The sequence below is a fragment of the Aulostomus chinensis genome, chromosome 6, assembly GCF_037954235.1.
Source record: "Aulostomus chinensis isolate RoL2024-O1b breed Wild chromosome 6, RoL_Achi_v1.0, whole genome shotgun sequence".
Classification (NCBI taxonomy): domain Eukaryota; kingdom Metazoa; phylum Chordata; class Actinopteri; order Syngnathiformes; family Aulostomidae; genus Aulostomus; species Aulostomus chinensis.
In genome coordinates, this window is record NC_141325.1 from 29,209,685 (window position 1) to 29,281,773 (window position 72,089).

Here is a 72,089-nt window from a genome sequence, read left to right on the forward strand (position 1 = left end):
CTCTTTAACGCTACAAAGTACTCGACACAATGACATGCAAAGAAAAAAATAATAACTGGTTCATTCGAAAATATTAAACTTAAAAAAAACAAATTATGTTCATACGGCATCACAATATGGATCTCACAGTGACCTTGACCTTTGAACCTTTGACCACCCGTTTTTTTTTTTTTTTGAGGTCTTCCTTGTCTGGTTGCATCACATTAACGAGAACGATGTGCAGCCTTAAACGCTAAATGTTGTCATCTACACGGACCTTTGTTTGACAGTGCTAATATGAATTCAGCCAAGCAAAAACCCTCGAAATGATTTGAGTGGGAATCCATTCAGCTCGGGCCGGATCGGCTGTGAGCTGGTACAGCTCCGCAATAACAAAGTCTAGCAGATCCTGCTTACCAGTGTGTTTTCGAATTCAGGATTTCTGACATGCAACCTTCAGAGCAAAATGTCCAGAAGAGAAAATGACACCACCTGGCACTTCTGTTCACTTTTCACGTGAAAGGAAAACATATACAGAGAATTTAGTGTTCTCTACACATCATTTAACTCCACCAAAGCTTAGCAAATGTAACCACCCATGAGAATATTTGATTCTGAAGGGAGTGCAGGGCAGTGGAGATGATGCTGACATCAGTCTTTGGCACGCGGTGCCCCGACAGGTCGGCCAGAGTTTAGCTAAGCAACACTGGAGCAGATCGACCCGGAGTGTTCTGGAGATCTAGTGGTGTTGCGGGGGGGGGGGGGGGGGGGGTCTCAGGTAAGAGTGGGGCATGGATGATTTCTGTCTGCAACCATCGAAGGGCCTGGCATCGCCTCTGCTGCAGCAGTGAGGTCATGGTGCATGGACTCCAGCGTCCCCCTTGGCCCTGCCGGGCCTCGAGGCTCCCTCACATCTGCGTGCTGTCTGACCCAGCGGCAGGCAGCTGCTCCCTCTCATTATACCCCCTAATGGATGGATCCGTTTCCCTCTGACCTCATCCTCCCTCCGCAACAACATCCCTCCATCACTCCATCCTCTTGCCCCTCTGTGCAGGCAGAGACCTCCTTTTTTCTTCCACAGAGGCGCTGAGAAGTGTGGACACAAGTCAAAGAAATGTCTGGTGCCACCAGTTGATGAGTAAAACACATGTGTAAATGGCGTGTGGCGGTTTTAAACATCATAAACATAAACCATCCAGGTCACTCTTTATTTGTAGAACACACACACACGTGTTTTGCTTCATAATTACGTACATACATGCGTCCTCTCAGTTTTTCCTTCATCCATTTTATTGTTGTCCTTCTTCTTGGTAAGTGTGTGAAGGATGTGTGTCGCTTTCATGTGTCATTCTCTCCTCACTTCAGTAAATGACCTCAACAATGCATAGCTGGGAGTGTTGCCACCTAGAGTGCTGAGTGTGTGAGCGTCAGTGTGCAGCATTTGTCTTGTGCTCAGACCATTGAAACGGAGAATAAAAGGCAGCAGAAGGAAAAAAAAGGAGCTCTTCAGATGTCCCCACCTGTGTTTGCTGCTGAGTAAACAGGAGCTGGAGAAGACAGCTTGCGGTTTGCTCTTTGGAATTGAATTTCAAGTTCTTGGCTCTTTTGATTTCGCCACAGAAGGCGAGTGAGCTATCAACACGCCCTCCCGTCATGGCCTCTCCCAAGACGTGATGGATAGAATCAATAGAACCTCGGTCTACCTCACATATTTGTCTTTTTGTTTGAAGCAGGCTGGGAGGCTCATCTCGGCTCATCGTGTGTCCTCTCCAACTCTGAGATGCAGATTGAGCGAGCGGCTCTGTTCGCATCCCTCCCATTGGTTAGCCACAGCTCTCAGACCTGTCAATCAACAAGTACGGCTTGTTGGACACATCGGAGTGATCAATGGCTCGAGGTATAGACCAACACAGAGTCAGAGAGGAAGATGAAGAGAAAGTGAAGACTGTGATCATCTGGGTGCAGACGGGGGTGAAAACAGAGAGTATTGTGGGTCGTGTGATGGTCCGTGGGATATTGAGTGCTTTTCAGTGATGCAATTCTTGGGATACTTGAGTGTGTATGAATGTGAGGGGTGGAGGGAGGGGAGTGTGGCGCGGGACAGAAAAAAGCCAAAATAAAAGCATAGCAGCAAAACATTTGGTTGCTGGGCAACAGGGCTTCAAGCAACAGTAGTATTGAGTTATTAGGAATGGGGTTGCATGACTCAACTTCCCAGATCCGGTGTCAGGATGGTGTTTGGGCAGGGGTTGGGGGGGCGGGGGGGGCGGGGAGGGGCTAGAGAAAAGTCTCCACCTGTCCTGATTTGTCAGGGCCTGTGAACAATGACACTGGCTGCAACAGACTGTGGGCCTCAGGGGGACCGACCCTGGTATATCAAGAGGGGCCCTCAGACTGGGCTAAAGTTTAGAGGTCTCTTGTTAGTTTGGGGTCCGTTCAAGTCATTTACACAGCATGTAATCTAAAGATGAGCTCATTACACTGACTTATCACATGTCTGCTGAGCATTTTATAGATAGAGAGGCTTAGACCAGGGATGAGAGGGACTCTCTCTGTCTCTGACTATAATATTTCACCCACTTTCATTATTTCCTGCTCAGTGTGTAACGAGAGTGTGTCTGTGTGTGTATGCATCGCCTGCAGAGCTGCATCTGTCATTCAGTTGATTCCAGTCAATTTGTCAAACCCGCTGACTCGCCAACAGACAGGCAGACAGCAGACAAGCTGAAGTTAATCCTTGTGGTTTTGACAGTTCATCCCCTCCAACCCAGCAGCACTGAGTGCATTGTTTCCTTGCTTCCAGCGGCCGGCGGCTCCAACTGTCCACCCGCCAACATTTCCTTCCATAAAATAAAATCTCATTAGACATTGCAGAGGCATGATTTGAGCGGCAGTAAAGAAGGATGAGATCAGAGTGTGAGGCAACCGTTTTAATTGTCAGTGCAGAACGATGCAGGAATACAACCAGGGAGTAAACTGGGGAATGTCTGGCTCCCTCGTCTTAATGTCAGTGTTTTGTTCTGATGGCTTTGTGGTTGTATGCCTGAAATAAAGGTTGTGGCTCCCATGAGCTTGACCTCTTAACCCCTCAGAGTGCTGAGACTTAAAATAAATCAGACCAGTTCAGCAACTGTCTGATCCATACTCATGAGCCTAGAATATTCACCTGCAGGACCTGGACCCAGAGGTACCGCGTCTGAATGATCTGGGATGAAACAAAGGAGAAATGGTCGTTTGTGCTAACAGCAGTCGATCAATTCATTCAGCAACTCCTCGACTAGAACCGGGCCACATTAAGTAGAAGCACAGAGATTCTACGCAGTCACACCAGGAGGACGGACACACTTGGATACCAAAGATGTTTTGATCCTACAAGCGGGGCTCCTCGGTGCACCTGTGCTGGTCCTCCTCAGCTGAGGATGAAGAGCAGGCTCTCTATCTAGAAGGTTCCCTGCTCAGTGAGTTTGGTTGTTTGCCTAAAATTGTATCTTAGCTTCTGTTGAGTTTCTGCTCCCAGCTCTCTTTACTAGTTTGAGCCTAAATGTTTTGTTTGTCTGTGCTTGTTGGTGTGGCGTTCAAGGACCTCCAGTCTGCTTGAAGCCAAACGTTCCTCTGAGTTCTGACTTCTGTTTACCTTTATGAAGCGGCGACGTCCATTTAGACTTTGTTCCTGCATGTTTGTGATGTCGACTCATGTAACAAAATGATCTCAGACGTGCCGACTTGTTTTTCCATTCATGTGAATGTTCATAACCAGAGGCTCGTTGTAACGATTAGTCTGACATCACACGAATGCAGCATGTTTCATTCCACCATGACTATGATCAATGTTGTGGTAACAATTCAAATGAATTAAAGTCACTTTTGGAAACGACTCATATCTACAGTGCAACTTGCAGAATCCCAAACTGTACAAAGTATTTTTCCCTCCTCCAGCAGACCTCTGTTTATTTTTAGCTCTTAAAATCTATCAGGATGGCGGCTGTGGACCGCAGAAATGAATGAATGCATGAACGTTGCCAAGAAAGTAGGACTTAGATTGAGAATTCCCACATACCAATATTTCCCTGCGCTCACAGCTGAGTGTGGGATGCTGTACAGCATGCGCTCACACACACACACACACACACACACACACACACACACACACACACACACACACACACACACACACACACACACACACACAATCTCTCTCTCTCTCTCTCAACATGTCTTCGGCTGTCGTAGCTCCAGGCCATCTGGTTTGAACCAGGTAGCAGCGACTCTGGCCGGCCGAGGATGCTTCAGATGCACAGCTGAAAATGACTTCCTCAGATATTCGTCCAAATAAGAGGCCGAGCCCTCCAATCACAGTGTGCGCTCCACTGCTGATAACAGTGAACAAGCATTCCAGATGGGAAGCACACATGTTGAACTGTACCGTGCAGTGTGTCTGCTCAGTGTTTTCATTCATCCTCACTGCTGGAATGTGGCTTGTAACATGTGCTTTTTGCTTCCGCTAAGCCTCCAAATGACAGTGTGTGTGTGTGTGTGTGTGTGTGACAACAGAGAGAGTGTGTGTGCTACATGCTGGTATGTTGCTGCGGAATAATTATGTGAAGAACTTCTGCTCTGTCTTGTATTTGTGTTTTTGCTGAAACACGTATTTTATTGACGTATGTGGTAACCAGCATGAACAGCGACATGCAAATGCATGTTTGTGTTCCATAAACAGGTTGTGTGTGCGTGTGTTTGTGTGTGTGTGTGTGTGTGTGTGTGTGTGTGTGTGTGTGTGTGTGTGCAGATGCATCATATCCATCATTTTAACCCAGTTTCTCACAGGGTCAAATATTAGCTTAGTATAGTGGAGCCCAGGTGTGTTTGTGTACAGCGAATATATTAGGTGCGTTTTAAGGCCCTCATGTTTTATGCATCCTTCTTTCTGTCTCTTATGTGAAATTCCAGGGTGATCAGGAAACAGGCTACTGGGAATGTGACTTCTTTACTTGAGGGGATCGATGGTTTCCAAGCTAATCAAGACTGTTTGTTTTTTTTGTTTAGTCAGACAAACCGTGACCAACTATTTTGAGTTATCATGAAAAACAATTGTCCGACAGCTAAGAGCATTTCAGTAACGATGAAAGTTCTGTTCTTAGATTTGACACAACAACACGTAAGCTGCGGCTCAGTAGTTCACTGCGTCATGCTAAGAGGATCATTCATGTATTTCTGTCAGGTTTGGACATTCGGTTGCAGGCAGCCAGCGTACAAATAAAAAACTGAGAAGGTTCTTTCATTTTGAGTACAGGAGCTTATTTCTTTATCAACTGTCCTGGTCCCGCCCCCCAAACACATCTGACCAATAAGCAGGGAGACGCATCTTTGACTGCGTGAAAACAAACTGAACCATACAGAAATTTGCAGACTCATCATTTGATTTGGACCAGAGCAAATGATTGAAAATGTCCCAACATAGTTAGTGGGAGGCTGGAGCAGCGTCACCAACGCGACGGTGCTGACAGCATGAAACATGGTGCGATAGGGCGAAGCTGGAGGGTGGAGCTGGTGGTGCGGCCCTGTGGCGCTCCCATCAAACCTGCCACTGCACACGCTATCTCTGCAGGGAATCAGAGACTACTGAAACAAAATCCCCAGCTGGAGTTGTGGAGCCTTTTTATTGCCACTATATAAGAATGTCATGAATAACAGCTTCAATCTCATCATTTGTGCTCACGTTTCAGTTTCCGTCTCAGGTTCTCCGTGTTGAAAGGTGACCTGTCAGAAGCCTGGGTTCCTTCCACGAGTGACTCGGCCGGACAGATTAATCTTCTGTTTATTTAGCCTGTCAGGGCGATTTATCTGCTGACTGATATCAGATCCTCTCTGCTGCGCGGAGCAGTAATGTCACACTGAAACTTACTTGTCAGGTTCTTTTGTGTCCCGTTTCATTCAGGCAGCAGACCTGTTGAGGCTGCAGGAGCAGAATAAGCTTTGACACCTTGTTCAGCAACATTACAAGCAGCCAAATGGGTCAAAGGTCAAAGGCACATGATCCTGCAGAAGGGAATATACACTGATAGGTAAAACACAAAGGTAGTGATAAGGTGTGTTTCAGGCAGAATCAACTGTTACTTACTGCCTGTCTGACAATGTTCTCAACAGGATAATCCCTGTTGTAATCCACAGGATTGCTACCGTTTGACACTAAATCCTTGCTTCAGTCAGGACTGCTCAACAAATGCAAATTTTGAAATCTTGAGGAGGCAATTTACCAATTAACTTTAGTAGGATGGCTTAGTTTGGAGGGAATTGTCGAGCAAATATGGGTCTATCAAACGGAAGCATTAATCCCCTGAACGAACCAGCAGCAGATTTGAACAGCGAGGCATAATAACTGGTGTGAGGAGTCAAGTGGGAACATTAGAGCAGGAAGCCAGTTGCCTCCCGTCAGCGGGGATCCAGTCCAGTCAAGTCAGTTTATTTGTGTGGCGCCAAACCCCAACCAAAGTTCTGTCCTGACTCTGTCCAAGTAGAGCAGGTCCAGCACCTCCCTCCTTCAATGAACCTCCACCCAACAATCCTCCATCAGCAGCACATCCTGCAACAGCAGCCACCAGAACCTCCCTTTACCAGCAGGAAGGTGGAGCAGATCCAGGATCAGCAACTTGCTGTTGGAAACCTACGTTTGAGCAACATTTCAAGTTTGAAATCTGCTGAATTATTCTTTGAATCTGCTGGTGTGTGTCTGCTCGTGAGGATGGATGTTTTTTAAAGTTTGGTAGAAGAGATGAAATATTATGAGAAGCAAGGTAAAAATTAGCAGCCCATCAGGGCCAGTTATGGACTGATGGATGATCAGGAGTGCTGCTCCTGGTGGAGGTGCTGTCTGAGCAGTGGTTCATTCACGTCACTGCACCAGCTCAGCAAACGTGTACTTACACCACCTGATATGTCAGATATACATGTTAAAATACAACAGTACAGTGTGTGTGTCTGTAGCGAGCAGAGTGATGTCACCGTCACGCGCAGCAGAAGCTCCAAACAGATTGCAGTCTGGATTTTTTTTTTTATCAACAACCACGCGGCGGACCCCAGAAATTTTCTTTTGTAAGTCCCTTTGGGGTCCCAACCCCCAGGTATCAGGTCACTGATACTGAACACACATGATAATACAAACGCCCGACTCCCCACCAGCTGGCGAAGGGTTCCAGGAAGAGGAGCTGTTACACTTGCAGAACAAGATGTGCGCCTAAGCTGACCTCCTCATTGAAAATATCTTTAAAATCACATTTGAACATCATGCTGACATAATTATGAATGCATGTTTTTAGATATATTATCATCCACTATGTTCAGATTCAAGGCTGCACGGTGGTGCAGTGGTCAGCACTGTGGCCTCACAGCAAGAAGGTTCTGGGTTCGAGTCCCAGCTCAGGCGTGGGGTCTTTCTGGGTGAGTGGACTGGTGACCTGTCCAGGGTGAACCCCGCCTCTCGCCCGTTGATGCTTGGATAGGCTCCAGCCCCGTGACCCTTAACAGGAATAAGTGGAAGACAATGGATGGATGGATGTTCAGATTCAAATCATTACTTCCCTTTGTGACTCCACCTAAATATTCTTCCTGTTAAATTACCAGCATCATTTAAGCACCTGTGGAAGGAACTACACACACACACACACACACACACACACACACACACACACAGGCATTATTTCTTACACGGCAGCTTGAACTGCAGCCAACATTCGTGCTCGTCATCATGTAGTTCCCCCGGTTCCACTCTTGTGAGTTACTCTGATGTTTAAAGTGGCACAGAACGATTTTGCTCCGTCAGCTATTTTCTGTTCCCTCTCAAAGTCTTTTGAGCACAATTCAATGTCAACAAAAGGACCTGACGGCAAGCAGCAACTTTACACATGAGCGACGACCATTCTCTCTTTCCCTGACTAGAGAGGTTTGGTGAGTAACAACAGAGCGGCTCAAAAACGAGGTACCACAGAGCCTGACGAGGGCGAGAGCTCCACCAGTACCTGCCAGCAGAGCTGAGCTTTGCTCTTAAAGGAAAACTCCTGTTTTCAGGAACGAGCCCTCAGCTGCCAACGCTAACAAAGAGCCACGCCACTTTCCCTTACATGAGCCAAACACTCGCCTGCACACATGCTTGTCAGAGACACAGAGGCTCAGGCTCTTGTCACTTTGAATGAGTCCATGAACGGTCCCAGCCCTTTCTCAGACCACACTGAGGCTGCAAGCTGTTTTGACATGGGACCTAATACCTCTCCTGCACTTGGCCGAAGGGTTTGGGTTCAGAGACTGGCTCATATGGGGGGGGGGGTTTGCTCCAGTGTTTGGCAGCTCGCAGCCTGCAGAGACGTGAGTGGCTCTTTTCTGGCTGGCTGAGAGGGGAGCGGCGAGCGGGAGGGACGTCAGTCACCGCTGCTCCTCGCCCGGCCCGCCTGTCCGCATGCTTCCTGCTGGATTTCTTACTTTCCCTGAAAACTGCATTTAACATTTTAGCAGGATGTGAGATTGTGTGATTGTGGCACATTTTCCTTTTCAATCCTGTAAATACATGTTGTTGTTTTTTTTAAGTGGATGAACATCTTCTCTAACTTAACTACGACTGCTGATGTGTTTATGGTGGTTAGTTACTGGTTATTGTCAGTCCAGTCCAGGGTGAGTATCTGTCCTTCAGAAGCTTCATAATCCAGCCTGGAACTCCTCTTCACTTTAGGACTCTGACCAATAAATCCATCTTTGATGAGTTTCAAACCATTTTTTACCGCCCCGTTTATTACTGACGCCGCTGTACTGTACCACATGATGCTGCTGACCAATCAGTGCTGTTACAGGAGGAAGCCCTGGTTGTCAGGACTTGTGGGTAATGGAGTAGTTTGTGTGTTTTCACAAGCAGAAATACTTTATTACCCTCAGGTGTTACAACAACGTGCACATACAGATGCATACAAATCCGTATGTAAATGCACGTACACACTCAGGAAAAAGACAGACATAGAAGCTTCGTGTGCACGAATGTAGATTTTAACACGGCAGATGGTGTCAACAGGGCAGTAATGGTTCGAAACTTGTTTCATTTCATTGACATATTAGAGCCATTTGTTTTTGAAGGGATTTTCCTGTTCCACGTCACCGCCTCATAAATCTGCAAACACTTTTATCGTCTCCATTTTTCAGGAATAAAATGTTCACAAATGTGAGCTGTGAAATACACGCTTCCATTTACTGCCTGGTCCCACTTCTGCAGTTATTTTGGCAAAAGTAGTGCAAGCAATAACTTCTTTCTCCTCACATCAGTAATTACACTGAAGTGAAGGTAACCAGCTCTAGCTGGTATTCCACATTTCAGAGGTAACTTTCCCAACAATTGATGCGTCCATGTAGGCTGCTTTTACTGCCTGCTTCTATTCATGCCGCTGAATGTCTTGTTTTGTAATGAGCAAGTAATGCAATCAATGCAGTTTATTAAGTAACTGAGAAAATACTCAGAACCTGAGAGCACACTTGAAAAATAAAAGGCTCACATGACTTTCGATGATAGATGAGTGTATCAGAGTAAACATATAAGACTGCACAAACAGCGAGTGCTGAATAAAAGCATTTGGAAAGCAGCGTGCAGTCGTAAACTGCAGCTTATTGGCCCCTGAGGTAGTAATATGACAGATATGCAGTAGAGGATTACACCAACAGGCATCTGCATTTACTGCACCTCCACTTTTACTGCGATAATAGATTTTTTTTCTTACACGAAACTTTATGGCTTCGATTGACAGCACACGCGCGTCAATAAAATCAGTCATTAGTCTTTCACGGGAACTAAGAAGAGTTCACTTTTTCTCATAATTGTCATTGCGTTTATTTACGGTTTCATATGAGTGCATATTGTTCAGATTCATTTAATTCAGTATATTTTTAAAATGTTCTGCACTGCTTCGTCTCACCCTTTAATTTGGAACGGGAGCTGATTTTTGTGCCGGTTGTGACTTTCATGTTACAGGTCAAGTGCAAGTGGACTCTTACAGTTGTGTTCAGCAGTGACCTTTATTTAAAAAAATGAATACTACATATATGAACTGGAGCTATTGGTGTGTTTTTAATCTTGATTAGTAACTGAAGAACAGTGTGAAGCCTATGAATGTGTATTCCTGTAGTGATGCGCAGCCCCTGTAAGAACCTGAACTGCGTGGACAAATGGGTCTGAACATGAACGTGCGCTCGATGCTCAAGTGAACTCTGGTAAAAATGCAAGTTAGTTTCATCCTGACCCCGCAGGGGCGGGTGGCCCTGATCCTGTGCGGGGACACGGAGCTGAGGACTAAAGTGAAGCTGTGATAAAACAAGCGCTCGCGATAAGGCCGGTTTGATTGAGCGTGAGCTGCAGATCAAAGCCGCTCTGATGCTGCCTCTGTGATGTCTCCCAGATAAAAGACAGACCACGATGAGGCCGGTGTCGTCAGCCACCGAGGGAGTCAAGTCTCTCAGCCGAACGTGCTTCTGTTGATGTCTGTTTATCCGTGACTCGTCTCCGTGGTATTTGAGATCTGATGCGACGCTCCCACTCAACCCTGCAACACAGACGAGCTCAAGTTTACTTTGTTTGATTTATTTTTTCTGGTCTATCACAGGTAGAGATCAAGAGAGGAATTATGTCATGACAGTTGGTTATTTCCAGCATGGGGTTCTGTAAATGTGTGCTCCTTTCACCCTCCTTGTAACTGAAAATATAAAACTCTAAATTGTTTGGGTTATTTGCACGTATGCACATGTGACACATGTACAAAGTATGCATGTTTTTGATGAATTGTAACTGCACACGCAAAGTAAAACTTTGGAAAACTACTTTCTTAAGCGATCGCGTCGGTGCTACTGGGGGAGATTTGAACCCGTCTGACTTTTTTTGGGACATAAACCGGACTCAAACAGCCCTGCTGTCTCACTACTTCAAACTCAGACGACAACACATGATCCTAAGGAGAGCGGCTCCCCCGGAGCCTCTGCTAGGCATCGCTGCCATCTATTGGCTGGGAAAGGACACAACACTGACTTTACCCACCGCCGCCTCTGGCTGTTGTGTTAGTTGTTACATGAGCTTAACCCCTCTACATATTTGCAGTATTTCACCTAGTACATGCTCCATGTGTCCATCATCATTACCTCAAATGGTTTGCAGTTTAAAGAAAGCGCATGAGTCAAAGCGTCTTCTGCTCCTCACACAGCTGCCTGTCCTTCGCCCTTCCTGCTTCCACAGCTGCCCAATCATTGTCTCGCAACAATTAAAATCAAGAGCTGATTCAACCTTATCTGGTCACATCACTCCACCTCTTTTGTCTCCTCTTGAAGCGCTTTTGTGTCTTAATGACATGTATCAAACATCCAGTGATGGCTGCAGCTGGCGCGTGGCTGTGTGTGCAGTGCAATCACTCATAAACACGGTATTACCACGGGAAAGAAGCACAATGGCGATGGCAACGAGTATCGCTTTCACAAGCACTGGTCAAAGTGGCAAATGTAAGGAAATCCTGGCTGAATGGCGGCTGGGGGATGAACACACACTTAAACACCAACACGCTGATACACTGTATCCACTGTCAGAACAATTCACCTGCCGCCATCTCTCAGCGCCCCCATTCACGGCCTCGCCATCTCTTTTCTGTCACAGTAAATTGACGTGTCATCACTCGACTATTTTGATCAAACCTCAGGTGCAAAGTGGAGGCCTCCAGCTGGACACCTCACCTGTTTTTTTTGTTTTGTTTTGTTTTTTCTGATAAACCCTCCCTGTTCCCTCGACGAGGAGACGGTCCCTGCCTCTTTGGAGTTCAGTGTCAGTAAACACCAGGCTAAAAGCTGCTGCGGCTCCTTTAGAAAGCACCACAAAACACGCTTCAACTGTAGCGAGCTGGCTTTCAGTGCCACGCAAACACGGAGCTCATGTGATCCCGGCGCAGGCCGGTGCCCTCCGCGGTCACACCAATGTTGTCTGCTGACAGCTCCTGTTAGGGCTCTATTGTGTGGACATGGCCACAGAAGACAAGAGGGGAGGTAGTTAAAACACAAAGAGGACATGGGTACACACTCCTCTCGCTCTCTCGCTCTCTCTCTCATCACAGCTGCCTTTTCTTCTGGCTGCTGCTCTGTCAATCATCTAGGATGAATGGGGATCCCCAGGACCTGTCCTCGGCTCTGGAGAGCGGTGGGAGAGTCCAGAGCGGGGAGCTTGACAAACCCCTGCACCACCAAAGACAGGTGCAGGCCAAGATATGAGAGGCTCATAATGGTGCTGACAGATAAGTTGCTCTCTGGATGGAGTCCTCCGGCTTCCTTAATCGCTCCAGACGCACTCCTTCTCTGGTCATTTGTCTCAGCCTAACTGCTGGAGCAAAGGTGCTGCTGCGTCTTGTCACTTTGTCCGTGTTCAAAGACTGGAGCAGACAGGAACCGTTCCGTTGTGTGGTTCCACTAACCTGATGCTTGTGGTAGTCTGAGAGGTAGCAGAACCCGCACAATGTTCTCTGTGGAATGCAACATGTTTCTGTACAAAGTAAAAAGGCTCCGCTGTGACGACCTTCATGCTTATTGATGTCAAGAGCATGATGGTCGCCCGGGACCCCTGCACTTGTGTACAGGATCAAATGAAGGCGCTAACAGCTTTTCTCCTCTTTGCTTCCTGAGTGAACGTCTTCAGACTCTTTTCACCTCTCTGAATATCCCCCTGCCAGCTTCTAGCCAGCATTTTTCTATTGATTTTCATTGAAAACTGCTTTTCTCCAAATCTTCTCTTCAGCAGCTCCAGCCTCTACAGCTCGACATACGAATCCACTGTCGAGAAACAAAAATAAAAAACTGATGGCTTTAAAGGAAAATTGTGGATGTGGCAATGGACAAAGTGTCTTTTTCTCCAACAAATGTGAGTGAAAAAGTAAAAAGCTCTGACTCGTGTTTGTGATTTTTGTACTTGATTGTGTAGAATTGAATCTGATATTCAGTTCTCTGAAACTGACTTTCTCATTGAGGCCGTGTGATCACGTAAAATCCTCCTCCTTCTCTTTCATAAAGAGTTTAGTCTTGAATTTTAGAATGATGACTTTATGTTTCCTTAAACTGAAAAACCAGTTGAGAGCAAACACTAATTTTACAATAACCTCCAGCTGAGTGTGACATTAAATCCATTCTTTAATGTTTCAGAAATGTCTTTAGCGGTGTTACATGTGTTTTACACTGGAGACATTTGTCTTATTCATACATGTAACATGATATTCTGTCAGATCAAAATGAAACAAAATCAGCTTGTCAATCGATTTCATAGTTTTTGTTTTACACTTACAGTTGATTCAGAAATGCTAACTACTGGACTCAAAACTTTGACGTTAGCTGGAATTTTCTGTTTTCTAAACCCGCTTATTTTCCCAACACATGGGAGCTGCAGTCTGCATCTCAACCCTGGTTCTTTGGGCTACCTTCCGTCCGCTAAAATGTTTCATGGCCTGTTTGGGCGACATAGTCATTCTGTCCATATTAAAAATGATAGAGGTCACTGAGGTCACCAAGACAAAGGGCTTTATAAGGAGAGTGGAAGCTCTGGGTGCCAGGGATGACAGATGCCGGGACGCGATTGGTCTGTTCCCGCACGGATGGGATTTGCTGTCAACAGGTCCCAATTAGCCCAATCAGGGTGGAAGGAAACGGCACAGAAAGAATACTTTGTTAGTGCCTGTTTGTGAAGCTGGAGGCAAAAACAAAACACAACCTCTGGTTCTTTCTTCCCACCACACACTGGGTTCTATGGGGGCAAATTAACCTGGGATTTACTTTTGTTATAACATCGCTTTGTTGACACATGCTGCAGTCTGGCCGCTACATTGTTACAGCTCGAAATGTTGCTGTTGATGTAAATATCGCCTTGCGCATTGCTTTTGTGTTTCTGAATAGCTTTCAATGACCAGAGCTGCTTCCTGACACAAATGTGTCATTGAGAGCCTTTCAGATGGCGCACAAACACCGCCGCAATCTCACCAGCAGGCTGCAGTTCACATGAAAAGCTATTCATGAGAGGAAAAAGAGGAGCGGCTCATCCGCACCAGGACGGATGCTGAGTCACTGTCGGAAAATAAAACCAGGGAGTGAACGGCAGTTTTGAAGCAGCCGACGGTGATGCCTGAGAAACTTCGTCCTGAAGTCCTTCCAGGCTGCGTTATTCAGAGTTGGACATGCATGCTGCGTACCATCAACATCGTATGGATTCACATAATTGCACTGAAAAATATCACATTACAATTCCTTTAGGTTAATAACCATTTTACTGACCTTGACCAACCCTCCTTATCAGCCGGGGCTCAGTGAGTGATGGGACATTGACCCTTGACATGAGGAAGTCATGAGGATGAAGAGGAACTGAAGGTCTGATTCATGGTCAGCAGCGCCGCAGACGCGAGGACAGATGGGTAATTGGGAAGCTGGGGGAGAGACGTCTTTTGTCCCCGGAAGTCTGATTTGATACTGGCTGAAGGATTGGAGTGTGCTGGTGGAGTCAGAGCTGCTCACCGCGCAATCCTCCAGCAACAGCAAAATACCAGAGTAGTTGTAACTCAGTGAACATGTCTCTTGTGCAGCCTACATGCTGTATTTGATCTTTTACAGTGGATGCTGGGCCTTCAAGCAAGCTAATATTTTCACAGTGTTGCTACTGGAGCGTGTTGTCTTGAGCTACCCAGGGAGAAGATGGACGTCAGCCTCCCATGGCCTGATCCTGGACGCGTACGGCGCTGACTGCCACGTTGTTTTCCCACACCACAGATTTATACAAGTACGCCTCAGTTTATATCCTCAATTAGTGGTTAAAGAAATGACGAGAGCGCTTTCCTTTGCTCTTATCAGCAGTGTTTGGCTGGTCAGTGCTGGACCCAGTGACGGATTCATGAGAGGACAAATAAAACTGACAACAGTTGCTATAAATGCAGTTCGCGAGAGTTATTTAGCACGCTAACTGAGAGCAATCAGGGATTGAGTGGGAGACTACAAAGGTCGTACCTGTAACAAGTCCTGTTAAAAAGTCTTATTGATGGACTTTTACTAGACTGGAAACACAAGGCCGTCTACCTTTACGTCTTTCTTATTGCATTTTACTGTTTCTTCTAATGCACATGAATATTTAGAATCATTGTATGACCTGGATTTGTACAGGAAATTAAACTTTGCAGTTCTAGTTTTTTTCCGCGAGTTGTTCCACTCTGTAATTAGTCAAAATGTCCTGAGAATATGCATATAAATATACATGACGTTTATTGTCCCGGAGTATTTTGGCAAGCGGAGAGGAGCGCAGAAGTTGGGTGGGTGTAATAGTTAGAACTCTGAATCCAGCGATCCAAGTTCAAATCTCACTGGGACCTTTCATAGGAAGAACCCAAGTAAAGTAAAAATACCAGAGCCAAAACTCGCAATTCTCGACTCTTCAAGAGAGAGAAAAACAACAACAACAAACAGGAACAACAACAAAAAGTAAAATATACAATGAAGAAAATACAAAAAGTGATGAAATCTCCTGGCCAAACTTGACTCGGTCAAACTCAACAAAAACACCAAAGGTGTCAACATGCAGCTCTCACGTGTAACTGCATTAAATGGTATTTCTTTTTCTGAGTTTAGGTTTTCTGTGCGATCAAAGCGTGATGTTCTTGGGTAAGAATCCAACGATCAGATGAACATCGGGCTGCTTTGAAAAAGCACATTTTTCATTGAGGAGGCCTATTTGTGGAACAGCATTAGTGCCTGACAGGAACAGAAGACAGCGCTACATGCTGCCAGTCGCCGCGCTGCCTGGATGTAACAGGACACCCTGAGCTCCAAGGTTATCTCAGGGTTGACAGTCACATCTGAGGAAATCAAGATTCTCTGTTTTTTCTATCAATTAAGACTGTCTTTAGGATCAAAGTGCAACCAGCTGCACCCACAGGGGGACTAACATGGGTCTCAGTCCTGAAACTGGGCTCAGCTGAGCGCTGCACACCACACCAGCACCACGGGAGCAGAACCGACGGGACCACGTCTGTACCCATGTCAGCAGTAATCATGCCCCCTAATCCCGAGTCAAAAGCAGGACCGGGACAAGTCCAGGACCGGAGCTGGAGGAGGTCTGTGGGACAGGAGTAATCGTTTTGAGTGGCCTTGGTCTTGGGGTAGTGAGGGTCAGCTCCATAAAGATTTTGACTCCCCTTCTCCTAAACATTAAGCCCCAGGCATCTTTTGTCATGAGCCAAACACACACGCAAGCAGAAACATTTAAGGGCCCCCTGAGGTTCACCCTGCAGGCATTCTGGTATTCTGGGAAAGCAGGAGACTGTATGTCATTTTATATGGAGTGTAAGAGAGACTCTTCTACCACTGTGGGCTGGTAGGACCGAACGAGGGGCAACCGCGAGCCGTCCACCAGTCAGGGGGGCTTCACCGAGACGTTCGTCGGTTCTCACCACGAAATGCACAACTGAACTGGTTGGGTGAAACACTCGGAACGTGACTAAGGACGATATATTTGCCAGAGAGGTGAGCTGGTATGGTCATTAAAATGGTGGCTGAAGTCACACGATGTTGCCATGTTGTCACACAAACCAGGTTTACTAGCGTGGCCAATTTTGACCTCCAACCAACATCTTTTATCTGCGCCAACACGCCTGCAGCGAGTGTTTATCTCTGTAAAAAGAGTGAAGGAAGCTCCGCCACCCCGCCAGCCAGGCTCCGTAACACTGCTGAAGCTCTCCTGTGTGTTTCGTCCGTACAACAGTTCTATGGGAGTCTCGCTGGGACGCCATGAAATGCAACCAATCAGGTTTGTTGCATCCCAGTTTTCTTTTTCCTCCCATTGTTTTCAATTTGCTGTTGTTTACACTTGGGTATCAGTTTTCAATCGATAATTCTCAGCTTTCCCGGGCACATTTGCCCAAATATCAATCGTAATTGTGGTAAAATAAAAATAAAAACGTAGAGTACACAACAGTTTCTGACCAGAAAACTCAGATTCCATTTGTGTTGTTTTCCCAAAACCTGCCAGGGTTCATTCGCGTCTCTTGAAACAACACCTGAGGAATTCCTAGGGACTGACAAGCAATCTTATATTTTCATACAGAATCGAAAAAACGCGTCATTATTCAGTCTGACGGAGGACTTCTGGGGAGCCGGGCACTCCTCTGGAGCGCCAGGCACTCCTCTGGAGCGCCGGGCACTCCTCTGGAGCATCTCCTGGGGCTCAGCGTTTGGAAAAGTACCTAAATAGGAATCCCAGTGGAGGCTAAAGAAAGTTTTTATTTACAGCCACTGTTGACACAGGTATTAATTAGTTATTGGCTCAACTGCTGCACATAGTTGCACTTTAATTGTATTTGTTAGATTGTGAATGTTTGAGTGACGCCGACCAATCACAAAGTGGCGCTAATGTTTTGTGTAAAAGTGTTTTAAAGCAGCACATAAGAAGGTCATGCTGAGAGCTCTCTGACTCTGCACCAAACGCTGGACTGCTTGATCCTTTTATTTGTCTTATCTTATTAATCTCGATCTTATGTCGATCACACGCTTCTTATTTTGACACTACACATTTACATATGTTTTTATCACTCCAGTTGGATGCAAGACTGCAGTTTGTTGTACTTGTACTAGGTGTCATGACAACGACTTTGAGAGGACAAATCTATCTGTGTCTGAAGATTTGAAGAGTTTGTGTGACCTCGCCACTCCTGCTCTTTACAGGTGGGGAGAGGGAAAACGTCTCTATCCTGCAGCTACATTCCTCCTGTTAGTCTCACTGACGGATGTGTTGCAACAGACCTTTGGTGCTAACGATGATGCACCAACTAGCTTCCTCCAGTTGGACATCCACTAGAGGACCGAGCACAACCACCTGCCAGTCAAACTTAATTTAGTGGAAGGGTCTATCTGGCCTGCAGCAGGGGAAGGTCCCAGTGCTCAGCATACCTGTCCACCACTGATTGAAATAAAGTGAATGTCTGAGGGCTGAACGGCCCTGACAGAGCCATGAAACTGCAGGGAGGTACAGCCACACATACATACACACTCTGTGTTTGTGCAAGTGTGTGTGAGAGAGGGTTTGATATGAGCTGTTAAGCTTCCACACACCTTCCCAGGCTTAATAAGTCCCAGCATGCAGCTAAACCGGCAGCTCCTCTGTTATTCTTCCAGCAGCGTTCAGTCCACACTGACAGCTCTTCCGTTTACTGGCCAGCCAGCCTCAACACACACGCCTAGTTATATATATAACACACACGAGCACACGTAGACGCACACAAAGAGATTAATGGACTTTGTGATGGCAGACATCAATGGAAAAGATGAGTTGACTGTATCAAATCTGTTGACGGCTTTTAAAATTTACAGTTAGAGTAAGAGAATATTATTAAGAGGTTTATTTATACTGACTCATGGCAGAAAAATCTCGACAACATAAAACGACAAACTCGAAATCCAGAATATAAGTCGATGTGCGCCGGAGTCCCCGAAACTCCCGTGAGACGCCAAGAATGCTCCATCCAGAGAACCGGGGCAGTTAGACGATAAGCAAATAGGGTGACTGAAACAAGCACGCGGTGCATTAATCTAGGATGTGTGTTGTAGCAATGCGTGACCTCTCCACATGCAGATAGCCTTTCACACAAGCAGCTCTGTGGCTGGGCCTCCTCTGTATTCCTGGCTAAATGAATAAGGTCCCTCGGGCGCTCTAGTATGTAATTTATGGTCAAACAAAAACCGTTGAGACGAGGACTTATGGCCTGTGAACTGTTTGTGTTAGCTGCCCTGTAAAAGGGATCACCTTGTCAGCTTCAGCAGGGTGCGGATTTAAAAAAAGGAAAGAAAGCAAAATGTGTGTGTGTGTGTGTGTGTATTGTACTTGGAAAATAAGCTGCAGTCCATATGGCTGGCCTTTCAGCTCGCCTCTCGCCCGTCTCTGACATACCACTGGACTGAGGAAAACCTGTAAGCTGCTTTATGGAAGAAAGAAATGCTGCAAAATGCAAGCTGAGTCTAGATGAGGGATTTTGGTGTTTGAGGCATTCCACAGAAACTATAATAGTTTCACGGAGTTGAAGAACGGGACAGATGTGTGCAACAGAGATTGAAAACAGCTTTAGAAACAATCAGACAGGATATGTTCGTCCTCTGGACTGAGATTCCGTTCTGAAGAAACCTGCCACTTGTCGTTGTGTCACTGCTGGAGGGCTGGGACTGATTCAGGAGGAAGTGGAGTGCAGGATGTCGCGTACATTCAAGGGTCAGAGGGAACCAGGATGCATTTTCTGACTGGCATGTTAACATCATGATCCCAGGCATTAAAACCTCCACCTAGGGAGGTCATGTGATCTGTTAGTTTGCTTGTTTGTCTGCGTAATAGCAGGATGTAAAAGTATGGCATGTGGGAGGGGTGTGGCCAACATTATCTGGGTGTGGCCTACATGACCAATAAGGTTTGCGGTGCATTTTTTAAAAAATCTCTGTGTTTGGCAGACCTCCTCTTCATCTGAACCACGTCTCCAGCAAACCTTACGCTAATCACACAGTTTCTCTTGATGGTGTGGAAGGTGAGGACATCATAGTGTCCTGTTGGGTTGGCTGGCGCTCACATGTGACCAGACCCTGGTGTGTGTACCTGAAACTAGTACAGATACCCTGCTGTACTACCAAACAGCAACAGATTACTATTTCTTGTAATACTGCTGTCATCACCAGCATCAAGTACCACCATGCTTGTGTGTTTGCATATTGTAGTATTTCCCGGTATGTAATACTTCAGGTTTCATTTGACTGCCGTCACATCGCCTCGCTCTGTCTCTCTTTCACTCACACACACTCTCCAGAACTCTGTATTCTGCTCAGTTCTTAGTAGTTGCTTGAGGTCTGGACCCTTGAGGATTTTTAGACGTTTGCCACGTTTGCCTTGTTCTGCAGAATTTTCTTTCAAGCTTAACGAGAAATCCAGAAAGCACCTTGGAGCAGATGAAGAGAATAAGATTGAGAAAACTGAGAAAAAAAAAACCACTTACCTGTGACCTTGAATTAGGATTGTTTTGCTCGACCGCTACTTCAAAGGTCAAGACTGAATTGTGACGCACTTTTTATCCTGTCTGCAAATGCTCTCAGGGAATTATCGAACAATGTCAGCCACACTAAATACCAGCCGCTGTAATCTAAGGAGATAAAAGCTCTCACCAGCTGGCGTGACGGATGTTAGCGCGACAGCGCCTCAGCTCCTGTGTTAACATAATTCACATGCTGAACAATCGCTGTTATTCTCACGAGTAATTGAAATGGTATTCCCATCAAAATGACTGAAGGAACAATTTTTTGGATTATCTGCAAAATGTGTAATCACTGGAAATGTAATTAAATGTCTCCTATGAAGTACAGATGAAGAGTCATCCCCGTGAGAGGCGGCAGCGGCGGTGGGTTTTAGCTTGTTTCCCAGGCTGTTTTTAGATGTGTGATGGTGGCGGGCATCAGTCATAATGCCAAGGTCACGGCTTTTCCACTATTAGACCTCATTATAGCTCATTAGGCCTCAGCTGCTAGTCTCATAACACACTCGCACACACATTTATACACATCCAGCTCCTGCTCTGAACAGACAGATGGACAGTCACACATGCACCAAACACATTCAATACACAAACACAAATACAGCCGCCACCGCCACACACCCTCTCCAGGCCAAATAGGGGTGGCAGAGGGTTCCTAGAAACTGGTGTTTGGTAAACAGAGAAGGTTGGGAGTGGGCGAGCGCAGCAGGTGGCTCACTCTCAGGTCCCACAGGACGCATTCCCCCCTTCTGAAGCACAGGCCGAGGTGGCACGGCTGTCGGGAAACAAGTTCATCAACAGCTTCTGACACGCCGCTCCTGGCCCGAGACCCGTCGTGACCCGGTTACGTCTCTAACAGCGCAGCGCTCCATCAGAGCTGACCCTCGTCTGCACGGGGCTCTGACGATGTGGACTTCATCTGATGGTGAAGTGAAAGGGACAGAAGTTCCCGGAAAACTAATCCTGTCTCAGTTTAAGCTGACAAGAAGAATGTGAATCCTTCAAGTGCGAATCAAAGCAACAGTTGATGTTTCCATAAAATTAGAACAACTTCAGTCCTACTTACCTCCGCCAAGGAGACAACGTGATCTGTCTGTCTGTCTGTCTGGAAGAGGGACAGGACTTAAATACTAGGAGGCCAATTTTCACCAAAGATGGTTGAGGGCTGCAGCAAGGGGCCGGGGGAGAACCACTCGCAGTTTGGGCAGATCTGAGTGCCCTGTTTATCTAGTTTGACATTGTATGGACAATAGAAACAATGTGTTCCTGCTCTCTCCTATTGATGAGGTCTGGAAATGTAGCAGTTTTAGTAGAAAAGTCACTTGAGGAGAGGAATGGAAATTAGAGGTCAGTTACAGAACAACAGCAGCTTCTTTACAGACCGCTTCAGCTCCGCGCTACTTGTTCCTCTCCCTACAGACGTTCTCCGAGGTGATGTCCAATTGAACTGAAGCTGTCGTGCGTGCACGTGCGCGCACACACACACGCACGCACGCCAGGCTCTGGTTTGACGGGTTCATGGGTCAGTAATGTGGATGTCCTCCCCTGCTGGCAGCCATGTGCTGAGGTGCATCAGCCAGGAACGGGATGCTGGGAAGAGTGAGAGGACGCAGCAGGAGAGGGACTTTTAGTAGGAGGCTGTTACACTCAGTTAAACAGCAAGATGGTAACAGTGGGAGATGAGACAACACAAGCAACAGTGGCTGTCAGCAGGGAAGATAAAGCCAGAGATGACTCACGGATATAAGAAAAACAGCACAGATTAGTACCGTCCATTTTGAAGCCAATGACATGTCAGTGAATTGTTTAGAAATGAGAAAAATCAATTTATCACATTATGACATTCAAATAATAAATAACTGTAACTTGATATAATCTCTGTATATCAGTGTGTGTCTCTCTGCAGGAAATAATTCCTCATTTTAGCCCTGGACCGTCATCACGTAGTGTTAAAGCAAAGGCCTGACTTTGATGCAACGGCAGCAAAAGAAAAATAAATGAAAACTTTGTTGCAGCTGAAAAGGAGTGTTTGAAACCTCCCGAGATTCAGCGTGCGTCACCTGTGCTGGCTCTGCTGGGGCCACGTTCATCCGTCCAGGGAGCAGAACCTGATTCACGTTGTCTTTCAAACATTGTTACATGCACCAGGTTGGCAAAGAGCATGTGTTGTAAATAAATGGGAGTAAACTGAAGCCTTGAGGGACACCTAGAGGGCAGCGAAGGGAGGGCGATTTAGAACCATCAACAGCAACTCACTACTTTCTTTCAGGTGAATACGATTTCAACCGCAGAAAAATGAAAATGTCTAAATTGAGATAAGAGACCTGATAGTCAAGAACTACCTTGTTAAAGATATCATACATATGATTTTTTTTTTTTTTTTTTGCTGAACCTGCCATTCACCATCTCAACTATTGTTTCCTGTCTTTGAGATAAAGAACATGTGCTCAGAAACCAAAGCTCTGGTCCAGGTCCCAGCACAGTAATTCCATCCTCTCCTCCTTTGTGATCGATGCTGGGTGGCAAGTGGCAAGAGAAATGTGTGTACGAGAGCCACTGGGATATTACTTTTCTCTGTGTGCACTTACATAGTTGGAGAGATGAATATCAGCTGTGTACAACCTCAGTATTGTACATCTCTGTTCCATCTCCCCACCCTGTACTGTGTGGTATCAGATATGGTCCAGGACTATTTATGAGGTTACAATGGTGCTGTCAGGGCGGTGGAGATTAATGAAGCCTGTTTCTGTGGCTGTGAGGCTTCGGTGACTGTTTTACTCCTGCAAATGTTCCCTTGGCCTGCTGCTGTTAAACACAACCTCACACACACTTCCTCCACAAAACCCACCTAAGAGGGAAGCTGATAGACTTCTTGAGCGTAACATCAGTATCAAATTCAGAAAAATGTATTTTGGTTAAAAAATGATAACTGCATTATTTTGCGTTTCCATGTCTTTTTGCTGCTTCCTGCAGAGAGGCGATGATGTCGGTTAAATTGAAGTGGCGTGCACCTGGAGATGACCTCTTTCAGATTAAATGAATGCATGTTGCTGTGATGGTGTAAAATGGTGAATCCAGCTGGATATGTGCAGGTTTGACCGCCTCATACATTGTGTTTATGACTGCAGTGTGTGGGTCACTCTTCTGCCTGTTACCCGCTACATGATCGTACTTGAACATAAAACACCGGGTTTGTGGCCAGGACACAACCACACAATGCAGACGTGTCCTGAACTCTCCTCCTCGCTGCGAACTTGCCCCAAGGAGGCCATATCGCATGTTGTTGGTCCCATGTGCAGCTGTCAGCACATCAACTCGTCAGATGAAGGATGGCAACTTTAGAAAAGAATGGGTCACCTGCAGGTTCACACAATAGTCTGGCCTTGTACTCTCACTCTGGGGATAATGTGAGGTGCTGCAGGGAGGAAGCTTCTCCTCGACTCACATTATTGTTGCATGTTATCATTAATGTCATCCTTGGGACGCCATTGAACACGCAGGACAACTGGTGTTGGCTTCCCCAGCGGCTTCTGGCTCCCATACTTTACACAGTCGTGTGTACAGTCAACTGACACCTGAACCGTAGTCAATGCTCGTCTACGTCACGCTGGATTTCTGGAATGTTTTAAGATGAAAACATGAAATAGTAAAAAAACACTAAAAATGACAGTACACAAAACAACGAGTAGTTACTCAGGAACAAATGAGGAGTAAATGATGAACTGACTGCTTATTAATCATCAGTTCATGAGTAACTGTCAAACTTTGCAACAGCAGCTAATGATTAGTTTGTAATGAGTTCATTAAGAAGAAGAACAGGCATGGAATCAGGAACGACTTGATAGCAGACAATATTTACTTCACTAAAGTTTCTTAATGGAGATCTGAGTTCCAGGTGAGTGACTAGAGAAGAGACCCAGAGATCATGTAGTCCTTGATCACTGTGTTCATGCTTGTGACATAGGTGTTGTTTATTGTGCCACTGTGAGGTTTGTGTGTGTGTGTGTGTGTGTGTGTGTGCGCACTCGTGTGTGGTGTGTGATTTTTTTTTCTCTAGTGACGCTTGGTGACCTCAGAGACATCACAAGCATTGCAGCATCTTCTTAGTTAGCTTCTGCTTTTATGACAGCAGTTTGGATGGATTTTCAGGGGGAGAACGGTTCATTCAGGCCACCCTGCAGGTGAGCTCACCCAGAGGAAGGCAGAGATTGTCGTTACTTAGCAACTTAGCATCACGTCCAAAGCGTGGGAGAATAGCTTGGGTGCTGGTGCGTTTATGTCACAAAAAAATGCCGGACAAACTCTACATAGTCTGGAAGTCTGGCAGTGGCACCATGTGGCAAGCTACTCAGCATCAAAGCCTCACACACACATCACTCACACACATCACTCACTCACACACACACACAGTCACATCACTGTCAGGTGAGTGAACCTGTGATGATCTCTCACTGTCATCGAGGGACATGTAAGTGAAACATTTTAGTTCAGTTGTGTTCTAAGTCTTTGCTTCCTAGAATCTCTGTTCAGAAAATGACAATGTTTGCAAACCATCCAGCCAGTAAGCTGCTGGATTTCAGTCAGCAACTGGACATCAACCTGCTGGAGAACGTCATCAACACCATGCACCATGGCACTGGATCTCAGCAACAAGTAGCCCAGGAGTTGCTGAACAACCTCATGGAGCATCCAGATGCCTGGACCAAGGTTGACATGATCCTGCAGAGTTCTAAGGACATGCAGACCAAGTATTACGCCCTGCAGACGCTAGAGCGACTCGTCCAAACTCGTTGGAAGACTCTGACAAGAAATCAGAGCGAAGCAGTCAAGAAGTTTGTGGTTCAGTCAATTATTGAGATTTCCCATCATCCCGCAATCATGGAGAAAGAGGGAACGTGCCTTCTCAGACTCAACGCGGTAGTAGTGGAGATACTGAAGCAGGAGTGGCCCGACCACTGGCCCAACTTCATTTATGACATCGTGGGTGCCAGTGTGATCAGTGAAAGCCTCTGTGAGAACAACATGGCCATCCTCAAACTGTTCTGTGAGGAGGTCTTGGACTTCTCCAGAGGCCAGACGACCCACCTGAAGGCAAAACACTTGAAAGACCACCTGCGGAGTGAGTTTCCCCAATTATTCAAGCTGTGCTTGGTTGTGATGGACAACTCCCAGAATGCTCGGTTGGTGAACGCCACACTGGAGACGCTCCTTCTCCTGCTTCACTGTGCTCTTGGAGCTGAGTTTGGGCTTCTGGATTACATCGGTGAGACCGACCTCACTGAATATTTGATCCGTTTCCTGAACGTGCCCATGTTTCACAACGTGGTGCTGGGCTTCCTGAGAGCCCACTGGGTGTTGCTGAAAGTTGTTGTCAAGAAACTGTTTGAGTTCATGCACCAGACTCAAGATGGTGTGCGAGACATGGCTTGCAACACCTTTTTAACAGTTGCACAGAAGTGTCGGCACAGTTTTGTTCAGGTTCAGGAGGGTGAGACGGTGCCCTTCATTAATGAGATCCTCCACCACATCCAAGCCATCATCCGTGACCTGCAGCCACAGCAGGTCCACGTGATTTATGAGGCAGTCGGCTGCATGATCGAGGCCCAGGAAGACCAGGAGGTTCAGGTGCAGCTGATAAAGAAGTACATGAGGCTGCCTAATCAGGAGTGGAGGAGAATCATCGTGGCCGCCACCAAGAATGTCAACATCCTCCCGGAAGAAATGACGCTGGGTCAGCTGGCGGGCATCCTGGAGGTCAATGTCACAGCCTGCAGAGCTGTTGGGCACCTGTTTGTAGTCCAGCTGGGACAAATTTACCTGGACATGCTCCATGTGTACAAGCTTCTCAGTGCCGCCATCTCCACGGCCATCCGGAACAACGGGGAGACGGTGACCAAGGTCCCTCACATCCACAGCATGATGATGGTTAAGAGACAGATTCTGAAGCTGATCTCTGGCTGGGTCAGTTGCTCAGACGACCCTCAAGTGGTGGCAGACACGTTTGTGCCCCCCCTGCTGGACGCAGTACTTCTGGACTACCAGAACAATGTTCCAGCTGCTCGGGATCCCGAGGTCCTCTGCACCCTCGCGACTGTTGTGAATAAGCTGGGAGACCGCGTCAGTGGCCAAATTCCCCAGATCTTTGACGCCGTCTTCGATTGCACTTGGAACATGATGAAGAGGGACTTTGAGGCGTTCCCGGAGCACAGGATTCATTTCTTCAGCCTCCTCAAAGCTGCTATGTCGCAGTGCTCCCAGGCCTTCTTGAGCTTCGCCCCCGCCCAGTTCAATATCGTCCGATACACAATACTCTGGGCTTTCAAGCACACAATGAGGAACGTAGCTAACGCAGGTCTACAGACCCTCTACACTGTCCTGCAGACCATGTCAGCAAGGGAGGCAGTGACCAAGAGAGAAGACCAGACCTTCTTCACCGACATCCTCCAGCACATTTTGTCTGTGGTCACTGATACGCCGCCATCCTGGCCCGCATGTTAGAGGAGGTGGAAAAGGCCACCCCAGTCAATAAGCAGGTTCATGTGCTGGAATACTTTGGAAACCAGCTGAAGAGGGTCTTCCCACATCTGACAGATTCCCAGTTGGAGGTGTTTGTCGTGGGGTTGTTCAGCCTTCATAAGGACATCCCTGCTTTCACGGAGCTCCTAAGGAATTTCCTTCTTCAAATCCAGGAATTTAGCGGCCAGGACTCTCAAAACCTGTTCCTGGAGGAGCGGGACCTGGCTCTGCTCCAGGCCCAGGAAAATTAACACAACCTCTAAATGTCTGTGCCCGGCATTCTTGGTCCCCACGGGCGGCAGCAGGAGCTCAGCCAAGCTGGATTTGGTTTCTGAAGCCCAAAAATCAAGACTTAGGACGGCCGCCATTCTGGTCCTTCATGAAATGTGGAAATGATGTAAACTTGTTTTTCAAAAGTGTGAAATAAATTGAAAAAATATCTTTAAAAAAACTCTCACAACTTTATTCTTGGTCATAATAAACATTCATCTTCATTTTCAGGATTTTAACCCTTCAAATGTCATATTTCGTTTGTGTGTTGTCATGTTTATAATTTAGTATATAATTACTGTGTGTAACTCACTTCTTAAGACCATTTTGGGCTTTTGAGTTGAATGAAAATGACATGAAGTTGGTGAGAAAATGGGAAATTTTTATAAAAAAAATCTACAAAAAGGAAACGACAAGATGATTAAATCAGAAGAATCTGCATTCATACAAGGGAACCCTATCAGTGATAATATATTAGTATTCATGCATTGTAGTTACCTTATCCTGATGATGGCCTAAATTTATTGATGTAAACCTTTTCTCCAGAGGTGGGAATAAGTCACATGTGCAAGTCTGAAGTGAGTCCCAAGTCTTTACCCTTGAGCCTTGAGTCATTTTTGTGAATGTCAAGTTGAGTAAAGTCATACCTTTGGTCAGGTAAATCATGTCACAAAATTGTAAACACCTGACCTTTTGACTTTTGACTAACCTTTAATAAAACCAAAGCAAAGCACGTTTGGCAACACTCAGTAAAAGGAAGTGAGGTCACACATTCACCACAACACCTGTCCAGGACTCCGTCAGGTCAGGTGCTGCAGAGAGGAAGCTTCTCCTCGACTCACATTATTGTTGCATGTTATCATTAATGTCATCCTTGGGACGCCATTGAACACGCAGGACAACTGGTGTTGGCTTCCCCAGCGGCTTCTGGCTCCCATACTTTACACAGTCGTGTGTACAGTCAACTGACACCTGAACCGTAGTCAATGCTCGTCTACGTCACGCTGGATTTCTGGAATGTTTTAAGATGAAAACATGAAATAGTAAAAAAACACTAAAAATGACAGTACACAAAACAACGAGTAGTTACTCAGGAACAAATGAGGAGTAAATGATGAACTGACTGCTTATTAATCATCAGTTCATGAGTAACTGTCAAACTTTGCAACAGCAGCTAATGATTAGTTTGTAATGAGTTCATTAAGAAGAAGAACAGGCATGGAATCAGGAACGACTTGATAGCAGACAATATTTACTTCACTAAAGTTTCTTAATGGAGATCTGAGTTCCAGGCGAGTGACTAGAGAAGAGACCCAGAGATCATGTAGTCCTTGATCACTGTGTTCATGCTTGTGACATAGGTGTTGTTTATTGTGCCACTGTGAGGTTTGTGTGTGTGTGTGTGTGTGTGTGTGTGCGCGCACTCGTGTGTGGTGTGTGATTTTTTTTTCTCTAGTGACGCTTGGTGACCTCAGAGACATCACAAGCATTGCAGCATCTTCTTAGTTAGCTTCTGCTTTTATGACAGCAGTTTGGATGGATTTTCAGGGGGAGAACGGTTCATTCAGGCCACCCTGCAGGTGAGCTCACCCAGAGGAAGGCAGAGATTGTCGTTACTTAGCAACTTAGCATCACGTCCAAAGCGTGGGAGAATAGCTTGGGTGCTGGTGCGTTTATGTCACAAAAAAATGCCGGACAAACTCTACATAGTCTGGAAGTCTGGCAGTGGCACCATGTGGCAAGCTACTCAGCATCAAAGCCTCACACACACATCACTCACACACATCACTCACTCACACACACACACAGTCACATCACTGTCAGGTGAGTGAACCTGTGATGATCTCTCACTGTCATCGAGGGACATGTAAGTGAAACATTTTAGTTCAGTTGTGTTCTAAGTCTTTGCTTCCTAGAATCTCTGTTCAGAAAATGACAATGTTTGCAAACCATCCAGCCAGTAAGCTGCTGGATTTCAGTCAGCAACTGGACATCAACCTGCTGGAGAACGTCATCAACACCATGCACCATGGCACTGGATCTCAGCAACAAGTAGCCCAGGAGTTGCTGAACAACCTCATGGAGCATCCAGATGCCTGGACCAAGGTTGACATGATCCTGCAGAGTTCTAAGGACATGCAGACCAAGTATTACGCCCTGCAGACGCTAGAGCGACTCGTCCAAACTCGTTGGAAGACTCTGACAAGAAATCAGAGCGAAGCAGTCAAGAAGTTTGTGGTTCAGTCAATTATTGAGATTTCCCATCATCCCGCAATCATGAAGAAAGAGGGAGCGTGCCTTCGCAGACTCAACGCGGTAGTAGTGGAGATACTGAAGCAGGAGTGGCCCGACCACTGGCCCAACTTCATTTATGACATCGTGGGTGCCAGTGTGATCAGTGAAAGCCTCTGTGAGAACAACATGGCCATCCTCAAACTGTTCTGTGAGGAGGTCTTGGACTTCTCCAGAGGCCAGACGACCCACCTGAAGGCAAAACACTTGAAAGACCACCTGCGGAGTGAGTTTCCCCAATTATTCAAGCTGTGCTTGGTTGTGATGGACAACTCCCAGAATGCTCGGTTGGTGAACGCCACACTGGAGACGCTCCTTCTCCTGCTTCACTGTGCTCTTGGAGCTGAGTTTGGGCTTCTGGATTACATCGGTGAGACCAACCTCACTGAATATTTGATCCGTTTCCTGAACGTGCCCATGTTTCACAACGTGGTGCTGGGCTTCCTGAGAGCCCACTGGGTGTTGCTGAAAGTTGTTGTCAAGAAACTGTTTGAGTTCATGCACCAGACTCAAGATGGTGTGCGAGACATGGCTTGCAACACCTTTTTAACAGTTGCACAGAAGTGTCGGCACAGTTTTGTTCAGGTTCAGGAGGGTGAGACGGTGCCCTTCATTAATGAGATCCTCCACCACATCCAAGCCATCATCCGTGACCTGCAGCCACAGCAGGTCCACGTGATTTATGAGGCAGTCGGCTGCATGATCGAGGCCCAGGAAGACCAGGAGGTTCAGGTGCAGCTGATAAAGAAGTACATGAGGCTGCCTAATCAGGAGTGGAAGAGAATCATCGTGGCCGCCACCAAGAATGTCAACATCCTCCCGGAAGAAATGACGCTGGGTCAGCTGGCGGGCATCCTGGAGGTCAATGTCACAGCCTGCAGAGCTGTTGGGCACCTGTTTGTAGTCCAGCTGGGACAAATTTACCTGGACATGCTCCATGTGTACAAGCTTCTCAGTGCCGCCATCTCCACGGCCATCCGGAACAACGGGGAGACGGTGACCAAGGTCCCTCACATCCACAGCATGATGATGGTTAAGAGACAGATTCTGAAGCTGATCTCTGGCTGGGTCAGTTGCTCAGACGACCCTCAAGTGGTGGCAGACACGTTTGTGCCCCCCCTGCTGGACGCAGTACTTCTGGACTACCAGAACAATGTTCCAGCTGCTCGGGATCCCGAGGTCCTCTGCACCCTCGCGACTGTTGTGAATAAGCTGGGAGACCGCGTCAGTGGCCAAATTCCCCAGATCTTTGACGCCGTCTTCGATTGCACTTGGAACATGATGAAGAGGGACTTTGAGGCGTTCCCGGAGCACAGGATTCATTTCTTCAGCCTCCTCAAAGCTGCTATGTCGCAGTGCTCCCAGGCCTTCTTGAGCTTCGCCCCCGCCCAGTTCAATATCGTCCGATACACAATACTCTGGGCTTTCAAGCACACAATGAGGAACGTAGCTAACGCAGGTCTACAGACCCTCTACACTGTCCTGCAGACCATGTCAGCAAGGGAGGCAGTGACCAAGAGAGAAGACCAGACCTTCTTCACCGACATCCTCCAGCACATTTTGTCTGTGGTCACTGATACGCCGCCATCCTGGCCCGCATGTTAGAGGAGGTGGAAAAGGCCACCCCAGTCAATAAGCAGGTTCATGTGCTGGAATACTTTGGAAACCAGCTGAAGAGGGTCTTCCCACGTCTGACAGATTCCCAGTTGGAGGTGTTTGTCGTGGGGTTGTTCAGCCTTCATAAGGACATCCCTGCTTTCACGGAGTTCCTAAGGAATTTCCTTCTTCAACTCCAGGAATTTAGCGGCCAGGACGCTTAAAACCTGTTCCTGGAGGAGCGGGACCTGGCTCTGCTCCAGGCCCAGGAAAATTAACACAACCTCTAAATGTCTGTGCCCGGCATTCTTGGTCCCCACGGGCGGCAGCAGGAGCTCAGCCAAGCTGGATTTGGTTTCTGAAGCCCGGGGGGAACCCTATCAGAGATAATATATTAGTATTCATGCATTGTAGTTACCTTATCCTGATGATGGCTTAAATTTATTGATGTGAACTTTACCATAGACAAAGCGTGTGCGAGTGTTCCAGCAGCAACAAGGCTAAAGAAGTTTTACCTTTAAGTAGGTTTGGACACTCTCTTTTACATCCTGTCAACGACTAATTTGATCCATTTTGAGGTTTGAAAAACATAATAACACTCCTAAATGAATCTCTTTAAAATTAAAATTTCAAAACATTTTCAAAACAAGTATTTTATAATAATAATAATAATTATTATTATTAATCTCTCTCTCTTGTCTGTTTGAAGCTTGCAGACCAGTCAGTTGAGTGCGTAATGCTATTTCTCACACAGCGGTGTTTTAAATAATCAGACACTCCATTCTGTTAGGTTGTGACATTCTTCACTTTCAGTGAGATTCATGGATGTTTGTCTGATTGCTCCTGCTTTCATAACGTGCCATCATAGAGAAATGTGATATAAGCCTATAGGCTGATAGGCTGATGAAGCCTATCCCAGCGTCTGTACTGCTTTTTGTTCAAAAGAAAATGTATTTATTTAATTCTTGAGCTTTCTGATAACATAGAAATATAAAAACCACAGCAGCCTCCTAACACCAGGTCTGTAAACCTGCCACCAACAGGTGTTGTGTTGTGGCCACGTCCCATTTTTCTCATGTGATGGTCTCAGCAGACGTCTAACAGATGTGAGCCGGGCGAACCATGCAGGGTTGTTCCTCCTATGTCCATGAATCACTGAGGGAATTCATTTTTGGAAACTTTGGCAAAAAACATCCACTGTGACTTGAACTTTAACTGGAAAAATGTTGGTGGTGAAAGGTCAAAGGTGACTGTGACAGGTACACAGCAGCGGGAATTCTGGACAGGTTTAAAAACGGACCCTCAGATTTATGGAATGCTGGTTTTTAACTGGACAGTTTAGCAAAAACAGAGTGAAATGTTTCCCTCAGTGATTTGAATTCAGATCACATCTAAATGATGACTACATTAGAGATGGATATTCATCAGGTGTTGATCACCATGCATGCATGCATGCATCCATGTATCCATCCATCCATCCATCCATCTTCTTCTGCTTATCCAGGGTCGGATAATCACCCTATCAACTAAAAACGTTCAAAACAAATCTGTTGCTGTGGGTTTGGATTCATAAATTTCTTGTGTCCGTCCACACGTCAGTGTGTTCATATTTCAGTTGGCTGAGTAAAAGTGCCAGACATCCTTTAGATTTAAACATCAGAAGCTGATTTACTGACTCAATGCAAAACATGGCACCTGGAATACGAATAAGCTTTGCTTGCTGCTGCTAATATTTGACTGTGAGGAAGCTGTTTGTTGGGACAAGGATCTGAACACGTTGCTGAGGGTGTGGCGCAGGCCGGTAGCATTTTGGGTGACAAGACAGCACGCCGCCGTCTCCCCGTCATGCTAGTGTCAGAGATTTTCTTATCTCAGGAGACCTCTGTTGAAAGATTTTTGTACACCTGCGGCCTCCCAGCACAACACAATACCGTGGAACCTTATTTTTCACCGCATGAACTCATGATTTTAGTCAGACGAAACCTGCCGCTGTTACCAACACACCTCCGTGTCCTGCTGCAGTCAAAAATAACCTCTAATTTCCAGATATATACCAGAAGTCACATGACATCGCACTGTGTATGTTTGTGTGCTCAGTCAAGCTATGTGTTAAGTGCAAGTGTGTGTGTGTGTGTGTGTGTGTGTGTGTGTGTGTGTGTGCAGCACCTTTGTGGGTGTGAGATGCTATCTGGGGCCATACATCAGGCCCTGTGTGGCAGTGGGACCGTGTAATTATCAGGTCTCAATGGGACGCTGTGTTATTTTTGCCCAGGGTGAGATTCTTATCTGGGCCTGTCAGCAGCCACCTGGATGGATGAGCCTCCGTCCTCAGAGCAGCGGCTCACCTTCCCTCCACGTCAAAGACAAACTGACCAACCTCCCTCGCAGTAGCGAGTGCCGCCCCAACATGAGGCTGAGACAGAGTTGTCATGTAGGTGAGTGGTGGGTGTCCAGGTGAACCAAAAGGAGAACCAGTCTGGTTCTGCTCTGTTGGTATTTCTATCAAACAGATTCAGTGGTGTTTCCGTGGATCACTGCTACCATGCTGTTGTACACTAGAAAAATGTGAAAAATGAACGTTGCATCATCAGCAGTGACTCGGACAAACAGTACCAGCAGGGAGGGTGAATATTCTCTGAGGTCTGACGTCTCCATGGAGTCCGAGATGATGGACACGCGCCTGCTGGATGCGGAGCTACTCTGGATTTATTCTGGGTGCGAACCTGACCTCCAGCACCCTTGAGCTTCAGAGGCCAAAAGAAACATGTCTGCTCAACAACATAAGGCTTTTCTTATTAAGACAATGGGGAATTTTGATTTGATTTCTGGACGCCAACTTCTTTCTGCTGATTCATCAAGTCTAACAAACCCCGCATATTTGTGTTCTTTCTTGTTTTGTCCCAGTTTTATTAGGAGAACAAGTACAGGTGATCACCGCTTTGAAATGATGGGATTTTGTGTTTATCAACCTCATGCTGAAGACTTGAACTGTGCTTTCAGTGCTTTGAGCTAAACGGCAGGGCTAGCATGCTAACAAGCTAACTGTCACAATATTAGGGTGCTGATTCAGTTTGGACTGGGATTCTGTATTGCGATCAATAATTCAATGTTTTTTGGTGATTTTGTTTGATTTTTTAAAACACTCAACAGTGGTAAAAAAGTTCAGTACGTCACAAGAAATTATATGATGTTAAAATACACACATCAGCTTTTCTGGGAGGTTTAGGACTGTAGATTACTGCATTGAGAAACTGGCAGAGAGGCTCACAAGGCAGTCACATTTATTTATACTAATTTGGTCGATCAGACGTGTCTGCAGCCTTGTTATTCTAAAAATACAACTGCATTAATGGCTTAATAAATTGGTTTTAAAGTATATGCGGTGGTCTCCTGTCTGTATGAGGATAATAAAATTCCCTGCTGTGTTATTAACTTGACTTCTTCATCAGAGCAAGCGTAGCTGCAGGGAAACATCATGGAACCCCAGGGTTTTTAAATGAAACAATCTGAAGGTACCCCCAGTTGCTCAGCACTGCAGAGCGTTGTAACCTGCTCCCGTCTGTGAGTGACGGGCTGAACAGGCCTTTATAAAGTCACTGTTCACCTGGCAAAACCACTCAGACGTTAAATCAAAATATGCTTGCATCTCATCTTTTCCAAGGATAATTTTCAGCATTTCATGAGCTATAGACTGTGCAGGTGCTGCCAGCCAATATTCATATTTCATGCTGAGCGGTAATTTAGGATGTGTTCAGTAATGCATTCGCCTCTGTGAGGTCTCATTTACTGAGTCACACAAACAGAAACTCATTAAACACAGTAACTGCAAACAAACGCAATGTGTGTGTACGCAGGGAGTCGTGGATTCAAAGGCTCCTAAAGCGAAGTGAAGTTCCCGGCTGGATTATAAGAGATTCTGAAGGGGAACTGGAGGTCTTGTTATTACTTTTTTTGATTTAATGATCCAAAGATTAGAATATTCAAGCTGTTTTGGGCAACGAGTGTGTGTGTGTGTGTGTGTGTGTCTGATTTGCAGGAAGGAGCAGAAAAGTGAAGGAGGGGAGCAGTGTGTGGCACATTCTGGCCCCGCCTCCCGATAAAAATACACAACAAAAATAAAACAAAACATTGTTTGATGGCAAAAAGGTTTGCTAGGTCTGTCAGCAGCAGCACAGTGGGCTCTCGCAGCAGCCTTATCCTGGACCAAAGCCCTTTCCTGCACACTTATCTCAGCTGAGCGCAGGCCAGTTGGAACGGTTCCTCTCATTATAGTTAGAGAGGATTTGATATCAACTCTTCCCCCGTGCACCCCCACGCAGATGTTTTGTTGACTCTACTGAACAATGAATGCAGCATTTCAAAGAAAATAAGAATTTAAAAAAGCCTCTGTTGAGCTTCAGTCTGTGAGAAATGTGTTCTTTATTGTTCTACAGATGAATGGATATTAAGAAAAGCTTTTATTTCTCTCTGATCCACAAAGAAGTTGTTGAGTTGTCGCCAACGCACCAAAGTGTGTGTGTTGTGATTTATGAACATGATAACAGCTCACGGTGAATCGACATCATCTCACCTTGTTGAATCCATGCTGACAGATCAGAGTACTCACACATGGACACACACACATGGACACACACACACGGACACACACACACACACACACTCTGACATTCAGCATTGTTGCAGTATTTGCTTTTTAGCTTCAGATAACCTCTGCCTGGTGGACCTTAGCAACTCAAAACTCTGAAACCCCGCCCTTGACCTTTGCCCCTGCCCCTCCCCCCACCCCTTCGCCAACCACTGGGACCCCTGAGAGGTGAGCGCCGTCCAAGCCCCTCAAAAGAGACTGAGATTATTGCAGCATATGGATTCATTAAGGGGCTTCTGTCTGTTTGCTGCAGTGATGAGTAAAGCAGCAAACAGCCGACTGGGATCCAGCGAGCGGTCCAGGCTGCGCTGTCAATCAAATGTGAAGGTTCACCATCAGGTCAGCTCCAGTCTACCTGCCTCCGTCAGCACCAACGTCCATGCGACACTTGTGTACAGTCGTGGGTGAGCGTGTTCTACATGCCAGCCACGAGTGAGAGGTCAGAGGAGTCAGAGGGGGACACGTAGTGTTCTTACACCACCCTCTGGTCGGGGATGGTAACACCGGGGTTTATGTTGTACATTTAGTAATATTAATTTTTTTCTTTGTCTAAAAATAAAGCTTTTCATTGCTTTTTTGTCACTATTTGAACATTTTATTTGACTACATTCTTTCATTTTTATTCCCTTTTCCCCTGACATAGATACAGATATTGTACTTACTCATCCACGTATTTGAACGTCCTTACGCAAAGAATTTATTGATGTTGGTGCTACTTTATCATTAGAAAACCTTAATAAAATATAAAACATAACGATGTCATGTTTGTCGTGATCACTGTTGTCACCTGTACTTTGAACCTCCCGTTTCTTCTTGAGATGATCTAAAAACTCCAAATGTCAGGATGAGCGTCTGTAAAAAAACAAACACACAAATCATGATATTTAGTTCTTATTCATGCTGCGTTTGATTTGTTTGAAATTTTGTGCGCAATTACAACTGACAGTAAAACAATTAGAGACTAAATGTGCCTCTGAAAGTCCTCCTGGAAAACCAGCATTGCATGAACACGGCGGTGTTCTGCAGTGAGGTGAAGCCGGAGTATTTAATCTCAGCTCTGACAGACAGACGAGCAGATGGACGGATGGATGGACTGATGGAGGGGCTGATGGAGCGCGGAGGCCAGTGAACCGTGAAGCCAACTAGCCCCGCTTTTCAGGTCCATCGATGCATGCTGCTGTTGATCTGGACCCCTGCTAGCTTGTCTGAGCCCTTGTGTGTGTGTGTGTGTGTGTGTGTGTGTGTGTGTATGTGTGTGGGGCTGCATGTGTTTGTGTGTGCATTTGCAGATGTGCTGGCCTCCTATCTGATCAAGGACCCTGTGAAGCCGGCGGGGCCCTAACATCCCCGCACAGCCTTGGTGATGGAGCGAAGTGGGTCTAAACAGCTGAGGGCAACAAGTGTCTCGATCAAGCAAACAGATAGAAGCGTGAACAAGGACTCTGACTCGCAGCTTCCCATCAGATAACTGGACATGCGGCGCTGGAAGGGACGATAACGCCACACCAAGCCAAGATTTTAAAACTTCTCTCTCTGGATTTGATATGGTTTAAATAAGTGGTGCTGGTGTTGCTGCAATCTGATGTCATGCATCTCAAAGAGTTTTTGGGGGCAGTTTCTTATGTCTGTTTAATCAATTTTACAGTCATACTGTTTACCCGGTTATGCAAATCATGTATAAGTTTACTTTGTTGAAGAACAGCTGCTGAAGCTTTTCATGGATGTGGTGCAGCAAAGCCCCGATGCTGCAAAAATAACATTGGCTTTGTCATTGTATTTCTTACTTTTGTCAACATGGACAATTTTCACGTACCGTGACAGATGGCGCCGGCAGCATCACAATGAATGTTTGAGCTTCACCCTGCATGTTTGTCTTCCAGTGGTATTTGCCAGGGGTGTACAACTAATCGATAGCCTTGTGGTTTTGCTTCGAAAAGATCTGCTTTGTTGTCAGTTTTCGAAGTGAGCTGAGTCAATATTTCATAAGTTTGTCTGGCCCTGCAGAGGTTAAAGGTGACGTGAGGACATTGTAGGCCAATAATTGGTCAGAGACCGATCAATAGAAAGGTCGCCACATGTCGCATAACAGCTGCTAGATTTTTGTTCTCTGGTCGGGTTCATTAAAAGACAACCTAAAGCCACGCACCATCCCTGCTGCTACTGACCAGCAGCGACCGGTTCATCACAAGCAAAAACCAAACAAAAACATCTTGCGAGCCTGTCACAGTGACCTTGACCTTTGACTGCTATGATTTTTGGTGCATGTGAAGTGACAGGTGCCACCAAAATCGTTTCAATTCATCCTTGAGTCCCAGTGCACATCCAAGCTCCCTCCCGGCGTTCCAGAGGCACCACTTGATCACAAAATGTGATGTGTGGACAGACAGACAACCTGGAAACAAGATGCCTGCAGACTCAACAGAATCACAAAAATATGTGAACTACCACCTCCCTGGACAAGAGAAGCTGCAGCAAAGCAACATGGTCCACCTGCTGGACCTGACCTGGACTCATCATCTGCATCCTGGAGACCGGAGCAACGCTAGGCTGGAGGCCCCAGGTCAGAGCAGGGAGGCTCCCGCTCCCGGATGCTGAGAACCCGCTGTATTCAGTTCCTCTTTTATTTTGAAATCACTACCCTCTTTTTCTGTTTACGTCCTCTCTTTATCTGTTTCCCTCCTTTTTTGGCGTGCTGATCTGCGTCTGCTTGTGAGAGTTCATCATGCGTTGGTCACTTTGGATTGAAAGTTTTAATTTAGTTTTATTAGTCCAACACTTCCCACCTGCTTCTTTTGTCCGTATCCATGTCCACCTGCCTTCACTGCACCAACACAGGCAGGATGGAATTAACATTCAACAAGGTATCTTAATGGTTGGGTTCAAACTTAATGCCCGAGTAATTTCACATGATGTTGCTATGACAACCAGCCCCAAGAAGGGTGTAATGAAAGGGCAGTAGAAGCACTGTGGTACGAAAAGTGAGTTAATTTGAGCCGATATCAGAGTTTTAACTCTGAGGGGGATAAAACATCTGATTTTCACTGGATGAGTTCTAGTCGCATTTAATAAAATGTTGAAAAGAGACATGCATTTCAGACCAAGTTATTTCCATCCCCCGTGCTCCACTACACCTTGACACCCATGGGTGCTGCCAGGTCCAAATCCAAAGTCCTCACAGGCCATCCAGATTATCCAATGAGGCTTTAAACAAAGCTTGTTGCTGCTCTGTGGGTCAGAGGTGAATGATGAATATCACATTCCTCATTCATGAGGGCCATGAGTCACCGGCTGCAGCTCAGCCAAACTAAACCAAATATTTCAATGTAAAACACACTCAGCCATAAACACGCTTCACAGCGTGATGGGCTGCGGCCTGAAAAATGATTTTAACCATACCCATAAGCTCTCTCCTCCTCTATCGCCTGGCAAGTGTTTATTTATGGAGATTGGACAGAGTGGCGTATAATTATTCCGCCGCTGCCAATGTCTTCTTTCTTTATTCTTCATTGCCTTTTCCTCAGCGGAGCTGAATATTGTGTTAGGATGAGGGAAAAAAACACACATCTTTCTTTAGACACACACACTGCCCACTTGTTCATGTATCTGATTAATTATTTGAAAGTTCCTCTACAGTGAAATGTCCTGGGGGGTGACTTTAATAGCGCTGGGTGTGTATTCCAAGGATTAATTACAGCTTTCACATCTAAATGTGGTCCATTTGGAATTGAATTGGAAATGCCTTCAAAAGGGTGCTTAAAAACTGTGTGCACAAGCTTGCACATGTTGTTCTTGCAAGTGCTTTTGATGCAAAATGTTCTTATTGAAAGGATATACTGAACGTGTGGGTCTGCTAGAGTCCCAGTTGGAGAATTTCTCCATGTGTATTTTTCCATTTCCCCTTGTGCCTTTGAATAAAAGCAGCAGCACCGCGCTGTTTATTGGCTCAAGGTTTCTGCAGCACTAATGATGCATGGAGAATGATGTGGGCTGGACGGGAGACCGGGAGGCCCGAGCGCCACGGCCACCTGAGCTCAACTACTCTCAACCTGGATACACACAGGAAAACTACACATTATATTTTTGCAGCTATTTCAGTGTGTTTTTAATACCTCATTTATTTGCTCTGTGTGCTAAAAAAGTTGACTCGCCATCTCCGGAAAAGCCATGATCCCTACACAGGTGTTTCAGATGATGGGTCAATAAAAGGGTCATAATGTCTCCTCACTTAAGTGCACAACCAGCCAGCTCTTTTTGTTCACTTTTTCAATTTAAACATTGAGAAACACGAGTGGAAACACTGAAACTGTTGCATCAGGATTTACGCTTCTGAGGGGAAAAGCCGGTGTATGGATAAAAACGTCAGTGGAGATAAATGCGATGGGAACAGCGGATAAAGAAGGACGTGCTTTGATCGCATGGTTGTCAGGTCCCGTGGTCGTCAGGGTTGTTATCTGAACTCTTCTGTGAGCGCATGGCTGAGCGCCAGTGGTTCAGGACTCTCCATTTCTATTGTCCCTCGATAAGTTTCGCGTTGTCTGGTTTTTCTTCATTAGAGGTTTGCATTTATTTTGCGCTTTCCTTTTGCCAAACCTCCAAATATTCTGTTAAAAATCAGGATTCGTGTGGATGGAAACCTGAGGAACGTCTAGTCACCAAGGAGAGAACAGTTAGCATGTTGCCAGCTGACATGTTGGTGTTTCAACCATAAGCTAAATTGGTTGGTTCCAGTTGGTCCCACAGCCAATCCAACCCAAGCCTGCAGGTTGTGTCACAGCAGTTTAGGATTAGAACACTCGTGCTGCCTCTTTGTGGGTGTTGAGCTTGAATGAGTCCCGTTTATTCAGCCCCCAAATCAGCCAGTCAACGCAGGGCTTTGTAGAGCAGATGGCATCGTGAGGATGAGCCTGATGTGAATGTTGTCTGCTGGAGTGATGGGCAGAGATGGCATGGACGGAATGGTAAATGTTCTTGTCCATTTTTTTAAATGACCACATTTGGTATGGAATGAGTGTCTGTTGATGGTAAATGGACTCAATTTTATACAGCGCTTTTCTACCTTAGCGGCACTCAAAGCGCTTTACAGTGTCGTCTCATTCACCCGTTCTCTCACACACACACACACACACACACACACACACACACACACACACACACACACACACACACAGATGGTGGAGGCTGCCATGCAAGGCAGCCAACCTACTCATCAGGAGCAATTATGGGTTCAGTATCTTGCTCAAGGACACTTCGACATGGTCACTGGGGTCCAGGATCGAACCAGCGACCCTTCGGTTGCTCGACAGCCACTCTACCCCTGAGCCATGCCGCCCATAATAAAAGAGGTTTATTTTAATCGAATGTGCAAAAAAAAACAAAAAACAGACAAGTTCCAAAATGAAAATTCAACATGTTGCTGTCTCAGCTGGTTTTCGTGCAGACTTTACCCTTTCACACACAGACCGCTTCTGAGTGAAAGTGAATCATCGCAAGGATGAATGCAGTAGCCGTCCGGGGACCAAATGTTTTATTGATGTTTATCTGTTTTTTCTGAAAAAACAAACAAAAAAAAAACATTAATCGACTCAAGTGTTTCACATCAATTTTTTTTCCAGCAGCATCTGAACCACTGCTTCCACTCTCAAACTCAGTCTTGTATTGTTCCAACACAGCTAGACAATCTTACGCCTCATCAACAACCCACCAAAGATGAATGTGTCCATTTGTCTTAAGTGCGTGTGTGTGTGTGTGTGTCCTTGTTTGTCAGGGAACAGGGGAAATGGTCTGTGATGTTGTGGCACACACAGGTGTGTTGGAGTTGAAAGCGCCGTGCGTCCCAGTCCGCGGTGTGGGGCCCCTGATATGGTGGTGAAATGTGGCCTCATTTAGCGCAGCGGAGGTTCCGACATTAGAGAGGGTGATGATGGTAGCAGTTAGGAGGGTTGTGTGCACTTCAGCATCCCTGAGAGACATGAATGAACAAGGCTTTAAAATGTCTGTAAAATACAGCATAATTAGCTATTTATGTACACCACAGAAATGAAAATGACGCGACCGTCTAGCAGTGATGAGCCCTCGCACCTAAGAGAGGTGGAGATATAAGAGCAGCCAAAACTACCCAAAGAGCTTCATTGGTCTGACAGATGACGGTAGAATGACCACAATATTTCAACACTGCATGATTATGACAGGGGCGGCACGGTGGAGCAGTGGTCCTCACGGTGGCCCCCCATCAAGAAGGTTGTGGGTGGAGCCCCGGCTGCAGCACGGGGTCTTTCTGGGTGGAGTCTCCATGTTCTCCCTGTTCCTGCTGGGTTCTCTCTGGTACTCCAGCTTCCTCCCACAGTCCAAAGACATCAAGAGGGGACCAGGTTAATCCAGACTCTAAATTGACCGTAGGCGTGGCTGGGAGAGCCAATGGTTGTCTGTCTCTATGTGTTGGTCCTGCCATGGACTGGTGACCTGTCCAGGGGGAAGGCTGCTGGGATAGGCTCCACCCCCACCACCCTCAACAGGATAAGCGGTAGAAAATGGATGGATGGATGATCATGACATTTGATGGAATGATGTGTCAGCGCCATGGAAACAAGACAAGTCGGGCAGGACCCTTTCACCGTGGACAAATCCCCTGGTGAACACGCAGCTCGGGGCGGTGAATGTTTTGTGGTTTTATCGTCATTCACTGACAACAGTTTCTTGAAATGAAATTCACTGTGATGGTGTGACTAGTTAAGGTCTGGTTAAGTTTAGGTACAGGTTATACCTGGTTTAGGTTGGGAAAACATGGGTTGGATTGGGATGTTCGACATCACGAACCCTCCTCGACAATCTCTGAATTCTTCTCAGTCAGCGCAGTCCCAGAAGTCTCTGACCGCACTCCTATTACCAAGCCATCCAGTCACAACCTAATCTACAGACATCAAAGCTATCCAGAACCCTGACTGTCATCTCAGTCTGTCATCATGACCCCTGACCCTCAGACCCCAGACTTATAACTCAGCACTGCACTTCCTACAGAAACACAGGCAGAGATTTCTCGCTCTTTTAAGATCCAAACACGCTTCTCCTGCTGCAGTCAGCTGTTGGTGACACCAGTCACCACCCACACCTGCTCCTGATGCAGACTCCAGTGGTCACGTGACACTGTTGAAGCAGGTGACTGTGGGGAAAAGATCCTGCTGCATTCACACTGGCCTCATTTTGATGATGTGATGTGTAATGTCAACACAGTAACTCAATGTGGCGTCCGGCACCAGGAATTTCAAGTATTTTCCAAGCCTGAATCTAAACATTAAAGTGATTATCTTTCAAGAAAGCTTGAGATAATAATAATGAACAAAATATCAATATAAATACATAAAGAGCAAAACGTTTGAGGTAATTAATTAAAAGGTGACGGAAATGAAAGCTGAGGAATGACAGGAAACACCTGAACCCCATTACGTGCTTTTGACGCATTTTGAGCTGCGTGGGAGCCAGGACTCGTGACGTCTGAACAAACATGCAGTACTTGTGTATGAAGATTAATTGTTTTGAACTCTCAAACACAAATGAGTTATTAAAGCCCTGTGTTCACGGCAGCAGCCGCAACTTAGATCTAATTAGTTATTATAATGTGTCTAAAGCATTTCTCATTTCCTCTGGAGCTGCTGGGAGCATCAGATAGACGAGCAGCACATCTGAAGGGAAATGAAACCTTCACTGTGTTTGGGCTCAGACTCGGGGTGCATGCTGATGCTTGTGTGGTTTCCCTCTAAACCAGAACAGACCCACGAGGAACGACTGTCCGTGGGGACATCGGGGTTGGCAAGGTCATTCTCCCTGCTTGGTTAGCCACACGCACACGCACACACACAAGCAAGCTCTCTCTCTCTCTCTCTCTCACACACACACACACACACACACACACACACACACACACACACACACAGGTGCTCATTGTTCAGCCAGGCTCCTATCAGCCCTCACGTCCCGGGGCTATGAATCAACTGAGGAGAGAAAAGAGAGACTGAGAGTCAGAGCGAGCTCTTTAAAGTAAACAGGGGTGAGTGGGTCTCCTTCTCTGGTCACATTTATCGGACTGGCAGTCGACCCCAACTGTCCCATGCATGAGTGGGCCAGGTTGATGGTGGCGGCGGGGTCAGTGACACCAGCGGCTCATGAAAATGTTAATTGACTGGTAGTGGCCAGCGACAGGTCAGCTGGAGGTCACTTGGATGGACAGCGGGTCACTGATTTAGGGACCTCATGTCACATTCGAAATCTGACGGCATCCTACATCAAGATCAACAGATAAACTACAGAAATATGAGGCCCGAAGCACAGAAGCAAGTCATCAACGTATGTCCAGGAGGTCAGAGGGTTCACGGCTCGCCCTGACATTCCTCAGGACACCTTGGTGTTCAAACATGTGCTCATTACCTTGTGGTGACTTGATGAAACGTTACAGTAACGACTGGATAGCGAGTGATTTACACGGATGTGATTTGACAAGTAGAACGCAACTAAATTGCAGTTTGTAGGATCAAAGCATTTCCCCTCCGCGCCGTCAAGGCAGGGGTCAGGTCTCACTGACAGCCAAATTGATTCACAATAGGAGTGTGTAGTCTGTGCAGGAGACGGGGCAGCAGGCGCTGTGATGAAGTCAAGCCTGCCACGCTGATTCCTATCAAATAATAAGCTGAATACATAGGTGAGTTTGTCTCTCTGGTTGTCTGTTTTTCTCTCCTGTAAAACAAACATTCCTGCTGCCAAATGGGGTTCTGGCTTCAAAACAAGGATTAAGAATGAACTGATAATCAGGAACAACTACACCGAGGCTGCGCTCACACACGGTACGAAACAAGTGACAAGTGAAGGCAATACAAAGATGTCAGTAGATCCCCAGAGCTGACATGTTTAACAGTCACAGAGGCATCCGGGCCAGCGGTGGATTTCAGGTTGATTTGATGAAACGTGTCCAAACTTAGCGGCCGTGCTCATCTGCAGGCCCCGAGAGTAGCGTTAGCATGCTAGCTCCACTACCCGGGGGTGTTTGGTGGCCAAAGCGATCACTGGTGTTGCACCGCCGACAAACAGTCTCGTTTCAGTCTTTAGATGAGTGAATCCCATTCAGGTTAACTGCTGCTCAAATGCCCCTGTAGTGCTCAAAAATGAGATGATGTCAGAGATGTGAGCTCTTGCAAGCTAACTCGCTAGCTTCCTCCAGCTACCGCCCCCAGCAGCCTCGGCCGCTCCCAGCAAACTGTTGATGACCAACTGTTTCGCACGAGGTCAAACTGCTAGCGTCATCTCGATAAAACGACCTCTGATTGAACTTCGAAAAATGTACATCCCCACCTTCAAGATACGACAACAGCAGCAGTATTCCCCTCACACAAATAATGCAATTAAAAATAAATTGTGTGTATGAACACGCCTTCAGAGGGCCTACGGCATCGAGCTCTCTAACAAGCTCTATCCAGGTTCACAAAAGAAAAACCAATATGTGTCTGAGTGAAGATGTGCCAAGAATTTATGATTACCACTTAATTACATGAATCTCTTGTCGTAGAAATGCAAGGTTTAGCTGATTTAAGACTAAACCCTCCAGAACTGCAGTCAGAGCAGCACTGTAGATCAGGGAGTCATGCAGGCTGTCTGAAGGCACGCAGGGTTTTATTTTCCAGGAGGACGTTTGTTTAGGTAGAGAACATACAGTACTGTACATGTTTTCTGTCTCACAGAGCTGCTGCTGTTGAATGCTTCTATACGCCTGAGATCCACTGACCCGCATCTACTGAAGGTAAGACCCCTAACCTCACTTCAAAAATAATTTGAATTTTCTGCTCAAGAGCTTGTGTTCACTTCATCTATATCAGAATTCCCTGATAAAAACAGGCGGGAGGTAGAAATACAGAGGCAGAGAAAACTTCAAATGAACTCTTCTGCTCTCCTCGTCCTGCGTGTCGATCTGAGGCTGACGTGCCCAAACAAACCCTGCCTCGGACCAGAGCTCTGGCCGGCATCCATGTGTCTGCTTGGTAGCCCTGTTAACCCCCACGAACCAGTACGTGAAACTGTGTTGCTGTAGCTCCTGCAGGGTCAACTGTGGCCTATAGGAGCAGCTCCTGCCGTGAAGCTTCTCCTTGTAATCCGTCAACATTACATCCCAATGACGCGCTCCACCACTGGATGATGTATTTTCCTGAGGAGGCCTGCAGAGATCGTTTGTCTGAGATACCTTTGCGAGGGGGAAGTGGGAGTTAGCTCTTCTGGTAAGTCAGTAATATTTGCTAATGGACCATGTCTCTTTCATCTCTTAACAATTGCTCGTAACTTTGTTGATTTAATCATTTAAAGGAACTAAAGAGACACCAGATTCAGGGAAATAACTTCAACCTAATCTGTAAATGTCACATTGACGGTTCACAGTAATATATCTTAATTTCAGGACACGCCGTAGCAGATGCTCGGCTAATGGCCTCAGACGAAGAGCTCTGCAGTAAAATAAGATGTATTACAAAGCAGCTGTTCACTTTTCATTTATTAAAACATTCTTCACTGCAGGAGATCCACTTATGACCACTGTGGATGGAAACAGTCACACCGAGGGCTTTCACAGTTGATGTCTGTTTCCCTCATGCTTGAACTGAGATTAGATTTGCACCATACAAATACTTCATAAGGGTCAGTTAATGTACAATAAACTAGGTCTTTACTGGCCATATGCTGTTTGCTTGATTGTAGTCAGTATTTTGTACTGCTTGTATAGAGGAATACTGTGGTCAGGTAGGCTCATCACCATCCTGCTGCGGTCGGTGGCCAAGCCTCCTGCTCACGTTCACCTGCTTCCAAAGGCCTGTTTGATTCCTCCTAAATAAAATAAAACTGTATTCAGCCGCATTTCACCTCTTTCCCCCCTGCAATACGGAGAGTGCGGTTAAATGAAAAGACTAAACCAGCACATTGATCCCAGTGGCATCAAGTAAGATGACCTCTTTCTCTCGCTGGTTGCCATGGTGACTCCTGGTACTGGTGCACCATTAATCTTGTCCTGTTATGAGAGTCCATCACATGCTTAACAACAATTCTAGATACTCAGAGCTGATGGAACTAGTCCTGGTCAGCAGGTGACACACCAGGTCCATCCAGAACACGAACTGTCGCTACGGCAACGGTTGGTGCGATAATGATAACTGTAATCACTGGAAGCAGCTCTCGCTCTCCGATGCAGCTCTATATTCTGTGAGACAACGTGGCGATACAAGCAAATGGCTGGGATTGGCTTCCTTAGTTGTCTCGTAGACCAGTCAGGCTGCTCAAAGACGCTGATGCTGTACACCGCCAGTGGGTTTCAGCCGTTAAGTTGTGGAATTTGCTGAGCCTGAATCAAGGAGCAGTGTCCTGAGCACTGGACCGCTCAGCAAAGGTAGCACTTGCTGCTGTACCTTCACCCCTGGAGTGAACTCTCCCGGGAGCTCCTCCCCTGGAGCAGTGGGAGTGAATTCAGTGGTGCTGTAGCAGGACCAGGGAGCGAAGGTCCACAGCACCACCCTACCTACAGCAAGAAGCTCCAGACAGTCGCACTGACCTTCAGTCACAAACCATTCTTGTGGCCATAGACGATGGGTGGAATGCAGATCAGCAGTTAAACTGAGAGCTTCCCCCTCAGCTACTCTGACACTCAGACTCATGTGATACACGAAGTTGCCGATCAGCTACAAACTGCATGTTTCCGAGATAAATGTTTCCTTAAGGAGGAACTTAACAGTGTGAATACAACTGAATCTGCTTTTAACTATTTGCTAAATATCGGCCAGTGCAAACTTGAAGGCTCTGAAACTTTAGCGGTTTCCTCCTGAGTACCTGGAACCTACTATCTCAGAGTTGTTTTTCACTTGAGAGACGTCCTCAGTGTCTCACTGCCTCAATCAAAAGGAGCTTAACTGGCCTTCAAGTTGTCAAATCCTGTTGTGTCACTCGCTGTGCACCTGTCACTTGGATTAACTTCAGTGCACCTGGACAATTTACACTCTCTGTGTGTGGTTATTGATGATAGCAAAAGGGGGCATAAATCAGGGGATAGATGGCTGCCAACACAGGCACGGAGTGTAGAGGATCTTTAGAAATGGTACAGTTCTGTGCTGGATATATGCGTATTTGTGTGTTCTGAGTGAGGCCAGAATTCCTCTGGCTGACTCCTGTCAGTTTCTGTTCCCAGCAGATAAGTGCTGGCTGCCCTCTCCTTCACCGCCAGCTTTGCCTGTGGTGCTGCTCTGTTGCCAGGATCAGAGAAACATTGTTTTTCCCAGCAGTCCTCTGGTGTCAATGAGTATACCTGAAGCAGCGGGATGCTGATTGTCAAACAAAGACCATGGACCTTCAGTAAAATCTTTCCCTGGCGTAATGGGAGATAAAGAGGATCCCTTCCTTTACCCTTCAGACCCTCCGTCCATGGACCAGCAGCAGTCTGATTTACATCCCTGCTTAGATGGAGGGAAGTGGACAGTCAGATACCTCGTGTCAGGACACCCTCTCAACCGTTGCCTCTGTCTTATTTATGAGGCCGGTGGCGTTTTGCTCCAAGGCTGATCATTTTTCCATGCAGGATGAGTCCGTCTGTAGATGCCGACGGCGGACTGACCCAGGGGAGGAGACAGGGTGGTTCAGTTCCCGAGGTTGAGGTGTGTTCAGTCCCATTTCAGCTGGAATTATTTATCCTATTTAATTATGTCTAGTTTATTGGTCAGAGTGAAAACCTGATGATTAAATTTTAAATTGCCCTTTGCTGCCTCCTCAACTCCTCCTCAAGCCGGATTAGTATAATTAGCCAGCATTTTTCAAACTGCATGTCTGCTCACCTCCCACTCACTCGTCGAGTGCAAAAACTTTTCCCTCTCACTATCTGTCGCTATTCCACGGCAGGAAGCTGATTCCTTCCTCCGACGCGTGTGTTCGCTTTGACTGGAGAGCTTCTTCATTGCTTTCACTTCCAGTCCAGTCCAAGTGATTCTTCTGCAGCAGCTTCAGTCGTTGGTCACCTGGTGTCATCACTCAGTGACTGACAGACTGACAAGCCCTCTTGTCTCGGCCCAGTCGGCTGTAGGTGAACCCAAATAGCTGGACATGATGGATGGCAGCTGAGAGAGGACTGACAGGCGGGAGACCGAGCTGACTTGAGTGCACTGCCACAATTTGCCTGCTGGCTAAACATTTTGGAGGTCACTCCAGGAGTTTGGATCTGAGAAAGCAGGCTTCTCTGTCAGCCACCGAGGTTTTATCAAACAAGACGGCCATTGCCTGGAGGTGATAGATAGGAGTGAAGTGTGAGCGGTGGGTCCTAGATTGAAGGCAGCCCAGGACGATATCGGGGAGGAGAGCGAATGAGTAGCACCCTCCACTCCATCAGCAGATAGGCTGCTGGTTCAGTGTTTATAAGCAAGTCACATCAATATGCAGATGCAGCGGCGTCTCCGGTCACTTCTCAGTACTGGATCTGTGCGCTAATACGTGTCACGGCAGCTCACAGACTTTACTTAGGTGACTTAATATAAGAACAATCATTAAAGAAAAACTTGCCTCCCTCTGATCACAGAGCAGCACTCAACCGCCCTCAGTGGATCAGATTTCTAGCCTTCATAACCGGCACTGGCACTTATATGAGTGACTGCAAGATAAGATCAAGCGTGTGTGTGTGTGTGTGTGTGTGTGTGTGTGTGTGTGTGTGTGTGCGCGCGCTATTTTTCCCTCCTAAACTCCCAAAACTCAAGCAAAGTGCTGCAGAAAAAGAACAAAGAGAAATGCTTTTAACTCCAGTGGATCAGCGTTTTCTCTCTTCAACTTCAAGGATAATCGTGTCTTTTGGTTGTAAGACAGTGAGTTTGTGGGAGACAAAAGCACAGCTGATGAATACCAGCAAAGACATGCTTCTTGATCTTGATCTCTCTTGAAAGTGGTCAGATTTTTAGAAGAGAAAACTCAGACGGACAAAACAGACCACTGCAACTGGGATGATGGGTGAGGTTAGAACTGTGCTCATCATTAATTCGTGAGCTCATGAGAAACCAATGACATTGTTTCAACCAGACGGGTCTCTCTGACTAGACTGACTGTAAGCAAACCAACAGTTTAGCCGGTTCAACAGCAACAGAATATTTATGAAACTGAAGGTGATGTCAACAGATTCATCAGCAAAAATGTCCCAGTTAACAGGGAAAAAGCTCATGAAGGCATCTCCAGAATGTCCTGTTGGACTTCTGACAACTGACACAGCTCATTAGCTTGTTAGCGTGGCTGGGTCGCCACTCAGTTCGCCCAGCTTATTTCACATCTCAGCTGTCAGCAGACGGGTCCTCGGAGCCAACACTGACAAGTTTGCTGTTGGACAACAGCAAAAATGACATGTCAAACATCATTAGAGCTGAACTTCTCCTGTGAGGACCCACTGAATGTCCCGAGCCGGTACAGGGTAAACAACAGGCCTCCCATCCAAATCCTTTCATTGAAACTCACATGCACCTGTTTTTTTCTTGGAGATTTCTTGCCTCCATCAAGAGTTCCACAGCACTAAAACACGCGAGTGGGAGGTTTGAACGGAGATATTTATCTCTTGAACTCACCCTCTCCTCCCAGCGACTTCAAAGCTTGTCAATCGGTAGCAGTTAATGGGCTGAAGTTAAACAAGCAGAGCAGAGGCCTTTCACGTTCTAATGAGTGCCTGGAAGTGACAGTGAGGAGAAGCTGCCAAACACCTGGGTCCAAGTGAAAATATCTTCTCCGCTTACCCAACGAAAACAGCAAAATGGAATAATGGAATCACTAAACTGCGGCTGACTACCAAGTTGTACCAATAAGAAAATATTCTTTTTGCCCTTATAAGCAAAGGTGATGGTGAAAGTTCATGACACAGCTGTTGGAAACATTAGCACATTTGGCTCCGTGTTCATGATCTCACCTCCTGGTCAGTGGGAGGTCCTCCAAGTTCTTTTGACAGTCTGGTTTGGACATCTGAGAGAAAAACAGGGGTGCAGCCATAGTCTCCTGGAGGACCAGGCTGAACAGAAACACCAGCACATACGAGACCTGTCACGCTTTCTCTTCAGATCCACGCGAGTGTCAGTCAGCTGATCCAAACAGAGCAGACTCTATTATTTTACTCTTTTTTTTTTTTACACCACATGCAAATTATAGTGACATCTAGTGGTGAAGGTGCAGACTGCAACTCCACTTCTCACAGTGGAGTACGTTCAGTGCACATTCAATCATCTGACATCACATTTGTCAAAATGGGTTATTTTTAAACTTCTCAAAAAACAAAATTGTAAACCTGCAAAATCAAAGAAAATTGAAAACTTGATCAGCCTATAAAAATGAGATTGTTGGCCTAAAACAGCTCAAAGCACAGTTGGTAATGAAGAAACACACATCAAATGCAGGAAATAAGTTACTATTCTGTCATAATTGCAACATTTATGTGAAAAAAGAAGGAGAACATGAGGGAGCAACTGCCAGTGTGCCAAAGCCTTGTTTGTTTGTTCCATGCTACTGTCTCCAGTAATCATGAATTCTACACACTGGGCCTTTAAGCGCTGGTCATCACACGAGCTGAGTCCTCATCGGCTTCGAAGCCAGAATGGGGACTAACTGTCTTCCTATTGGCTGATCCTCCACTTCATGGATAAATATAAATGCGCTCACAACAACATTTCCCTCGGAAACACGGTTCTCCCAGAGCGTTGACAGACAGACACCAACACCCGAAAGGTCGAAAGTTTAAATAAGTCTAACGTTAAGGTAATGATTGCAAAATTCACAGAGTGGCATCGTCGAGACCGGAGTGACTGGCTGTCACATGAAAGGTGACGCGGTGTGAGTGGTGACCTGCGGTGCTGTCTGTGGCGGCGATCATTACTGTAATCTCTCCCATTCCACTTGTTTATTTCCCTGAAAGTTTCTGTACAGAAGAGTGCTGCACATTCACAATTTGTTGTTGTTGTGTTTTCTTCTTTAAATGTTGGAGCAGAGTGCTTGTTAGTTACCCGCCCACAAGAGAGAGAAAGCAGAGGGCTTGTTTTCACCATTAGTCTCGTTCATTCTTAAGTGTTTTTTTCACCTTTCAGCAGTGCAGCCAAAGAAAGTTTGAAGTTTTCCGCTCGGATTATGGTGTGATACAGCTAGCTCCCAGGCATTATTATATCTCCAACGAGGCAAGGAGTGCTGTGTGGGGACTTAAACCTAAATATGAGAATATCTAAATGTTGCATTAGACGGCATTATGTGCCAAGGCAGGAGAGGCAAAGGCTCGTGTTCAAGATAGTCTGCTGTTATTTGTGTTTCCATAGCTTTCTGACCCAGGCAGATATCATGCTTAGAGTTATAATGCTCCGACTGTATTCAGCCTGGCTGGTCGGCTGGAGAGTTTTTCTTGTCTGTGTCATGTAAACTGACGGCTTGCTTATTTTTCCAGCTTTAGAACAGAGATAGTATGAGGTATAGAGTGGGAGCCAAACACCCCCTATTAATCATCGCATAGGCTTGTCTTCCCCGGGAGACTGGATCTGTGTGTGTGTGTGTATTTATACATTTGTGCTGTACATACATGCAGTCAGTTATGGTGCATGTAGAGTGTGCTGCTGATTTATCTGTTGATGTCGGTATGAATGTAAGCAGCATGTGAGTGGGTGTAGATGAATGTTCCACCACGGCACCCTATACCTTATTTCTGCATCCGCTAGAAGGATACAATATCCAAACTCCATCTATCAAAGTTGTAAGATGGACAAAGATCAAACCGGCGTGCGCGCATGTGTGTGTGCGCGTGTGTGTGTTTCATGGTACATGTTTGTTTATTTACTAAAAAGGATCAGATCAGATGACAGATGCATGGTTATGTTTGTGTTTGATCACCTGTCTGGATTTCTGTGTTTAGGTAAATGTATTGTATACATACTTTTGTGTACTTTTGTTTGCGGGTATCACATCGCGTGTGTTTTTGGATCGTTCTACACCACATGCTCCGATTGTCAGCAACAGATGGGCTGATAAGAAGCCAGAAAAGCAGCAATTACCACCAATAAACCATGGCCGGCTGCTCACTCAGTAGAGGGTTGCCAGGCTTGAACATACACTCTGCTGAAAAACCCCTCACTGTAATAACAAGCCTTTTCTGCTTTTACGTCTGGGGCTTTTTCGCCTCATAAAAAAGAGAGAGAAAAGGGCATCGTTCCAGGAAAGAGGACAGTTTGATAAGTATGTTTTGACATTATTCCATGGAATGGTTTCCTATGGCAACACAGATTTTTTTTAAAGAATTCAAATATGAATATAACTTAACCATTTGTACTTGTTTATTCCACCGAAAAGAAGTGTGTCTTGGCAACGGCCGCTAGAACATTTCTCAGAAAGTTTCCTTCTCCATCTTGATAATTCCCACACATTTTTCAGCTATTTTGTCTTCAGCAGGTTGGCGATATTCTTTTCAACCAGCCAGCTATTGAAATGCCTGCAGACACCGCATTGAGAGCTGAATACTCCTGCCTGTGAGATGGGAAGGTAGCCAACGGTGGCTGCTACTGTCTAAACACTATGTCTCACAGAAATCTCACAAAATAACAGGTTTGGCTCTCAATCGCTGCTGGTCCATTTTTCTAGAACCAGAAAATCAGCCAGACGATCCTGTCTGGTGCATGACTGAGCTCCAGGCCCCCATAGGACAGCTGACTGCTAGTTAGCTTAGCTTCTCACTCTTTACTCTTCAATGGTTTTCCCAATTTAATAGAAGTAGGGTTGCGCTTAACATTCACTGTGGGAAAACTTTTGAAAATGACAAGATATTGTATTAAGGGCTGCACGGTGGTGCAGTGGTCAGCACTGTGGCCTCACGGCAAGAAGGTTCCGGGTTCGAGTCCCGGCTCAGGCGCAGGATCTTTCTGTGTGGAGTCTCCATGTTCTCCCTGTTCCTGCGTGGGTTCTCTCTGGTACTCCAGCTTCCTCCCACTGTCCAAAGACATGCAATTGTGGACGAGGCTGATTGATACTCTAAATTGACCGTAGGTATGAATGTGAGTGTGAATGGTTGTTTGTCTCTCTATGTTGGCCCTGCGATGGACTGGCGAGCTGTCCAGGGTGAACACCGCCTCTCGCCCGTAGCCGCTGGGATAGACTCCACCCCCCGTGACCCTTAATAAGAATAAGCAGAAAAAAATGGATGGATGGAAGATATTGTATTTTCAAAACAAACTGTTTCTTGAGACTCCCATGTCCCAATGCTAGCATTTATTGCAGCTAAGCTAACAAGCAGTTAGCCATCCGGTGAAGGTCTGGGGCTCCGTCATGCACCAGAGAGGAGAGCAGAGTTTCTATCTACCTTTCTGGGCTTTAAAGTGATGCAAAATTCCCAAAACGTGAGTGTGTCGCTTTAACACTGAAACTTGAGTGTGGGATAAATCTTTAATTCTTTTGTTTAGTTAAATACTCTTACATGTGACGATTATACTCTTAGTCTAATTTTTTTAATCAAATTTAATCCGTCATTAGATTATCTCTGTTGTCTCAGCAGTCTATTCATGTTCCAGCTCCTGGAGACGTGGCAGGTGGTAAAGCATTTAAGATGAACAAGGTTTGGAAACCAAATTAGAGCTTTTCTTAATCCCATTTTTTGACTCACTACAAGATTTTGTATTTATTTTTGTTTGTATGTATCTGTAAATGTTCTAATGCAGTGTTGTACCTCTTCCATGGCATACACAGAACATGTTGCCTTCTGGGAGTTTGGCTCATATATATGCATACGCAAAAACTCATACAACAGCATTGACTGTGCTCTTTGCAGGCGCTTATCTGGGAAGACAAATGAAAATCCCTTCTTATAGAGCAAATGCCCCCTGCGGAACAATATCAGCCACTCATGAAGATAAAAAACACACAGAGGGGCGGCATGGAAAACAAATTAGAGGCACATGTGCAGGGACACTCTCATACAAAGGATGGGTGCCTAGAAACTCTATAAAACAAACATCTGATGCGGTGTAAACATACCGAGTGTGTTTCCAGGTAGTGAAGGGGATGTACTCATTGACATTAGTCAGAGGGAGAGACTCTCTGTAGAGCTCCAACACACAATAGCATGTCCCTGCATCCCTCAAGAACTAGGAACAAGAGGCTGCTCTCTGGAGCAAACAAGCCCCCCACACACCCCCTCCTCTGGGGCACTGGATCCTCCTGCTGAGTGATGTGGGCAAGTACTGCCTGAGCACTAGTGAGCCATTATTGAGTTTACAACCTCAGTCTCTTCCTACTCCCTGTTGTGTACATAAACTTTAAAAGCCAAGAAAATCACACCGCCTTTGTCTCAGGTTTAAAGTGCTGAAACACATATTTGAAATGATAATTCATTACATTCTGGATATCTTTGGACATGGACGCTGGCTTGGAAAAAAGAACAATCACTTTGGGGTCGAGGAAGACACCACCAGGTATTGATCGCCGATTCTGACATTTCAGTCACCGAATGAATCGCTGATGGAAAAAGCAAACGAAATAGTTGACAATAACAAAAAATATTGATTGTTTCTCCAACATCTGAATCAAGTTTTACTGACAACGGCTTTAAGGTTTGTTGATGTTTAAATGCACTCCTTAATACGTTTGGTGCAATAGAATCATTATGGACTGGAACTTGCAGATTTTATAGTTGATTTATTAGTTGAACTCATGTTCAGTGAAATATTAATATCTGCTGGCTTTTGCTTGAGTATTTCATGTCCCCCTGGTGCGTTCTCTTAATGTAACATTAACTAGGGGACTCATTAGGATGATATGAAAGCTGCCTTCTGGCTCTGTAGGAGTACTCAAGCAGATTTGACCCCAGAAATGCTCCTGATCATCTATTTAGTGGTCTAGAACCTCACGGCCAGCAGCTGCTAATGACCCTCCTCATTTCGCAGCCCGCCATCATCTCGCAGGTGACCGCTAAGCACATTCGTGCCATTCACTTGCTACTATATGAGGCAAAGCAAATGTCATCACAGACAACAGACTGATGTACTCTGCACCATTGCTAATATATAATATTGGAGGAAGGAAATAGGCCTGTAATGAGCATCTGTCCCTGTTGGCTGACGGAGATATGGAAGAGGAGTGGCCGGGACTACCCAGGGAGGAGTTGGGCCAATGATTCCAGTTGGTTGTGACAGATGTTTGGGTAGAGGCGGTGGAGACAAGCTGGAGGCTAGGCAATGATCACACCAAAGCCTTGTGATGCTTTCAGATCAGTTGGGAACTGTGGCAGATTCAAGTCTTTCAAATGGCATTTTACCAGCTTGCAAGTTGTAAATAAAGCACTCAGATGCACCAGCACCCTGATAATAAAGTAAATCTAAGTTGTAGACTAGAAACTGGGAGAAGAGTGATGCTGTTCTCCAGTGAGTGCCAGCATAAACAAGTCCTACTTTAACTGTCTGTATTTGGTGGTTCGCCTGGCGGGAGGTGACTAAATCATCAGCCGAGAGCAACTCGTGTCAGACAAAGAGAGGTTGGCTACAACTCTGATCCACATAAAGGTACGATGTGTTCGTCTATTGTTGGACTCCAGACCAGTAGGGGGCCCCATATTACCAGAATGTCTCAGTGTGTCTGATTGTAGGAAATGAGGAAAAGCTAACTTAGCTAAGTGGTTCAGTCTGGGTAATTGCAGAAACGAAGCTCTGTGGAAAAACGAAAGTTTATGGGACTTAATGTGTTTCGCAAGACCCTGAAGCAGTCAGAGACACAATGCGAACGCGAGGCTGTGAACGAAGAGCTCCCCGGTTACACGTCTCCAACATCAGCACAACTGGCTTCACCGCTAACTTTTATGAGATCATGTTCAATGGCTGCAACAACCACTATCATCTCATTTAGCCATTTGTAAAGACATAAATGCTTCAGAATTCATATATGAGGAATTACTGATGTACTCTAGAGCAGAAGATCTTATTTCAATCAAAGTAAGTGTCTGGGACGAGGAGCGCGGATGTTCAGCGATGCTATTTCCAGTTTTCAGAGCTCACAAGGGCATTTCTTTGAGTCCAAAGCTTAAATATGTAAATCATCCATTAGCTAAGTAATGATGTGAATTTTTTGCACAAAGGTCCAGAACAGAAAAATCTGAACAAAGATAAAGCCAGGTTCAAAATTTGGTCAACATATTGGGGGAGACAGATTTCTCTGAGGGGATCACTTTTATGTCTCCATAAAACACAAAAAGGCTGTCAAAAGCCATTTACAATCTACAAACATTTCTCTATAACCCTCAAATAAAAGCAAAAAGTTTGATGTCGGTGTCATGCAAGATTTCTTTGAGAACTGTTTTGTTTTTATTTCATCAGTGACCCAAAAACAATTCCACTAAGTAGAGACATGAATAAAATATTACTCCATAAGTTATTTGAGAGATACAACTGTTTTAGTTTTTTAGATACGCTGATTTTTTTTTATGAGGAGAACGTTCAGAGGTCTGGGGCTCCGTGTCGCAGCAGCAGCCTGGGGGGCTAAACTGGGGGAGCCACCCGGCATCAGCACGCGCGTTCAAAAAATGATTGGAGTGGATTCAAACAGGATTGTGCAAACAACAATGTCTGGTTGATGAGGGTTAAGGGTAGAAGATGGATGATAAAAGTAAATCACTAATTATGTATCGGACTTTTGTGTGACAGAGGTGATGGAAGCGAAACTAACCTTCTTACACAAAGAAGAACAAATGTCCTCGAATGCTCTTTTTTTCATGTTTTTGGAGGTGAGAAGAGCACTTGTGTCTATTAGGCTCTTAAGATGTGCACGATGGTCGCTGGGAACCAGTGAAACCCCCTGAAGTAGTGACAGGCGAGGAACCATGGCGCTCAAATTACAATGTGAATGGTTAAATGGCTGAAAGAGCTCTTCAATCATTAAAAAAACGGGTTTTTCTGTTTTCCCGAGTGCCTCCCGGTTGCGGCTGAGTCCTCGTTGGCAGCAGAGGAACAAAAACAGACACATTTTTGATTTCTGTTTGTTTTTGCTCACAAAGCAAATGCCTAAGAAAGAGAAGAAAAACTTCAGCAAGCGTGTTCGCGCTCTGAGATAACTTCTGTTAGGATTTGGTGCAATATGAATAAAATTCAAGTCATCTGAACAGGACCCGAATCATTGTTAGTTAGCATGAGTGACGTGTGTGTATGCGTGTGTGTGTGTGTGTGTGTCACGTGTTGTCATGTTCAAATCTCAGAGCAACGCATAAACAGAGCAGCGACTCTGCAAAGAACCAGTGCTCCTGCAGGAGATGACAAGGCGTCGTGTGCATGTTGTTGATAGTCGGAGGAATGACAGCGCTGATGTCTGCCACTGCTGTGCCGTGCAGGGAGGAATTAGCACAATACTGCGATGTGGGAGTCAAACACTGCTGTGGCACGAACAAGGAGCGGCGAGCGGCGAGCTCTAGTCCACAAGTCCTTCGTTTAGCAGCTATTTTAATGTAGATTTTCATTTCCAAACAAAAAGAATGATAAAGAGGTGGTCCTGGCCTTTTAACAGAAGAGTAAATGCTCCTACTGGGAGACGTAAACCATGGCCATACTGAAAATATAGCTCTCTTTTTGAAATACAAACCAGTCAAAAGAAGGACATGCTGAGGTGTTTTTTTTCCAAGCTGATGGTGACTCATTCCTGCTGCTCAAAGAAATAGCTGATCGTCAGTGAATAACAAACTTATATCCAATCAGGTCCTTCGTTCTGACAGTAAATCTCAGTGTCTCCCTGAGCGCATGAGGAGAGGAACCAGCAGCTCCGGCTCTGGAGGCGGGAGGAGAACCTGAATCTGTCCTGTCCCATTGGACCATGAGCTCCATTTACATGGAACATTTCCAACCTGAAGCCTCTCAAGGCTTCACACTGGTGCCTCATTCAGCCACTGAAACATGGACCAACCTGATGGTGGAGGCTGTGACGTCAGCCTGTTCTTCAGGCCAGGAACCGAACCAGTAACCTTCAATTATTAGCCTGCCAAATGACCTCCTAAACTGGTATTTTCTTTTGCCAATTTCCTGAAATTTCAGGAGAATTTGAGATGTATTTGGAAGGAAATCTGACAGCTACTGTAATTATCCATCCGTCCATCCATCCTCAGCTGCTTCTTCTAAGAGGTTGCAGTTGCAGCAGGGAACCCTAAAAATGATTTTGCTGGCCTGAGTCCCTCACAGAAGACTGAGCTTCTCCCCCCATCCCCGAGGGAGACACCAGGCCCCCTCCTGAGGAAACATAATCTCGGCTGCTTCTACCAATGATCTCGGTCTGTCGTTCGTGACCTGCGTCTCTGACCACATGTGAGAGTAGGAGCCCAGACTGACCACTAGATTGAGAGCTTTGCCTTCAGCTGTCTTTTCATCCCAGTGGTGCAGTCAAGCGAATACAACATGGCTCCCACTGCTCCGATTCTCTGGTCCGTCTCTCGCTCCGTCGTCCCCGCAGTCAAGAACAAGCTTCTGTCACGTGAGGTTAAGACTCACTCCCCTCTAAATATGTCGACCTGCCACTGGGTGCTGGATACCAGAGCTGAGTTCACCAGTGGGAGCTGCATCCTCTGTGGGTTTCTCACTACGAACGACCGTCCTCACCCTTCTTATCGCTTTCTTGTCTTGTTTTTCTCACCAGCAACATATCTCAGACGGACCACCACACACACGCTTGGCTTCCACCGGCTGTCTCTGCAATGGTTCTAACACTCACATTCCTCATTCCGACTAAAGGGCATCTCCTGCCCAACTGATTTTTAAACTCAAAATATGTTTCAGTCCAAAGCATCCCTCTGTCCCTGAGGTACAGAGGGATGCTTTGTGAGCAGCAGTGACCAGGTGTCTGCCACTGTCCTGTAAGTCTCTGTCCCCGACCACATCCGGGCTGAGATTAAATATTTGCCGTCTGTGAGTGTGAGATCAAAAGAAGACATCCCGTCCTTCTCAGAGAGCAGAGGGCGTGACTGCTTCTGAGCGCCGTCCTCAAAGACACCACCCTGCTGACAAGCCTCTAACAGCCCTGCCTCTGATGCCTGTCGCCATCTACTGAGAGGGCTGGTAACAGCGTCTAAGCTGGGGGAGGGCGCACATCCCTCTGAGAGTACTGATGTGAAAGCAGAGTGGCGGTGGAACATCCTGAGCTCATTCCAAGAAAGGTGAATGTGTTCTACTCTTATCATGTATTTTCTAACTGAAGTGCTTTACAATCTAGATAAGCAAGGACTGGATCACCAATGCACCAGACATTCTGACACTGATTTGTTTTTATTACAATAACAAGGACTCCTGATGCCACTGTCATATTTTTTTAATCAGGTTTCCTGTCAGCCTAACAGGGAATACGTGACACTTCTCAGATGCTCTTCAGCCTCATCTTTTTAGTGAATGATGAAGATGCAAAAATCAGATTGTTGGCTGAAGCTCAACCTCTCCATCATTTCACCTGCCTTTAATCCCTCTGGTCAGTGCCCTCTCATCTTCTTCCCTCAGTTCAGTTGCTCTCCACAGGATGGCGTTGCCGTGCTGCAGCAGAGCACCGGCTGACCAACCAGAGAGCCCGTAGCCATGCAGTCACTCAGCAGCTTGGCCAATTGAATCAGGAGGGCCACATCAGCACTCAGGAAGCAGCTACCTAAACTGCACGGCTGATAGTCATCTACTGCTCCGCTCTCGACCCCCTCCCCTCTTAACACACGTGTGTGCGCACGCGCGCACACACACACACACACACACACACACACACACACACACACACACACACACACACACACACACACACACACAGCTCTGCCTGTGTCTGCTCTCATTATTCCAGGTTTAAACTCAATCCCATAAACAGCTGGGTTATTTTTTCCACCCCTTTCTCTGCATGCTGAGCTTGTTTGGCCTCAAAGTGTCCTGGACGGTCACTTATCGTGTGAGGTGAAGATTAGAGCACAAGTGCACGCCGTCCGCAGGCTTCCAGACCTGGGATATGAGTTCACACAAAGAGACACACACTCAGCGTTCTCCGTCTTCATGCTCCAAGCAGTCAAAGATGTGCAAAGACAAGGAGGAGGAGGAGAGGCTGGGCTGGCCAACAACAAAGCGCGCCTCTGTCTCACTGCTGCAGCACATGCACACCAATGATTCTTGTTATCCATGGCGCTCTGTTTGTTGTATGAGAGAGTGAGCGGGAGAGAGGGAGGGGATGGATGTTTGTACTTTGCATTTAAATTATACCCCAGATTATGCCTCTTTATGCACAGTACTCTGTGAATTTGTAACGTGAATAACGTGCCCCCTTTCCATTTGATCAATTTCCTCGACTGGAAGAGTATTTTAAGTCTTGCTCAGTGAAAGTCTGTAGCAAAACAACCACACGCACCGTACAGAGATGCTCCATGTCACTGGCAGTGCTGCTGTGCTTTGATGCCCCCCCCCCCACCCCCCAGCACGAGAGGAGCATGGGAATTCATTTAAACAAACGTAAGTCCTTTGAAACTTGATGCCATTTCTGTCCCACCCAACTGCCCCCCCCCCCCTTCCTTGTTGCAACAAAAAGTGATTCATCGAGGGACGTAGCTGCAGGACATCTCAGCTCCCAGACCTTTCTGTTGCGTGTGGCTTCTTACAGTAGCCTTTATATAATATGAGCAAGACTTGATAAATGAGAGTGGCAGAATCTAATTTAGGACAAGCGCATCACATCTTTTGTGTGAAAACACGCTGTTTATGAGGCGGCGTGATTGATGACTACATCCAAGCACAAGTGTCAGTGGAATAACATTATTCACCTCAGCTTCGTCCTCCTCAGGCACCCCGGCTGGTAGAGTCATCTTCACCATCATTAGTCAACGTTGCAATCGTGGCGATTCTTTAACACGAAGACAATCTGAGCTCGGAAAGTGTCGATGAGTAATAGGAAACTAGGAGAGGCTGTTAGAGAATATTTTCTGGCCTAGTTAGACTCTTTTTTTCCGTCCATTAGTTTGTGTCTAAAAGAAATTAGTGTTTTTTGCTGAAAGAGCATATGGGTCTGGTGGGAAGACACAGATGAGCACCGATTCACTGACTGAGGGGTAGAGATGGGGTGGGGGTGGGGCTTCCTCGGTCTGTCAGGCCTCACTCCACTTGTGGTTTGGTTAATTAGTGTATCTCCACGCAGACTCGCTTGGAAGGATGCCACTTAGCTCAGCTTTTTCTCTCTCCCATATCCCTTTCCCAAATCATGTTTGAGCCCCCCACCCCCCACGCCTCCACCCTCAAACACACACTTCTCCTCCCATCCTGTCCGCATGTCTTGACAGTTCATAAGGCAAAGCAGCATATCAAAGCAGACTGTGCGTCAAAGCCCTTAACCGAGCATCTTTTGCTTCAAATTGTTTCCTGAGGAGAGGGAGAAATAAGATAAGAGGACCGGAAGGAGAAGAGGAGGAGGAAACAGGGACACACGAAGCTGTTCTCTCCACAAGAGAGGAGGAGTATTAAAGATGAGTAACAGCCGAAACAAAAATGTGAACTACTTTATTAACGCGGGGGTGAATTTAAGTGTCAAAACACCATCCAGCACACATCACAAACAGCAGTAAAGTCAGATCTGTCCTACTTTACAGTGTGCAGAAGAATGCTTTTTTGCATTTTGCATCATGATAATAATAACGGCACGGTGGCTGGAAAAGAACATGGAGTCATTAGCTAAACCGGGGGGTTGGGAGGGGGCTCCCAGAGGTCACCGTTCAGAGGCAAAAGAACCCCGGAGAACAAGCCCATTTAATTTTGACTGTGTTAATTCACACATTTATAAGGTGACATACAGTATTACAGTTTTTAAATGACGTGGATGTGCAAGTGAGGTAAGAAGCTCATCCAGGGTTCATGTTAGAAGCTCACCATTCTTCTGTAAATGTAAATCACAACATAACAAAAAAGTAGCAAACACACAAACTGTAGAGTACAAATGAATGCACGAAGTTAACTTGCAAAATGAAAAAGAAATTTAAGCAACGACACTCATTTAATCTACACTGTTTGCAATGTGAATGCATAATAATGCTGTATATATCTGCTTACTTATAAGTGGTAAGGATGAGCTGGTGAAGGTGCCCCCTGTTGGCAGGTGACAGTGACTACATGGACATGCACTTGTATTCCACTATTATGGTTTATTAATGTGTAGCTTGTATAGTATTTGTTTTTACTTGTTATCTATGCTCCTACTGGAATTGCACCCCAATTTTGTTGTATCTGCACCATACAATGACAATAAAGGCATTCTATCTATCTATCTATCTATCTATCTATCTATCTATCTATCTATTCATTCCTCTCGTAATCCTGTTGACATGCATCCACATAAATTCCAGCCAGTGAGGCCTGACAGAAGACGAGAGGGGCGGAACTGAAGTTTGCTGTCTGAGTTTCCCTTCAGTCTGGTTGAAGTGTTACACGCTACCAGAGCTTCTGCGGCGTGTTACTGTACTGTTTGCTATTTTGTGATGACATGATGAAGGACTGAGAGGAATTTGATGTTTGACTTCTTTTCCCCAGACGTCTGAAAGAAGTTATTGTGCATGTTAGCAGTCTATGTGCTAGCATTGAGCTAATGCATTTCTGTATGTGGCCGTGAGCACGAGAGTCCATGTGATGGAAGGTTGCAAACTGCTGTAAAAGACCTGATGCATTTCCAAACAGGCTGCATGTGCGTGTCCAAGAAATGCACCTGAAACCAGACTATCAGCAACATCCCATGTCGATGAGGACATGAACCGTCTCCAATAATAGTGGGGTATTAGTGAGTATGGGAATGTAACGAGTGTCAAACCTCTGCCTGTGCTAACTGCCATCGTCTGCCTGTATTTCTCTCACGTGCAGGTTAAGATTTGAGGTGAGGGACGACAGCACCCCCCCCCCCCCCCGAAGAATTAAAACCCATCTCACTGAGAGCAGTGAATACACACGTCACAGCACCACAAATTGACCCCCTCTCTTCATGGCTGCTAATCAAGCACATCGGCGCTGCAAGATGCTGCATAAATTAAGTTGCTGGAGGGAGAGAGAGAGAGAGAAAGAGAGAGAGGGGGGGGGAGAGGGGGGGGGGGGAGAGAAAGAGAGACCCCCGTCTGCCTCTGCCAGGTCGTCCCCACTCCTAGGGCCTTGTTGGCAGAGAATGGATTCCTGTTGTGAGCAGCAGACTTGCTTCCAGTGTGTGTGTGTGTGTGTGTGTGTGTGTGTGTGTGTGTGTGTGTGTGTGTGTGCTAGCATGTTAGATCCATGTGAAGTCAGAGCTTTTCATTGCGTGGTTTTGTGTGCATTTTAAACTGATACTGTGTGGGTCTTGTTCTTTTGTGTATCAGGATGAGTGAGGAGGCGGCGCGGGTGAAGGTGGCGGCTGTGATTGCGGCGCTGACCCTCTCTTTCACCATTCCACTCCCGATGCTTCACTGAGACAAACACTATGAGGCAGATTGGCTCCATTTTCCTTTTGCAACCTGTCATTTTCTGCTGCGACGCCTGAGATACTGTGGAGGAGCTGGTGTGTGGTGGTGGTTCTGCTAAGTAACGTCTGAAAAGAAAAGTGGCGGAGGAGTTAGGGAGATCTGGGCGAAGGAGAACGGATGTGTGCTATTTCAGTCCAACTGTGCCTTCATTGTTCCACCACTGCCGGTAATGACCTCACCGCGGCTTCCTGTCATGTGATGATGACTCCGCTGACCTTGTAAGTGATGCAGGGAATGACCCTGATTCAGGCTCAGGCTGAGCTCTCGGATGTTACAAGCCATCTTGCAGTCATTTTTTACAGTGCAACAACCCTAACTTTTGTCACGACTTAATGTGTAACCCTTAAATAAGGCTATCTTTGGCCTTGGGTTTCCTTGCAAAACATCCAAACCAATATTTCCAAACTATAAATTAATCTTATTAAATAACACATTTTGAACGTGACAAATCTGATCCTCCACTCCTTCTTTGGAACGGACGCACCGTGGCAAATGCAGCCAGTCTCGTCGACCTGCTGCTTCACAGCGGCGCAATGCAGCTTTGCTCCAACTCTGAGGATAGAATCAACTTTTGTCATTAGCCTTTGTGGCCAGGACAACAGCATTTCTCTCACATCGTTGGTGCCACAGCCTGTCAGCACATGCACAGAACAACTGGACCTGTCGGTGAAATCAAATAAACATGCCATCAGTTTGTGACACAAACCTGCAGCTGACCTGCTGCGTTACAGCGACCGGGCCGTTTGACTCGTGTACGGCGGAATGTAATGAGGCGTCGAGTAGACGGCCCCTCTGTATTTTCACTTTCACCAGCTGTGCTCTCTTCTTGTCTCCCTGATGTGAGAAAGGCTGTGTGTTCACAGCTTAAAGACCTGAATAATTGGCATGCAGTTATGTAACGGGAGCCTAAGAGTCCATATAGCAGCACTGTACAATTCAGTGCAGTAGTAGAATATGAAGACGGCTTGTGTTAACCTTCCCCAATACCCTTTAGGTCTAATTACATGAAATCAGCCTTTTTACAATGGCAAACCCCGGGGACACTGTGTAATCACATATTAATAGAATGATTACTAAAGAAATAGAGCAGCTGGATTTACTACACACATTCAAAAATAATCACATCAATGTTTGTCTTATGATCTTATTTCAGCTCTTACATGGACAAACCCTTCCAAAACTGGAATAACTAGATGGAGCTCGGTCGGGGGATCTGGATCGAAGGCCGGCTCACGCTTTCTTCATGCTACCTCAGTTACACAGACGTAGATGTTTACACAAACTTACCCTTCAGACTCAATCACACACGATGTCACGTCACCCGTCAAAGCCTTTGGTTCAATACCAGCATAAAAACTCCAAACAACTGCAGAAAAGACTAAAGACACTTCACATCCTTCTATTAGCACACGCGTGTAAGCAGCTCATGATCATGACCCTTCCAACACAAACTCACAGAGGACCAAGACTCTCCCAACCGTTAATCCTGATGGACAATCCACCTTTAAACATGGTAACTCTGTGATAGACAGTTAATGTTGTTTTGAGATGAAAGAAATCCACTCTTTGAAAGCAACGCTTTATCAAATAAGATAAGATTGGATGAGATGAGATAAGATTAACTTTATCGATCCCTCAACACATTACAGCAGCTCAATAAAGTCCAGGAAAAAACACTGGAGATAAATATGAAAAGAAAGAAGGATACACAATAACTATGTACCTTTATGATGGATCAATGACGATGAGGACGAGCTAACCTGATCCACGAGGCAGTGAACGGGCTACAGAAAGAAGACTGGCCACTCAAAGAGTCACACCTTTGCTCCTCTTTCGCACTGTTTTCATCTTGTGATGCTTTACAGTCCAGTCAGCCATCAGCAAAGAGGCAGCAGATCTCATCTGATCCCCACCACCTTCGCACAAGGACGTCATCGACACGGCGAGGATTGGATGGACGTCTACAGGCCTCAAAAATCAATCATTCTCTCTGAGGTGACGCAGCAGGATCTAGCTGAGGACTTTAGCCTCCGCTAGCCTGCATTCCTTAGGCGCTGCCTATTTGCAGAAGGAGGAAGACAAATCAACAAATACTTGGTAGTAAATAGTAAATGGCATTGTTCAGTCGGCAGTGCAATCGAGGGAGCGACCAGCTAGCCAAGCTCAGAGTCCTGGACATGGTGTCTAAAAATATCAGTCCTAGAGGTGAAATCAAATTGTGTTGGCTGTTTTGATGCTGAACATGTATGTGCTGTACTGAGAACGAGGCTCGTATGGACAGTAGAAATGTGGGTGCTCATATTTTGGACTGCTGCTGAGACTGCGAACCAACAGACCTGTTTACAGACTCGTTTGCCGACACTCATTCTTATCAAATTTGGCCTCGGAGGTGTGCAGCCACCTCAGCGTGTTGAGTGATTGGGAGAAACAGCTACAGGCTGTTGATCCAAAACTTGCCCCCATTTTATTTCTGTAGCAGCGACATTTCCAGGTCCTACTTCAGTAGTTAGTGGAATTTAGCTATGTGGTAGCGTTGATGGTCATAGTTAACATAAGAAAGCTTACCATGCAGCAGAGGAGAGGAGAGGAGACTACAAACAGCAGCGAGCAGGGAAGCAGGCTCAGTAACAGTGACAGGAAAGAGTTTCTCCTTGAGAAAGCTGGAATAGATCAAAATCCTGCTTTTCAATGAGTGCAGTGGGGCTGTAAGTCTTAGTTTCATGCTTTTACATGCTAAACTCAGCCTCACCAGATTAGTGTAAACTCCAGGGCCATGAAGACACGGCGGGTTCTCTGAGACCTGAACCTGAGTTCTGATGAGCACCTTGTCTTCACACACCAGCAGGATCGTCAGCTGACTGTTGTGAGCGAGAGGGAGCCTGTGGCTACGTCCCAGCTACCCCCAACTACAGCGGTCAAATAAACCCGAGCTCCTCTACTCGGTGCAGGGAAGAGAGAGTCCAATCAGTAAAACGGACAGAATTTTTTAACGGCTATGTGAGCGATGGATCTGGTACCACGTGGCCCTCGGCCCCCCAGTGGTGTTGTGTCCCCTGGGTGTGAACAAAATATATTTATATATCTGGGATCTGGAAATCAGAGCCATTCCATTTGGAGCCAGTTGTTGTAATCTTGTATGTCTGTACACAGGGAGTGCACTTTATAGTTAGAGTTGCCTTTATTTCACCACTACAAGGCTGATAGGGCGGAGTACTGGAGAAAGCTCTGGATCGGTGTGTGACTTCTGTTGTGCATTGTGCAACCGACCCAGAAAGTCTTGGAACCAGTTTAAGAACCCACTCCAGCTCTGTGGGGAAAGGTTATATTCAGTGGGTCAGGATAGTTTAGTGAGGTTTTCACCGGGAGCGACGACGCTGCTGCATCAGATCTGACGATAATTCTCATTAAAAGACGCACTGCACGTTTGGAAGGTAATGGAGTGTAAAAAATACTTGCTGTTGCGGAGCCTTATTTTTCTGTATTTGTGTTTTGTTGAAACTTTCAAACTCATCTGATTGTGGTGCTGCTGCAAACCGATAAAAAGGAACATTACCGGTAAATAAAAGAGTAGTAGAGGCAGTAAATGTTATAGATTGCTTCAGTTAAACTGCACTGAACTCTACATGCTGTGAGCCAATAAAACAAGAGAAATACATATTTGAGCAGGGGGCCACTGACAGAAACAACAGTAAAACTGTGTGAAAGGTATACACACTGTTGCAATACTGTTCTTTTGTTTATTTTGTGCTTAACGGAGAGCCACTATATCTTCGTAATGCTTCTCTCTCTCTCTTTCTTTCTCTCTTTCTGGTTCTCTTTCTCACAGTCTTGATCCGACTATTCTCCCACTCCGCATGTGTCCAATAAAACAAAGACAGAGATCTGGCACCAGCTTTTCCCAGATGTTAAGTTTCAGTTTCCTGTGAGAAAATCAGGTGAAGCATATTTGTATAAAGGGGCTGTAGATCCTCTGTAAATATCCCCCACAGAGAATTTTAAATCTACCTTACTAGATGCTTTAAGAAGTTGAAGCTCATGACAGTGAGGCAAGCGTATCTCTGGGCGATGATGAATGAAGAGGCAGAAGATTAAGAAGCTAATAGTCTTCCTCATTGAGTGCAGAAAGCCTCTGAATGCTAATGAAGTTTCAATAGAATGTGGTTCAAACACAAATAGTTTAATGATCTGAGTCTTCACAGAATCCTATTGATTAACGATTCAATCAGGACGGAACACAGGAAACGGGAAGTGTCAGTTCATCTACTGAATTTCTGAAATGTATAGACTATTGATGAGCTGTTACCAGCACTGGTATGCTTGCTATGTCCCCCTGCCTGCTAAAATGTGGCAAATTTTAGCTCATTTTGGCTAATGGGTCATCCTGTGATTCAGATCCTGGTGTAAAGTTTATGGATGCACATGTCCTCCTTTTTTCTCCAAAACTGCCTCAAGAAATCCCCTCAGAGCAACTCAGTCACCTGGTCAGTACATCAGGTTCTGATGGTTACGTCACATGGAGCAGGAGAGGATTAGGCTGTGTTTGCTCTGCATCTGTCTCCAGTTTTTCGATTGATCATCGTGTTAACGGTTCTGTTTAGATTCGGGTGGATGTGCTTCGGGCTTGAGTCTACCAGTTCTAACTAACATAACGTGTGTCTCCCTCATCTAAGACACAGGGGATCAAACCTGCGTCCACTATCTGTCGCAACCGTCCACCACCACATCCTACCTCCTCACTGTAGATGGACTTTCTCGCTAAATACTTGACATCATCTAATGCCCTGCTTTTCTGCAGTCATACAGTATAATTACTATTATATGTTGTGTCTTCCTCCTGGCCTGCTAACATCGCTACCGATGAATGCGTTATTTGAGCGTCTACACTTGTACTTCTTAAACTCGTGTGATGTTACTAGTACGACTAGTTGGCAGTTACAGCAGCACAGTGGGGATGTGCACGTCACCCAGGCTTTGCAGCTGAAACAGACATTAAAGGTTGAGACAGTTACTTGGATTTGGTCAGTGGTCTAAGAGAGAGAGAGAGCAAGCTGCTGATGTTAGTCGGATGTAGGCTGCTGCTTTGCTAAAAATAAATTAAAGTATGTGTGGGTGTGGAGACTTTAAAGAAATTTATTTTGGCACTGGGTAATTGAGTAGTTACAGCAGTAATTCTTGGTGTGATTGGTAAAGGTTTCGGGCTATTTGCTAGTGGATGTCAACGTTAACCAGTCACTCTGGGGCTGTTTTTGCTGCCTTACTGATGTTGGTTGCTAGTTGCCTCGCTGGTTGTGATGGTGGCACTGGTCTGATTTGGGAGGCTAACCTTTCTGCATATGTGAGCTCATTATAAGCTGCACACAAGCGAAACCCCCACAGCCAAGACTCATTTAGTCTCTCTGTCTGATTATATCATGAACGCTCAAGTGCACACACAAAAACAAAGCTCCTCTCACCTGCCTACGCTTTTGGCCCCGCAGATCTTCCACCAGCCTTCTTATCAATCTGTATACCACGGTGCTGCAGAGATTAAACCCCCAGCCCACATGGACCGAAGAAAGGCCAGCACAGGTTTCATAATTGGAGGGAATGAGGGGGAGGGGCGAATATAATGCAATCGGACCCAGAGAAGAATGAGACCTTAATTAGACATTCTTTTGGTTCTATCTATAGGCTCTCCTTCCAGCGCCTGAAAACCTACAATATCAGTGCACTCTAATTAGAGAGAACTTGATGAGAGTGTGTGCTTACTGTGGTTTAAATAGGCCAGTTTCATCTGTGCAAGCCCTGGTGCTCCAGCACAGTCAGTCTCTGGCTGCACCTCCAAATGAGAGCTTGAATCTCTGAGGAGGGCTGGGGGAAGAGGAGGAGGAGGAGGAGGAGGAGGGAAAGAGGGTGAAGTACATGGAAAGATAACAAGACTGGGCAGGGGTGGGGACACAGGGGAGGGGAAGCCTGGATGTGAGATAGGTGCCTGTTTATAAAAAGGAAATATGAAATGACTGCGTGGCAGTGTGCCTGATTGTGAGAGTGCAGGAGATAGTGAGTTGAGTCCTGGGGGGTTGGGGGGGGGGGGTCTGCTCTACAGCTAGCATGAAGAGATTTATTCATCCAGAAATAAAAGACCTACTCAGACACATGTGGCAGGAAATGAGCTTTGTCCTATCAGCATTTTAATAATTTTAACCTTTACCCAGCAAGTCAGGGCGGGTCAGTTGGTGATGTTCCCACATAGCCGATTCGGGGAAATGACGGATAAATGCTGCTTGTATTGCTGACGAAGTTTGTAAAAGTTTCGAAGCGCGCCGTCCCATCTTCAAGATGTTTTTTTTTTTTCCTTTCTTTTATTCCATGTCAGCACACTCGGCGGTGTGTGTTCACACTGAAACCATGGACATGGGCTGGGGAGGCGGGTGTGTTGAGGACCGGCCTGCTGGCTTCCTCCTGCTGCCTCTGGTTGCACTGCTGGGGGATCGGATGGGGGTGCGTCCCTCCCTGCCGTTTGCCTGCACTACACATCACTTTTATTTTAAGAATATTATGTTTTATATAGGTTACTAATGTATTGTAGTGAACAGGGAGGATTATTATGGCATTTTATTTTTGCTATAATATCCACTATCATTACATAACACTTTCTTTACATAAAGAAATCCCTTTACGCCCTTTCTTGTATCTTATTGTTCTCCATCTGTCTTCCTCTTTATCAAACAGTGAGATTTATTTAACTGACCGAAAGACACCGACGACTATCTTTCATATAACTTGAACAAATAACTCAAAGTTTTATGTAGTTAATTTATAGTGAACTTTCAGAGATGGATCTGGTGATTTTAATGCCTTTATATTGATTGAAATATGACGATCGTGGGTGTGTGGAACGCCTGCTGCTCCAGTTCAGTCAGTCCAGTGTTTGTTCACGTCTGCAGCTCAAGACTCACATTTCTGAAGATTTTCTGCCTCCAACTGAAGTTTCAGTGACAACCAGAGGGGCTGTTTCACAAGGAGGCCTCACCAGAGCCCAGCTTCTCTCTCTCCTTGAATATTAATATTGAGGACGAATGTCTGACAGGTTTAGCAGGAGCCACATTTCTGTCTGAAACAAGATAAGTGTCTGCCTGTAGTACCAGATTCATTAAATGGTCTAATTTAAAGTGACTAAACATAATTGCTAAGAATTGGAGTCAAAGTTGGTTTTTTTCATTCAGTAAACAGCACATTGAAGGACATTTCTTGTGCTCTGAGCACCATCCTTCTATGTAGTACACATGTAGTATTATTATTATTATTGTTGTTATTATTAGCTCACCATTCATGGAAAGGGGATTGGATTCTTCGAGGTTTAAAGGAGATGGCCGTGTCTGAAGAGGCCTGGTCTGTTGAGTTATCCACATTGGGGAAGCACAGCAGTGCCCCAGTGGCTCTCAAACTTTTTTGGCTCAAGTACCCCCTTTCTCTTATTCCTGAATCCCAGTCCCCCCTTTGTCCAACTACAGCATTTTGCTCGGACTACTATGAAGTCCACAGATGCCACTGGAGGGAGGCGGGCTTCATGGCGCTGTTTGCCACCAGCTCACCACATGAAAAGCACTTGGCCAGCAGAGGGTCTGGGGAAGTGCGGGTGAAGCCCATCCCAATCCCAATGCTCATCACGGAACTGCCTGGATTTCTATGATTTGGGTTTTTCACTTTTCAACCGGCTCTTCTGGATCTTTAACTGGAGGCCCTCATTTTATAGCCACCTCTCCATCCTGGCCAGACTCCACTGGTCGTCAGCTTTAAAGTGTTTGTAGGCGCAGGTGGTCATCTCCTGCCTGGTGTTGGACCAAGACTGATCCTTATATTTTTGGTTCATGTTGCAATCAGGATCATTATAATCAACATGATTATAATGATCATTTTTAAACAAAAACACACATATTAAAATAACCATATTTTTCATGCTTTTATTTGTTAATTTTCCACCCTCTGGACCACATATTATGCAAGGGTGCTGGTAGTACCGTCCTCAGTGAACGTTTTGATGATGTCGTTGGAAGTGCAGACTGCATTATCGGGGAGGAGTTTTGCTGTGTGCAGCCTCCCTGGCAGCTCAGCCTCCCTGGCCTGCCCCTTGGCTTTCTAGCACCCTTTGATTCCAAAATGACACACCACGGATGATCCAACAACCACAGGACAACAGTCGGTAATTTTGCTGTCAATGACTGCTTGAGCAAATGTCTTTGGAAGTCTACTGCCAAAG

At 45.9% G+C, this 72,089-nt stretch overlaps 2 pseudogenes; both read left to right on the forward strand.

Annotated features, from left to right (window-relative positions):
* The first annotated feature begins 24,448 nt into the window (after positions 1–24,448).
* On the forward strand, positions 24,449–26,902 carry LOC147260716 (exportin-1 pseudogene; annotated as a pseudogene).
* A 1,735-nt stretch (positions 26,903–28,637) lies between these two features.
* LOC147260717 (exportin-1 pseudogene) lies at positions 28,638–32,699 on the forward strand (annotated as a pseudogene).
* The last annotated feature ends 39,390 nt before the right edge of the window (positions 32,700–72,089 follow it).